The following is a 72,089-nucleotide window of genomic DNA, read 5'->3' as shown; positions in this document are numbered from 1 at the left end:
TCTCTTGAGATAGGAAATTAGAAAGAGAGCTTTAAACGAAAGGTAAACACCTACTATTTCCAACTAGTGGTAAAACCTTGCAAAAAAATAAAAAGAATAACTGTAAAAAACAGTTTAGAGAGTTAGGATGCAATTAATTAACATATGTATATCTTTATTTCCATGCATATGTACATTACACATCTACCAGAAGCCAAAAAGAGCAACATCAAGAAGCTTTTTTTCTTACTTCTGAACTTTGTTTTCAAAGATAATGGTCTCAGTGACCACTTCCACCTCCACCCCCTCTACCCCCACAGTCACCACACTGTTATCCATGTCCATGAGTTCTCTCTCTTTTGCTCAATCCCTCCAACCAACCCCTCCCCACCTGCCTCAACACCCTCCACACACTACCAGAGCTATCTGCCTGCTCTCTATCTATGAGTCTGTCTCTATTTTGCTTGGTACTTCAGTTCGTTCAAAAATTCCACATATGTGTGAAATCATATGGTATTTGTCTTTCTCTGAATGGCTTATTTCACTTAGCATAATGTTCTCCAGGTCCATCCATGCTGTCACAAAAGTAAAATTGTCTTCCTTTTTGTGGCTGTGTAGTGTTTCATTGTGTAAGTGTACCACAGCTTTTTTATCCACTTATATACTGATGAACACTTGGTATAGAGAGCCTAAATGGTGATGGGGGAAAGAAAAAAAAAAATGCACACACACACACACACACATATACACATATATATATATCTGTCATTCATATTTAGTAGATTATATGTGTTCAATAAATATCTATTAAAAAACTAAAATAATGAATGCATACTAGAAGTTATGTTTCATTTCCTAGGAACTAATTCTAAATTAAAACATGATTTTAATTTCTGGGAAGTTCTATACATTGTTTAATGTATTGTTTAAATTTACAGTATATGGAGAGATTATTATTCATAACCTTGTTGATAACTCTATCAGTATTGGCTTATGATATATGTAGTATATTATGCTGAAAAAAAGCGCTACATTTTTAGTATTTTTAAATTTTAAAGAAATCTTGTTTTTTTAAAAAAGAAAATGATCTCAGTGAAAATAAAAGAAATAAAGGAATTAAGCAAAGGTAGCAGAGCTCTAGAGCTAAAATTGGGATCAACGGAGAATATTTTATTTTAAATAGAAGGGCATGTTTTAATTTTGGGATGGTTCCATTAAAAATTGAGCAAGTGAAAAGGAGAGATAACCTCACACATGTCTATGGCATCCAATCACCATATTCATAGAAACAGGTATCTAAATGCATCTAAAAGTAGCAAAAGAAACCAGCATCAAAATAAAAAAGGAAACCACTGTATGAGAGAACATATTGCCAGTAATACATCTTATAAGGAGTTAATTTCCAAAATATATAAAGTACTTACACCACTCAACAAGAGGAAGACAAACAATCCAATTTAAAAATGGGCAGAAAACTTGAATAGACACTTCTCCAAAGAGGACATACAAATGGCCAAGAGACATGAAAAAATGCTCAACATCACTAATCATCAGGGAGAGGCAAATTAAAACAACCATGAGGTATCACCTCACACCTGCCAGAATGGCTGCCATCAACAAATCAACAAACAACAAGTGCTGGGAAGGATGTGCAGGAAAAGGAACCCTAGTGCATGCTGGTGGGAATGCAGACTGGTGCAGCCACTATGGAAAACAGTGTGGAGTGTCCTCAAAAAATTAGAAATTGTTTTGATTTGGCCCAGTGAACCCACTTCTAGGTATATATCTTAAGAAATCTGAAACACCAATCAGAAAGAATATATGCACCCCTATATGTTCATACCAGCATTATGTGCAATAGCTAAGATATGGAAACAGCCCAAGTGCCCAGCAGTAGATGAATGGATTAAAAATCTGTGGTGGGTGCCTGGCATGCATGACTCAGTGGATGATTGTCTACCCATGAACCAGGAGATCAAGATTCAATTCTCAGTCTGGGCACATGGCAGGTTGCAGGCTTGATCCTCAGGAGGGAGTGTACAGGAGGCAGAAGAGAGATGACTCTCTCATCATTGATGTTTTGATATTTCTATCTCTGTCTCCCTCTTTCTCCCTCTCTCTGAAATCAATAAAAACATTAAAAACAAAACAAACAAACAAAAAACCCATGGTGCATTTACACAATGGAATACTATGCAGGTATAAAAAAGAAGGATCCCTTACCCTTTGAGACAGCATGGAGGGACCTGGAGAGTATTATGCTGAGCAAAATAAGCCAGTCAGAGAAAGACAAGCAGCACATGATCTCACTCACATGTGGAATATAATGAACAAAATAAAGTGATGAACAAAAAAAATCCAGAGACATGGAAGCATGCAACAGACTGAGGAATCTCAGAGGTAAGCGGGGGGGGGGGCAGAAGAGATTAACTAATGAACTTATATGCATATAGGCATAGTCCATGGACTTTCAATAGTGCAGGGAAGGCCTGTGGAGGGAGTGGGAGCGGGGTGGACGGGGTCAATGGGGGAAAAATAGGACATCTGTAATAATTTCAACAATAAAGATAAATTTAAAAAAAAAACACACACCTATCAATAGGCAGTGATCCTTAGGATGATAGCACAAAAGTATGCTTTTATGTAATTATCAGTATGGATAATCTTTTTAAGATATCCTGCATAATAATCCAGTTTATTTTGTGTGTCTTAAATAGGTCATGAGATACAAATATGAATCTATTGTATTTATTTGAAAGAAAATGTAGCTTGTTTACTTACAATGAAAATCAGTATGAGAAAATAATTTTTCTGGATAGCAGTCTCCTAGCAAAAATGGATTTTAAATGTTTTCCGAGCTTTCATATATAAAACAGTTTTATTAGATTGTTTTCTTGAGTGCTTTAATTGGGATTGCTCTATAAAAAAACTGAATATTAGTAAAAATGGTTTCTTTATTATACTAGACATTTATATATGAATAAACAAACGGAAAATTTTTTACTTATGGATTAGCATGAAACAAATAAGATGTTAGTACAGTTCCATGGACTTTCTCATAATTAATTTTAGGTATAAATTTATGGAAGGCAGAGATAAACCTGAATTCAGAAATGTTTAATTACAAGCCATAATGTTTTATTCTTAAACACAATGTAATGTTCAGGCCCAAGGAAAACATATATTCAGCTTTGACAGAATTCAGATGTTAATTTCATAGCATGAAATAAATTTGTTTGTTGTTATTGAAACTCAGGGAGTAGAGCCTGTTTGTAATTCTTCACAAGACCTACGGTTGGGTTACTGAAATGATATCAGTTGAATGACGTCTGCATTCCTCACCATGGCTGAACACACACACACACACACACACACACACACACACACACACTCCTATGCTCAACAACAAAATGGATTTCAGCACTAATGTTAATGCTTGTATGTCTCATTGTTTCTGAATTTGAATTATTATTGTCTATTGCTAGGTGTCCCTGTGTATATTTAGACCACCAAAGTATACAAACTAGTTCTTGAATGACTTACATAGGTGGCCATTGAGCTCAAAGTTGTGTATTATAACCTCTTTTCTGAAAAAATTGACAATGTTGCAGTGAGATAAACATGATAAATATTGCTATTTCATGTCTCTAGAGTTATATTTTATAATAAAAAATAATAAAGTTATACTTTATTTGACTTTTCCATATGACTTTACGTAGTAAACACATTATCCAAAAGTTAATAAAAGTTGAGCTATACATGCAATTCAAACGACAACAAATATAGTCTAGCATCATTATTTATTTATTTTCTTAGAGAAAGGTTACCAACTGTACTTTAATAGTTATTTGTCCTTACAACTGTAAAAATTTTTGAGAAATATGAGTAACATATATGGCTTAAAATTTCTTTATGAAATGAGGAAAATGAATCAAATATTCTTAGTTTGATTCAACTTTTGGATTAAATGAAGCTGTCTATGCTAATTCACACCACTCAAATTGGCATAGTGCTTTTAAAAAGTGTGTGCTGTGAAGGAAGGGGATATAATTTAGAAAAGGTTTTCGAATTTCATGATAACTTTCTAAAATATAAATGATACAAAAGTATTGTCCACATAATGAAAACTACCAAAATTATAGCTCCACAAAAATCTTGCTAGCTAGTGGTAATAGGCAGAAGGTACAATAGAAAGCCATTCAAAGCACATTCTGCAATTGTCTGGGTCCATGAGTGATGCATATAACACAGACAATGGATTCAAATGGACCTGAATTAAAATTCCATCCATTCTACTGATCACTGGATGTCTGTGTCATGGGACAGTAACCTGGGTCACTTGATGTTACTTCTGCCTAAGTTTCTCTACCTAAAAATGAGACACATGACAATTCAGTGGGTAGTGGATGTAAATGACTTAGCATCATTACAACACATAAAGAATGTTCTATGAAAATTGGCTATTTTCTTTTTAAAGCACTTAGAAAAGTTGACATTAGATTCAGCTGATATCCTATATTTGTAACATGATATCCTTTCAGTTCAACATTTAGGTCAATATTATAGTTCTACAAAAGTTTTTGAACTTATTGTACATTTGAATGTTTACTAAAGGTGGTTTCAGCTTTCCAAAATTATTCTATTAAATTCCCATTTTATCTTTCTGTAGATTAGTTTTTACATGCCTCTTTAAATAAGATAATTTTTAAATTGTGAATATTTATATTTGCTGCATACCTTACCAAGCTGTGGTGATTTTTAGGCTGCCAACATAGGTAAGACTAACCCTTGATTAGATAGATGATGCATTTATAAACATGCCAGTCTTCATTTAGCACTCCGGTATATAGCTAGTATGTATCAAAATCACTTGTTAGTCTCCCTTAAAAATATAACTTTTGAATCATAAAGACAAAAAATTAAAAATTATGGATCATACATGTATACCTTCTCAAATTTTACAAAGAGCTATGAAAATCATTGAGTTTTATCTTTCAAAAATAATATATTTTAAGAATAATAGTATTTTGGTCTAATATAAGAAACATTTATTTTTAAGAAATCAGAAGTATTTTATTTTTTTCTGCAAAGTATATGGGCATACATTCTTAGAAATGATCAGAAGTAAATCACACATTTTCCTTCATATCTAAACAATACCTTCCTTATTTTAAAGAGGAATAAGCTATAATTTTGAGAAGTCACTTCTCCAAGGTCAAACAGAAAGTGACCTACTGGAATTCAAAAATAATTCCATCTAATTCCAAAGATTTCATTTCCCCTCACTTCACTATAGAGCTCCTGAAAGCCAATGGATAAATGTTTTATTATTACCGAAGGAAATATTGAGACTTTACTTATTCTATTCAGTAAAATCTCCATATAACAGACTAATTTGGATGAGGGTGTGTCCATTAAAGCCAAAAATCCATTATATAATAAAGTCGTTTTTCCTAATGCATATGTTATATGTTAAAAATTAGCAAATTAGTAATGCTTTCAATAATAAAGATAAATTTTTAAAAATTAATAAATTAATTTAACTGTTTTTACTTGTGTAGACACATTTGTGTAATTAAAATCAAGTATGTATGAAAAGTTTAATTTCACAGAAAAGTTTTCTGTATGTATTACTGTCATTTTAAATTTATACTGAAAGGTCTAGTAAATACTTGCATTCATCAGACATCAGGAGTAACAAATGCATATGGCTGGGGTGTGACTTAATGTATTTGGAAACATGGGCCAGCATGCCTTAAAACTGCTACAGAAAATTACACCACTTGACAAAAGAACCAGTTACCACTCAAGATGCAGTGTGATCACATGCTAATCATTCACCAAACATTGTTTATGAGTGGTGATTCTTGGATTTAAATATGTAGACTATAGTTGTAGATATGTAATACGTATTTATGTCGGCAAAATTACTACAGTGTTTTTTCCATATGTCCTATTAGCTGAAATTTGTTACAAATAATCTGTTAACTTAATTATAAGCAAATCTTGGTTTAAAATGTTTTAAAATTAACAGTTTGTTAATTTTCACATATGACATATGGACCAAAAATTTTGTTTGTTAATCTGAAGTTCATTAAATCAAGGTCCTCAAAATCGAGGGTTTACTGCATGTGATTTTCAGGGTTAACTTTATTCATCAATATAGTAGTCAAATAGTGTTATAAAATCTTTATACTTTCACTTGAAAATATAACCTAGGTATATTATAGGTAGAACTCACAAATTTAATTATTATTTGCAACTTTATATTTTCTAGGTAGCATTCCTTGCAAACCCTTCTAAAATAAAGTGACAATACTTTTTTCATTATAAATGTGAAGGAAATGTGACATCCAGAGGTTGAGTAATTTACTAAAGTCCAAATAGGAAGTTCACAGTAAGACTTAAAACCCTTGTTTTCGCTAGGCTGCATTCATGGAGCAAATTTAGACACATTGTGGAAGGGAGAGAAGATTGGAAAAGAAAGTAGGAGGAAGAGAGGGAGGAATTGAGAAAATTTAGAAGAAAACATTTTAAAATCAAGGTAGAGTAAATAAAGTTAATTGTCTTCAACATCACTAAAAAGTGAATGTGTTCTTAGTTTAATCTTTAAGGAAAAAGGAAGAAAAATATCACATTTCAAACACAAACAGAAAAGTAAATTACTGTTTTTAAAATTTATCTTTGTTGAAAGTATTACAACTGTCCCCTTTTTTCCCCCATTGATCTCCTGAACCCTGCACCCCTTACCCCAGGCCTTCACCACACCATTGTCTGTGTCCATGGGTTATGCATTTATGCATATAAATTCTTAGGTTAATCTCTCCCCACCCACCCTCCCCTGCCTTCCCTCTGAGATTCATTAATCTGTTCCAAGCTTCTCTGTCTGTTTATTTTGTTCATTAAATTCCACATATGAGTAAGATCCTGTGATACCTGCCCCTCTCAGACTGGCTCACTTCACTTAGCATAATACTCTCCAAGTCCTACCATGCTCTCTCATAGGGTAAGGGATCCTTTGTTTTTACAACTGCATATTATTCCATGGTTTAAATGTCCGAGAAGACGCTTGATATGATTTCAATCTTCTTGAACTTGTAGAGACTTGTTTTGTGCCCTAACATGCAGTCTATCTTTGAGAATGTCCCATATGCCCTTGAGGAGAATGCAAATTCTGCAGCTTTGGGTTGAAATGTTCTGTAATGTCAATTAAATCCATCTGATTTAGTGTCATTTAAAATCAGTTTCTTTGTTTATTTTTTTGTGTGGAAGATCTATCCAGTAAAGTCAGTGGGGTGTTAAAGTCCCCTACTGTGACTGTATTGCTGTCAATTTTTGTTGTTGTTGTTTTATTTTTTAGCCTATATGAGCCTTTTGTTCTGAGGTGGGTCTATTGTAGAAAGCATTTATCTGGGTCATGTTTTCTTATTCACTCAGCTACCCTATGTTTCTATTGGAGCATTTAATCCATTTATATTTAAGGTTATTATTAATAGGTGCTTATCTATTACCATTTTATTTCCATTGTATTTCTTTATGCCTATGCTTCTCAGTCTCCCTATTTCAACTTCTAATTACAGCAGCCCCTTTAACATTTCTTGCAATGCTGGTTTGGTGGTGATAAATTCCTTTAGCCTTTTTTTGTCTGGGGAGCAGGATAGCTTTACTATTTTCTGAAGTCTTATTTACTTGATAAAGTAAAACCATCTTCTATAGTTTGGAAACATGGATACAGTGCAGAGTTATTTAAATAATTGAAAACCTTTCCAACCAAACTTGCTATTCCTATTTTTCATTATGTTTGGGTTTTGATAACATCTCCCCCATTGGTTTAACAATTATTATTTGGGAGGTAAGTAGCCAACAAGTAGAATTAAGGAGAACATTAGCATTGCTTCTATTTATCACCAGACAAGTTTCTGGAAATATTAATTAATGACTTCCTACAAGGTATTTGTAATATAGTTGAGTGATGATATCAAAGGCAGAAATTAGCAATATGGATCAAAGCAATAGGGCACTGAGAGGGCAGGACCTAATGATCCTACTGAATTATCCCCTTCTGGATATTCTTCACTAGCCAGATCCTTAAAGGTAGAATGAACAGTTTAGAAATGTGAGGCTTAAAAGGCATCAAATGGGAGTTAACTAAAGTTTCAAACATCTGAATTCAAGAAAAAGGTTATAGAAAATATAACTATTTTATTTGAAAATTTGCAGAGGTGATGAAGTTTTCAATAAATTAAAGAAATTTACTTTGGACGTTGCCTCAGAAAATGCTCAAAAGTAAGGGCTAAAAGTTAAAAAAAAAAAAAAAAAAGAAAGAAAAGAAAAAAAAACACACAAAAAAAACGAAGAAGAAGAAAAAAGCAGAGAAAATGTTTTAAGCTAAAAATTTGGATTTTATTTTCCTACTTATTACTAATTGGATTTGTGGCCTTAGAAGAGAATTTTAGCCTCTTTGACCATTATTTTTTAATCCATTAGATAATTATACCTGTCTCATAATATTGTTACAGAAATTTATTAGATAATGTGAAAGTGCTGTATAAAATTTTATAATATTTAAAAATAAGCTGTAATAAACTCAGAATATTGTGGATACATTGTTCTAAAACTGGGCTTAAAATCAACTATTTAGAATATTTTTGATGACTGCTTTTCAGGCGATAAACATGAAGTTTTGAGAAGGTAGATTAGTTTCTAACCTTTAGTTTAAAATTTTTCTTTTTTTACTCTATGATAAGGTATAAGTATTTCAAAAAATTATTAATAATAGCTAGCCAAAAAAAATGGTAGTTTTTAGTTCTACAGAAGGTACTAAAAAACTTTTCCTAATAGTTAAAAAAAAAAAGTGAAATGTCTCTCTTAGTTAAATATTCAGTAATAAACTATATTTCTAGTCTTGGATTTACTTTTTAGATATGTTTTATATGTTTATCTAAGAGAAATTTTAAACATAAATATTGGTCTCTTGAGGTGAACTTAGATACTCAGGGAAGAAATGTCAAAATTGTGGCAAATGTGAAAGGTAATTGAAAGAGTTTGGAATTTCCTTTTTCCATTTGGTTGATATAGAATTAGCAATGTAATGTGTTTGCACCTGGAACTTTGCATTCATTGTAAAACTTTGGCAGTTGCTAAAGCAGCAGGCTGTTGGACGTGTGGCTTCAGTTCACAGAAATGTTCCGAACACACATAGACTGTGATAGTCCATGAACATGAATACTTTGTTTAGGGAGTGTGACTGAATTGTGCCTCTGCGTGGCTGGTGTGAACAGGAACAGAAAATAAGAGTCCTTGTCATGTAAATATATTTGAACTGAACTCTGCCCAAATATCAGGGCTCTTTCATTTCCCATGAATTTTATAGAGAAGCCCAAGAGTGAAACAGCTGTTGTTTTGCAGGAGTCAGAATGGAATGTTAAAAAAAATAATTAAACAAAACAAAACACAATCTATTTCAAAGAAAGTATCTTTTTCATTGATAGGCAAATTTATAATTCAAATGTTTGAGTTCATCAAATTAAAACACCTGAGTAGCAATTCCCTATAAAATGGACCAGAAAATTACACTGCAATATTTACCCTCTATGCCTTTATTTTAATGCCATTTGAATAGTTTTTAAAAACCTGACTATAAACCAAGGCTATAGTAAGTTGCAAAATCAAACCATAGCTACTAAATTGCTAAGGTATTGAACATCTCTTATATTCTTTGGTTTTCAAAGATACATATTTGAAGTCTGGAATTCAAAAATAAATATTTTTTCATCTATTTAAAATGAAAACAGTAGGAGTCTGGCTATAATTCAGCATTCTGACATGGATCTAAAGGATGACTCCATACACTTAAAAGAGTACAATGACTGTAATGATCTTGAGTATCATGCACAAGAGTGACATATTTGACTATATGGATTTACATATTTTATTTTAAGGGATGTGTGGTGAAGGCATAAATCCTGATTTGATAAGAGTGGTATTTTAATACCATGATGCCACAGCTATTTCTTCTTTATATCTTAAATCCCAATCATTTGTGAAAATAGTAATGTTTGATGTTTATAAACAAAAATCACTGAAAATTTTTCTGAAAATAAATTTTTTTCTCTAAAATCTTGTATAATAACTTTCCTTCTAAAAGTTTTTGCAAAATAGTACCATTTATCACAAAACTAAGGAATAATTCTCATAAAATCTTTCTTTCCTTTATTTCTAATGTATTTCTGAAGCAACTAGCTAAGCTTATCAAACTTCAAAATGCACTCGCTTTTTTAAAAATCTTGTTTTGAATCATAAGCTATTTTGTAAAGGTCAAAATAAATTAATTAAAATGTACTTAATAAATCTCACCAGAGCTTGGTTTTATCTGTTTTGCTTTTTAAAAAGCCCGTATGTTTATCAGGTAAGATAAAAAATGCTTTTCGTACTGAAAAATGACCTAAATGAGGACCCTGAGTTGCCTAGACAACAAGTGAACTGAAAGAGGGCCCCACTTCTCCCAGCAGCAGGGGTGGTGCCCAGGCTTAGTGCCCCAGAGTAGCCTCGGCTTCCTCGGTTCAGCAGGGTAATTGTAAACACATACAGGCTCCAAAGGTCTGAGTGCTCCGTGGTCTCCAGGTGCGGATGAGCTGGCTAGCCAGGCAATTACTAGAAGTGGCTGCCACCTAAATTGATAACTGCCTGATGTTAAGCTGCCAGTGTAGTGTCCAAATGGTAAAGTAGCATCCCCTCGATTATCATATTAAAAGGGAGCTCAGCCCTGGCCGGTGTGGCTAAGTGGTTGGAGCTTTGGCCCAAGCACGGAAGGGTCATGGGTTCTATCCCACTTCGGGTGGGGGTGCACCTGCGGGAGCAGCCAATCTATCTGTCTCTCTCACACCAGTGTTTCTCTGTCTTTCTCTTTATCTCTTTCCCTCTCCCCGCCTCCCACTCTCTCTAAAAATCAATGGCAAAATATTCTTGGGTGAGGGTTAACAGAACAAAAAAAAGGAACTCACAGTAGGAAAGAGTTTTCCTCAATAGAATGAGACACAGTTGGCCTGGCACCTGTCTTCATGAATTCATAGAAAGACAGGGAGATCTTCATGCTGCTAACCCAGTATTATGATTTTTTTCCCCTTTTTCGAAATAGAAGGCTTATTCCTTAAACCATGCCGAAAACCTGTGACAGATGGTAGCCCTAAAGGGACCCACCTACCCATAATAATATGTATTTATTTCTTAATTCTATAAACATTACCGTTTTTTGAGAAAGTTTCTATTTTCAAAGAAAATGTGATTTTTAAAATATGGAGAAGTTTAGTGAAATATAATTTAAATCCTTTATGATATTAAAACCACAAGAAGAAAAGACCTTCTCTGTCTTTGAATTTTACTTTACAAATGGATGTTTTCTATTAAATATTTCAAACATACAAATAAGAGGATAGAAGACATTTTTACTTTTGTGAAAAGTCTATGTTAAACATACCTTGGAAAGATCTTTTAAATTAAATAGATCTTGTAGCACAAAGAAGAGTCCATGCAAGTGATGCCAGTGTGAAAAACTGACCAACTGTGGCTGTGGACAGCACATGCTCTGCACAATGGAGTCAACAATGCTAAGTTCTATCTGACTTGTGTTTATTTGATTAATTTTTTAAAGAAAAATCTACATTATTTTACTTTAATCTTTCTGGGCCAATAAAGCAAACAACAACAACATCACATCTTTATATGTCATTTTAGGATGAATAAGGCATGTTGAAATATTTTGTGACTTCTTCAATATGCAAAAATTAGTGTATTGTGCCTTTATTCTGAATTGAAGATGTTTAATGCCTTTATGAAGTGATCAATAAAAGACATTACATTAACTCTTGGTCATTGAAAACCAATGTTTTAATAAGCAGCCTTTTGATATTGTTGAAATAAACAAAATGAAGACCAAAGTTGAGAATCCCCCAAGCAGACAAAATCATGTAAGCCTTGTAAGCAAAACTAAATCCAGCTTATTTCATGAATATAAGTAAAATTTAACTTAGATTATCTCTTTTAAATACCTCTAATAAAAAAAATCTTTAGGAAGTTTCCTAAAATAATGTAAGATAATCATTTTTAATCAATTCCCTGCCATCTGGAAACCCCCACTGTAAAAACCAATCATTCGTAAAGGTTAAACAACTTCATTTTCACTTCATGAGCCATCCTATAACAGTATGGCCTTGACCTCCTAATCAGTTTGGGTTTGAAAGTTCCCAGTTAATAAGCTATTCTTATGGGCAAAATAATTTTTTCTCTGCCTGGCTTATTTTGCTTAGCATAATACTCTCCAGGTCCATCCATGATGTTGCAAAAGGTAAGAGCTTCTTCTTTTTTATAGCTGCATAGTATTCCGTGGTGTAAATGTACCACAGATTGTTTATCCACTCACCTACTGATGGGCACTTGGGCTGTTTCCAGATCTCAGCTATTGTAAATAATGCTGCTATGAACATAGGGATGCATTTATTCTTTCTGATTGGTGTTTTGGGATTCATAGGATATATTTCCAAAAGTGGGGTCACTGGGTCAAAGGCAGTGCCATTTTTAATTTTCTGAGAAAACCCCATAGTTTTTCACAGTGGCTGCACCAATATACATTCCCACCAATAATGCACAAAGGGTCCCTTTCTCCACATCCTGGCCAGCATTTGTTGTGTGATGATTTATTGATAGTAGCCATTCTGGCTGGTGTGAGGTGTACCATAGTTTATAAATGCCAAGAGAGGGGGGCGACAGGAAGGGTGAAAGGTGGGAAAAGGGTTGGGGGGAGAGGGACACTTGCAATATCGTCAACATTAAGAAATTTTAATTAAAAAAGTAAGCTTTTACTAGATACTATTTTATTGATGTAGTATTTTAAATTTTGCTATTTCTGGATGCTCACTGACTTACATAAAGAGTGCTAAGGCAATATGTTCATTTATTACATTGGAAAATACAGAATCAAATTCCACAAATTTCACTTTCTACAATTTGAGTTATCTATGTTCATTCAATCTTGGCCCAAAAATATTAAATGGAAAATTCTAGAAATAAACAAATCATAAGTTTTAAATTGTGTGCCATCTTTCTGAGTAATATGACGAAATTTCTGGCCATCTCACTTCAACCCCCCTAGAAAGTGAATTATTCCTATGTCAGTGTGTCCACACTCCATATGCAACCCACCCTTTAGTCACTTATTAGCTTTCTCATTTATCAAATTGACTGTCATGATATCACAGTGTTTGTATTTAAGTGAACATTATGTTACTTAATGATAGCCCCAAAGCCACTTATGTAACTTTTTTTATAGTATATTTTTATAATTGTTCTATATGATTATTAGCTATTGTTTTTAATCTCTTATTGTACTTAATTTATAAATTAAACTTTAGCATAGGTAGGTATGTATAGAAAAAAAACATAGTATATATAATTTTGGAACTATCTGTGGTCTCAGGTGTGCACTGGGGCCTTGGAAGTATCCCACACAGATAAGGAGGGCTACCGTATGTACATTTTTATAGCACATTTGAAATAATAGGTTATTGATAAAAACATGTGATGTATTTTTTACATATTGAAGAATATGTTAAGCTTATCAATTCATTGCATGTGTTAAAAAGCAACAAGAATTTCAAAAGGCATATTTTGAAGTTATGCTTAAACAAGTGAAATGTTACTGGTTTCAAGCAATTCAGCTTTGACCCTTGAAGAAAAATTCCATTTCAAAATACAGACTTGGAGCTTTTTAAAACGCTTGGTAAATCTTTGGTTTCTAAGAACAAAAACTTAGTTGTATCTACAACCTTAAACTAAGGGTTTCGTGCAACTTAATAGAAAAGCAGAGCTGCTTGTATAGAAATAAAGGTAAAGCTTAACTTGACTTTGATTTGATGAGAGCAGTCAAGTTTTCAATTCCAGTTCAGTGTGTATTTGGATTTGGCTTTTCAGTTCACTAAGCCAGCTGGTGAATCAATACAAATTATCAGTAATTTGTCAGTATTTGATAAATGACTTACTGTCAGTGAGCTGCCACTGATCTTTATGTCATCTTCCTCTGATGGGTCAGCACATTTTCTTAATGCTCTAAGAAGCTTTAAAAAGACTGTACAATAAAAATCATGTACTTAAGGCCTTAACCCAAGATTGTCTAGTAAAATGAGGTTAAGTCCAAAATACTACATGTTACATAATATGTTTTGTTTTACAATATGATAATTTAGGGTTAACAATCATGTTGAACTATGAGGAAACATATAACCAGCAAGAAAAAAGCCTGGCTGGCATGACTCAGTGATTGAGCATGGACCTATGAACCAGGGGATGGCGGTTCGATTCCAGGTCAGAGAACATGCCTGGGTTTCAGGCTCGATCCCCAGCAGGGGTTGTGCAGGAGGCAGTTGATCAATGACTCTCTCTGATCATTGATGCTTCTATCTCTCTCTCTCTCTCCCTTCTTCTCTCTGAAAACAATAAAAATATACTTTAAAAAGAAAAAAGATGTAACTACAACTTTCATTATTCATGCACTTATTTCCATAATAATTGTTTACCAAACATTAGGGTTTTATTTTCCTTTATCTTATTTTTTAAATATGTTATCCATAACTGGCTGAATCATTTAGCTTAGTCATCTAATACAGATGATTAATGAGATAATGAACGAAAAGGTCACTGTTTTATCACGATATAGATTAACTGGCTTCTAAATCAGAAAACCTCCATTTTAACATAACAACCTCTACCCATTAACCCTGTTGTCAATATTTAAAGGAGAAGCTAGAGAAAAATATCATGAATGACTGCCTCATCCTGGATTCCCTAAAAAATCAGTGCCTGAAGCCAAGCTTACATGATAATGATTTGTTGAAGGTATGCAATCCCAGGGAAAATTGAATGAAAAATTGGAAAGAAAAGAAGGAGAGAGAAAATATAATGTGGTGTGTAACCAGCTAGCTGCAGTTTCCCAATAAATCCATCTTTTTTCAGTCAAGTGTCCTGGCTCCAGAGATGTATTACAGAACTATAGAGTTTCTAAATGGCCCTCAATACCCTTCTCGTTTGTTCAGAGTCACCCCAAGAGACATTACCTCCCTGGCACTTCTGCGGGCTGTTGCACAGCCCTCCCAGGCACCCACTGAAGAAGCCAGAGCTTCTGTGTGCAGCACGGTTGGAGGGAAAGCAGAGAACTCTCTTGTCAGCTGGCACGGAGTGTGCGGGCTTTGAGTTCCGCGGTGGCTGCAGCAACAAAGAAAGCAGCTATGGCTTTTTGACTACTACAATGGCATGAGCAAATAAGATTATTCTGGCTAAAGCCTCTCAGGTGACAAGTAAGCATATTTGGAATAAAGAATACACTGAGTCTGGCATAATGATAAATATCAGTGCATAACCAATTTAAGCAAACCCTTCAATGTATATCATTTTCAAAATTGAAAGGCATTCAGTATAACTAATTTTTAAAAGACAATGTGAAAAACAGTATAGAGTTTCCTCAAAAATTAAAACTGGAACTGCCTTTTGACCCAGTGATCCCACTTCTGGGAATATATCCTAAGAAACCCGAAACACCAATTAAAAAGAATGCATGTACCCCTGTGTTTATAGCAGCACAATTTAGAATATCTAAGATTTGGAAACAGCCCAAAGGCCCATCAGTAGATGTTGGATAAAAAAGTTGTAGTACATTTACACCGTGGAATACTATACAGCTGTAAAAAAGGACCTCTCATCCCTTGGAACAGCAGGGAGGGACCTGGAGAATATTAAGCTAAGTGAAATAAGCAAGTCAGAGAAAGAGAAGTATCACATGATCTTACTCGTATGTGGGCTCTAACGAACAAAATAGAAACAGAGGCATGGACACATGGATCAGACTGACAGCTGTCAGAGGGGAGGGGGTTGGGGGGTTGGATGAAAGAAGGTGAAAGGATTAGCTACAGAACATATGTGCATAACCCATGGACACAGACAGCAATGTGGTGATGGCCAGAGGGAAGGGGGTGGGGGCTGGGTGAGGGGAGAGTGGGGGACATCTGTAATAGTGCCAACAATAAAAAAATAAATAAAAGTATAGGAAGGGAGTTGATGAATATTTGGGAGAGAAGGAAAGATAAAATTAAAATGAACACCAGATATCTTCCATTTGTGCTAAGAGCAAAAATATGTTTCATTATATTTTGAATACTGAAATTTCTCTTCCCCTCTTTGCTAATGGGGGGGTGGGGGAGAAATATACCCACAGAAAAATAATCAAATAATCAACTAATGTCAGGTCCATGGGGGACTTTGGCTTATAATACTTCCCTATGTGTTATTTTATTTCTTGCTGATTCAAAAGATTAGCTACTTTTACTAGGGGTTCACTTCCTCCTCTTCTTGCCCTTATTTCTTTCTCACTACGCTATCTCAAAAAATAAACTGAAATAAAATTAAATAGGTACAACTTCATAGTTTGTTCTAGTCCTTAAATCTCCCAAATTAGCATACCTGTTTTAAATGTTTTATGCCTATTTGTTGGTATGTTGATTTACTTCACTTTTCATTGAATATAATACATATATGGAAAAATACACAAAACATAAATATACAGCTCACTGAATTATCATAAAGCTAACAAACCTAAAATGAGACATGAAATACCAGGGCCTGATATGGTCCCTCTCAACCATAAACCCTTATTCTAGCCTACAATTATAAGTAACCTAATATAATAAAGGCACTGTAATATAATAAAAATATATTTTATGTTTATATATTTGTATTTATGTTATATATATATATTCATTAATCATAATCTTAGCTTCTATCACTGGGAATTAGTTTTGCCAGGATTGTCTCTATTTTCCAAAGCGACTGTACCATTTTACACTTCTATAAACAATGCAAGAGAGTTGTGGTGGTTTTATCCTATTTTTTCAAAACCATCTGTTGAAAACTATTTTCTTTTTGAAAAGTCTTGGCAAAATTTTTTTTAAAATCAGTTGAACATATGCGTATGTGGATATATTTATGGACTCTAAACACTACTTTTCATTTTTCTATCTATCTACCTTTGTGCCAGAAGACACTGTCTTGATTGCTGTAGCTTTATAATAAGTCTTGAAATAAGATTGTAAAAGTCCTCCAACTTTGTTATTCTTTTTGTTGTTCTAGAACCTTTATATTTGCATATAAACTACAGAATCAGTTTGCTATTTCTTACCAAAAAAAAAAAACCCTGCTGAGATTTGATCAGAATTGCAATCAATTTGGGGAGAACAGACAAAACTTACAAATCTTCTAACCGATGTTCATCATCTACCACGCTTAGATTTTTCATTTCAGCAGTTTTGAGGAGGTTTCATAGTACAAGCTTTGCTTATCTTTTTCAGATTTATCCTATTTCATATTATAATGTGACTGTACACGTTTATTTTAATTTCCTCTTATATATTGTTATAATATAAAAATATAATTTATTTTTATGAAAACCTTATAACCTGCAACCTTGCAAAACTCACTTATTAGTTCTGTTAGCTTTGTAGAGTACTTAGATTGTGTATATAGATAATTATGCCTTCATTAATACATACAATTTTAGTTTAGTTTCTTTTGTTAGTATGCATTTTATTTATTTTTTTTAATGCCATAATAAATTTAACTACAATGCTGAAGAGAAATGGTGAGAACAAACTTCCTTTTCATATTCCTGATTTTAGACAGAGAGCATTCAGTCTAGGTTCTTTGGCTTTGTGTGGCTGTTGCCTCATCTTTACCAAAAATGTATCATCAAAATGATATAATGTTGAATGGAAGACTCTTCTTTAAGCAAACATTGTAATCTGGAAGAGCTGTAAATATTCTTTTCATCTTACCTTAACTGTTTATAGTGGATGGAAATCTTTAGAATTATCTAAATACTTTCAAGTTGGTTAATTCGAATCATTATAGGATTCCTGGCATCAAGGAATTTCAACTTCAATTAAAAATATGCTAATATTTTAAACAAAAATAAAAATTAAAAAATATATATGCTAGATGCAGTTATCCATACTCACAAATTTATTATCTAACAGTTCCTTATGGCTTATGAGAAAAGCTGATTGATCCTAGAGGTTGACTGTACACTACACAGGACTGAATAACACCGTGCTTCCAAGAGAGCTCATTGATGCAAAGTGTTTAACAAGCTGAAAGAGGTTTTATTCTGTGATTAAGGTAGCTAATTTTGAAAGCCTATTTCAAAAACAAAAAAAAGCAGATGCCATTTTGCATGCATGTGGGACAGATTCCAATACACACTTATTGTTCTTTCACAGGGATATTTGTTTATGTTACAATCCAGAGAAAATATAATTAGATTGCATTTATTATTAATTATATTGATAAAATAATGTTGTTATCTCAATCGGAAGATCAATCTAAGACCAAGTTACAAATGCTTGATGAAAACACTTGACAACCAGTTCGGTCTGATTAGCCTAACTAAAGTATGGGGCCCAGAACAAATAGTGAAATGCTTAGGAATAAATTAGGTGGGAGCAACAACAAAAATTGACTCTATTTTATAGTGTCTATCCCTGTGTTGAAATTCCCCATCTGTTTATGTATGGTGCCACCTTGTTCATTCGAGACTTTAACATATTAATCATAGTGTTAGGCTTGTCAGGGAGGAACACACCAGGCCAGGTGAGAAGGTAAAGGCAATTTTATTAAAGCATCTGAATACAGGTGGGCTGAGCTCCAAGTGGAGTCAGGCCCTAGTGGTTGGGAGGAAGTCTCTTTATAGGGTGTAGGGAGGGAATTTTTGGCCCACGTGCGGTTTTTCTGAGCAAGAGTAGAAAGCTATAAAGGAACAGGTTGTTGCTTGAGATTCTTTCTCATGCAGAGAGTGAAAGTTGTCAAGCATAACAACTTTCTAGTGAAACGAGTTTACCTAAAAGTTTACATTCTCATTTAGGGGGAGGGGCAAGCCCTTAGGAACATTAAGCATTTATCCAAACCTAATATTCCAGCCTTTTGTTTTAAGGAATGAGGGCGGAGGCTGTTTCTTGTGTAACTGCTTCGGGCTGGAAGGGGGCATCGGAATCAGAGGGAGATGGGTTTTGGTAGTAGTTGGCCGATGTGCAGTATGGACCCCTTAATGTCTGGGTAAGGGTCTGATATCGGGCAGAGGTTTGCAGTAATATCATTTCTCCGATAGGCTGGTTCATAAAAGCTTGTAGAAGATCCTGGAGAAATGAGGAGACTTGGCGCAGAAAACAGGGGCCAAACATTAAAGAAATTAATAGAATGATTATGGGAGTTGTGAGAGGGAGCAAGAGAGAAAGTAGCCAGGATTGGGCATTCTGGGACAGGTAAGTAGGGCCTTCAGGAGCTGTGAAAGGTTTGTAGACTATGTGTAGAGAATTTTGAATAGTTTTTAGGATTTGGAGGGCCTGATCCTTGAAGTTTTAGCCAAGGTTGTTCTTGGACAGCCCCCTGAACAAGGAGGGAGACCTGCTCCTGGGGACTGAATTGTGGAGTGAGGTGGGGGTGGCTAAGAGCTGATGCCTTGGGGGCTCCTTTTGTGCAGCTCTCCTAGCTTCGTGGTCTGCCCTGCTGTTGCCCAGAATTATGGCTGTTTCCAGTCTGATGCCCTTTACAGTGTATGACAGCCGCCAGTCTAGGGACTCTGCTGCTTGTAAGAGTTGGAGAATTAAGGAGGCATTAGTGACGGGAGGCCCTTGTGTAGTTAGGAATCCCCTTTCTTCCCAAATGGGGTCATGTGAGTGTAAGATATGGAATGAATATTTAGAATCAGTGTAGATATTAGCTGTTTGATTAGTAGCTAAGGTGAGAGCAATTAATTCTGTCTTTTGAGAAGTAGTCCCTATAGGGAGGGGCTCTGCCTCAATGACTTCTGCTACCTTTTCCCTTGGTGTGAGTAGGAGCTCTCGTCTATAAACTAAATGTGGTCGGCATCCGGTAGTGGTCTGTCTGTGACGAAAGCGGGGTCCTTTGTGGTCTAGAATTTCACTGCATGAATGAGATGTTTCCTTGTCGGGCAGGGATGAGAGTAGCTGGTTTGAGTGTTTGGCATTTTGCTAAGGTGACGTGTGGAGAGGTGATGAGTGCTATGTGGAAAGTTTGTAACCTGGACAGAGGTAAAGCTTGGGTAACTTTATGTGACAGAAGATCAGAGAAATTGTGTGAGGAGAAAACAGTGGTCTGCTGCCCAAAAGTAAATTTCTTGCTTTCCTGCCTTATAAGAGCAGCCACCGCCAGTGCCCTTAGACAGGCTGGCAAACCCTGCACTGTGGTGTCTAGCTGTTTGGAGAGATATGCTACTACTTGTAAGTCCAGACCCTGATCCTGTCCTAGAAGGCTGACGGCCATGCCCTCTCTTTCACCTGTGTATAGCTTGAAAGGTTTTAGAGAGATCTGGTAGGGAGAGAGCCAGGGACAATATAAGGGCCTGCTGGAATTTTCAAAAATGAGGCTTGATATTAATGGTTGGATCTAAAGGTTCTGTTAGGGGTCCCTGTGTGACCTGGTAGAGGGGTTTGGCCAGGATGTCGAAGTGACTAGGTGGTAGGAGCCATCTAGTTTTTTTAACTGGAAGGACGGGAGAGTTGAAGGGAATTAGTGGGGCATAAGAGTTTCTGGGAGAGGAGTCGATTGCTTATGGGTTGAAGTCCCTTTCTACTCTCTATAGAAAGGGGATATTGTTGTTGACATGGGTATGAGGAAGGGTCTCTCAGTTTTATCTGGACAGGTTGATGGTGTCAAGCTACAGATGGGGTAGTTGTGTCACAGACTTTGGTGTAACTGGTGTTGCAGGGAGTGGAGGAGTAGTCAATTCAGGACTAGTAAGAAATAGGATAAGGGAAGGGCCAGAGTTGGAGGTATGGGGGAAAAGCATAAGGGAGGCTTTAAATTTAGACATAGTGTCTCTTCTTAGGACTCAGGTGGGACAGCTAGTGGATAAAGGGGTTCCCGAGGAGGAGGCAATTGAGAGGAGGTGTTGCTAAGAGTTTGGAGACAAGGCCATCAACTCCCACAACAGAGATCTGAGAGGGACTAGAGGGGCCTGTAAATTCAGGTAAAGCCGAGTAAGTGGCCCCTCTGTTGATAAGAAAAGAGATCGGTTTACCTTCAACAGTTAGGTGCCCGGGGCTCTGATGGAGTGATTAGCATGGGGGCCGTGGGGCCTGGGCATCCTCAGTCTTCCATGGCCAGGCCTAGGAGGCTAGGCAGGGTGAGATCCAACTGCTCCCACTGTCAGAGAGAAGGGACAAGGCCCTCCCTTGAGGGGGCTGATCGCAGCCAACCTTCCAATAGCCCTTTTTGCCACAACAAGGACAGGGGCCTGGAGGAGGGCATGGGTTAGGACAGGCCTTTGTCCAATGGTCCTTGTTACTGAATTTAAAGCAGGAGCGGGGGGGGGGGGGGGCCCTGGCTCCCTTGCTGGTGGTTGCTGCTGTTTATTTCCTTTGAAGCCCTGGATGCTGCTACTAGTATTTGGTATTTTGCCTTCTCTCTCCTTTCCTTTTCTTCTCGGACCTCCTCATCTCTGTTGTTAAAGACCTTGAAGGCAATATTTAGGAGATCCTTTTGAGGGGTTTGAGGACCCTCCTCCAGTTTCTGTAATTTGCACCTGATGTCAGGTGCAGACTGGGATATAAAATATATACTCAGTAATAAAAGACCCTCCAGAGAGGTTGGATCAAGAGAGGTGAATGTTTGGAGACTCTCCCTTAGGCGGGAGAGGAACAAGGCCAGGTTTTCACCTGGGCCCTGGCTGATTTCCTTAAGTTTGTTATATTTGAAGGCTTTATAGACCGTCATTCAGAGCCCTGCCAGGAAGCACGTAACCATATGGGCCTGATTTGCACAGCCAGGGCCATTCTCCTGGGATTCGCCCAGGGAACAGCTGTCTGTCGTACAGGTTTGTTGTTGTCCTGGCGACATAATTCATCAGCATGGGCCCGGGCGACTACCCAGACTCTCATTCTCCTCGGGGCATAGGGTGGATGTTGGAATAATGTAAATGCCGTGCCAAGTGAAGTCACAGGACTGGGTGAGGTATTCAAACACCTTACTGTATCTTGTGGGGTCAGAAGAAAAGGACCCTAGGTGTTTCTCTGCCGGGGTCCAGCCCCAGTAGTCCAGGGGTCCCCAAAGGTGTGGACGACGTCAGTGAAGAAGGAAGGAAGGCCACAGAGACAGTGTTCAGAGCATCATGACAATCAGCTTCTTTTTATTGCCTTGTTACAACTGTATTTATACTATTTGATTTTGTTGCTGGTTAAACAGCGTGACATCATGCTATGTTCCAGTTCCTGTTTTGGCTTTTCACAGTTAATGAAAATACCTTCTTACCTGATCTTTTAAAGAATTTACATCTGTTTAGGTATGTTAACTTTTGTCTTACCTACTGTTTTATTTATATTTTGAAGTTACTATTTTATTGCTCTATCACATAGCTAAGAGGAGAATAACTCAGCCAGCTTTTCTTATGTAAAGGTTATGCGAGTCCTAAGTAAGGGCTCTGTAGCTTGCATGTTATGGTTTTTGCTATGGTGACTGACCGCCTGTCTGGCACCCAGCCTCAGTCTCTCCACTTGCATTCCCTGCAGCAGTCTCTCCTCACTGTAATATCCTGTGTATGATTATTCTGTGTATGATTATTCTGTGTATGATAAGGGCTCAGGTGTAGAGTGAAATAATCTCTTTCCTAGACTGCTCTTTCCTTGTGGGGATTCCCAGAGTTTTCCATTAGTATAAACATCTCCCAGTAATACATTCCTCACTGGGAACTCACTGGTGGGCTCCCTGTGGATGGCCCTGCACCAGCAAATCAGCAGGGGCCCAGACCCAAGTCTCCCCTCCCCCCCCGCCCGTGGGGACCTTCCTGTGGTAATGGGCCTAACAAGTCCTAAACTTTCTGCTGACAGCCTGAGTGCCTCATAAGCGGCACAAGATTTTCCCGTACTCCTTGGGGCTTTTACTGAATCATTGTCTTTTCCAGTCCCATCTGACTCCCCTTGCTAGGGAAGAGTTTCCAGCTAGGGCGATGCCCTTTTTTGGTGCAGTGACTCGGGTAAGGACACAGAGCTTCAGGAAGGGGAACAAGCATGAGAAGAGGGATATGCCAACACCAAGTCCCATGGAGCACTGGCTGTGCAGATGTCTCCTCCTTAAAGGACTGTGTCAAGCAGCAAGGATGGAACAGCTTCTGGCATTTCTCAGTCTAGGACAGGTGGGACATGGAGAAAGGAACGTGAACCCAAACTATGCCCTTGCCCCCTGCAACCGCTCGTAAAGGGAGGACCGGTGCCAGGCAGAAGTTAAATTTTTTGAAGGAGGGTTTTGGGAGGATCTAGAGTGGGTAATGGGAGGAGAGAAGGCGGATTTGGGATTTGAGTCCTCAGGATTAGAGGGAGGGAGGGCTGCTTGGTTCTGAGCCAGGGGATCAACGGCTCGGGCAGCCAGGGAAGGAATATAAGGTGGAGGTCTGTGGTCGGTCCGGTCAAAAGATGTCAGTACTCTCTAGGTGGGTTTGGGGAGGCTGTCTAGAGTGGAGGAAAATTTGATAGGTGGAACAGGACTGGCAGAGGGAAAGTCAAGAGCAGAGAGTAAAGAAGGCCCAGACATAGCGGTTTTCTGACCACTTTCCATTATGGTGACAGTGTTAAAATCAAAAGTGCCATTTCCTGGACATTGGGACCAATTATCTAATTTGTATTGGGGCCAAGCAGTGTTGCAATAGAATATAAGGTGCTTGGGCCTAATATCCCCTGCAAGGCCAAGCCGCTCCAGGTTTTTAAGGAGGCAGCCAAGAGGGGTGGTCTTTGGGGGGGGGGGCAGAAAAGTATTGCCCATGGTGAGAATAATGAGTGTGGTGAGGGGGAATTGAGAGGGTGCATGACTAATCCCCCACAAGGGGTAACCCTTTAGGGCAAGTGTCCCTGCCAGTAAACGAATCACCCAAAGAGAAGATAGGGTTCCTCTAGAACGGGCATGCCCAACCCTTGAGCACCCTGGCCCAGAGGCTGAGGAGACTTCTGGCCTAGCGATAGGTCTTTTGAGAGTTAGGAGGAGAGAGAATCAGAAGACCTGAGAGATGGAGAAGGGTGGCTCACCCAAGAATGATCTGCCCATGTGGAGCGTGGAAGTCAGTAATGGAAAGAGAAAGCCCCGATCCAGTGTCCTCTGCTGCTCAGTAGGGCTGGCAAAAGGGGTTTGCAATACCCAGGCTGGGGTCCCAAACAGGATTCAGAGGTAAGCCCAGGATGAGCTTCCGCTGCCTACCACTTTCCCAGCTGCAAGTTTGGGATGGTCCATGCCCTGGACTACAGCTACTCATCCTCACCAATCCCAGGTTTTGGCACAAAATGTTAGGCTTGCCGAGGAGGAACACACGAGGCCAGATGAGAAGGTAAAGACAATTTTATTAGGGCATCTGAATACAGATGGGCTGAGCTCCAAGTGGAGTCAACCTCTAGTGACTGGGGGGAAGTCTTTTTATACGGTGCAAGGAGAGAACTTTTGGCCGCACACTCGGTTTTTCTGAGCGGGAGTAGAAAGTTATTGAATGCAAGGAACAGGTTGTTGCTTGAGATACTTTCTCATGCAGGGGGTGAAACCTGTCAAGCATAACAAACAGTATGTGGCTAGTGAAATAAGTTTACCTAAAAGTTTACATTCTCATTTGGGGGGAGGGATGAGCACTTAGGAACATTAAGCTTTTGTTCAAACCTAACACATAGTTATTTTAAATTCTCTGAGAGCAAAAACATCTGGGGCCACTCTGAGTCTGGCTCTGTTATTGTTGACAGCATGCGTTTGTATGTGTGTGTGATAACTTTTATTATTGCATGCAGACGTCAGTTTTAGAATGGAAAGATTGAGATAAATAGTATATTTTTGCAGGAAAGGGTCACATCTTTATTTATACTAGGTGGTTAGTGGGGTTAGAGTTACTAATCTAGTCATGGGTTCGGGCAGGTTTGGGTTTCATTTCATGGTTGATTTAGCGCATGAATGGCTTTACATTTCTCTTGCAGCTGGGGTGATGGAGGGCTTTTCTCAGTGTTTTGGCTCTGTCCTCAGCTTTCAGCCTGTCCTGTGCACCTGGGCTTCAGAGGCGGTCTCTCTCTTTTCTTTCCCTTTCTCCAACAGTCATCTGCTATTTCTTGTTCCTGGCGTTTGCTGGCTTAGTCATGGTGGGCAGGATGTGTTCTCTGTTTTCTCTCTGTTTTCAGGAAGTGTTAGGCAGTCCCTGTGTTCCTAGGTCTGGAAGGCACAGTTTTCTCAGTGAACATGCCTTTTCTCCCCATGGTAGCCAAAGTCTGTTTGTATTGTTTATGGTTTATGTAAAGATTTTCCTGCGAGTCCCTCAAAAGTCAGAGACTTATAATAGTATTTCTGCAGGATTCTGGGTACATTCTACTCACAGGATGGTGGATTTTTTTCCCTTTTACTCTCTCCCATCTTCAAAGAGCCATCATTATCGCAAACTGGGAGTGTGGATTTCACTAACTTTCCTCCAGGGGCTTAAGGCTTATTTTCTGTACAGGGAAGTATCTAAGGTAAACGTTGTGCCTTTCCTGCACTAATAACTGCTACACTCCTCCAGGCCTGCACCCCCTCAGAGGCTTTCTTCCACCCCTCACCTTGCTTCCAAGTGAGCACCTGACGAAGATCTGTAGAGCAGTCCTGGGAGTAGGTAGAAATTGCCCTGGCAGTGTTTCCCAGTCTCTGTCCTCTCACGTTGGTTCGCACTCAACTTCAAAATATGCCATTTCTCTGTAAGTTTATATATAAATTTAATGTCAATTGTTTTTCGTAGTTAGATATGTCAATTTTAATTTTTATATGAACAAATAAGTGAGTAGGAAAGATACAAGAACATTAAAAATAGAAGTAAGGGAGGAGGAGGTAACTCTAACATGTATTAAAATATATGATAAAGTTTTCTTTTATCATAAAATATATGATAAAATCTTATTACCAGTAGAACTGAATAGAAAGTAGAGCGATACACCAAAGTACAGATGTAATTTTATATATGACAAATGTGGCCTCTCAAATCACTGGTGGAAAGATGAAAGTCTTAAAAGAATTGCAACAACCAAGAAGATACTATTATATTTATATATTACATAATGTACTGTGAAGATATCCATATAGGTCAGATATATAAATGAAAAAATATGTAAGCAGATCTGTGTCAATGAAAAATTGTTTTCTTCAATAGACACCTCCAACAATTCTAAAAGACAAAGGATAGACATAGATAGCAATAAAAGAATTAGTTTCTGGTCTGCATGAAGAATTTCTACCAATTAAGGAAACAAAATGGGAAAAAAGAAACCATATAAGTACTAGAGAAAAATGCAGGCCTAATTTTCATTGTAATGCTAAAACTATGGTGACAAACTGATAGCGGAGAAATAAATTCAATTTGGTGTGCACAGGAGTTTGTTTTTTGGGGGGAGGGTGTAGGGTGGTATTATTGTTTTTGTTATGTTTTTTTGTTTTTGCCTGTAGAATATAAACTCTCCTTTGGATACATCCCTATCCCTCCCTATTGCCTTTAGTTAACCTGCTTCATCTACTTTCCTGCTGGGTCCCTGAAGCTAGTTTAGCTACCTGATTCCCAAATAGGACAGGGAGATCTAAAATTACCTCTGGTCAGAAAGAACCTAGAGTTAGAAGTTGTAGCATTGATTCAACCATTATTTTTCACTTACTGTGAAAAATGCAGCCCTAATTTTAATATAATTCAGGAAAGACGAGATAAATGCTCATTTATCAGTTTACTCATCCTGAAGAAATAGTATCAATAATATTAGTAGTTAAACTAAAGCTTCTTTTAGGAAAAAAGATTTTATAAAATAAGTTATTACTTAATAAGAAAGGGTCCACTTAATTTTAGATATTTGTTGGAAGAACAGACATATGCTGGAATAAAGAACCTGACCATACCCAGGCCCAGCACCCCACTGCATATACACCTTCCCCTTCCTGCTTGTACACACCTCTCATGTCAGGAGAGCCAGTAGAAACTGGAGAAAAGGCAAAGAAAGTGGCATCAACTTCTGTCAGGGGATGTGGAACTTGCCAAGCACAAGAAGGAAATAAGGGAGCAGGAGTTAAGTCCTAGTCCTGGAAGAAGTGCAATTTCATAGAATTTAATTCAGAGTAAGATAAAAAACTAATCACCTCCACCACCTTTCATTACCCCTCTCTTTTTAGTCCCCTGACATATGGGACAGAGTAGAGTTAGAGAGACAGCAGGTGTTTAAACTATATGCAAAATCGTCATTTGAACTTAGATTTGTCTTTGGTTTTTAAAAGCTAGCAAAGCAGAAAGCATCTGAAAAGCAATGAGGTAGGTCTGACTTATCAGTGGGGAGATTGAAAGAAAAATTCCTTGGATGTGATTAAAGACAATGGAGGCAAGGCCATATATTTGCGGAAGCAAACATGGCCTTGTCACCAGGGCAAGTCTGAAAGGAAAATAATATGATTCATTGAAGTTTAGAATTTTCACAACAAGAATATTATGTAATGGGGCCATTTGTCATTATTCTATTTAGAATTTTTAAATTAAATTGTTGTCTTAGTTATAATGTCCCAATGTAGTCATTGTGTTTAAGAAACTCAAATTTAAGAGTAATTATTTAATTATTTAAAGCAGATTATTTTTGTAGGCATTAAAATAGTAAATTACATTAAAAGATTTTTGTTTTCTTAATCACTTTGGCAAATGACAGGAAGGAGTTTCATAACATGATGATGATTTTTCCCAAAGAACTTGATATTACTATGTTTTAAAATTTAGCAATAGAGACATTTCTTGAGTGATTTTGTCTTTCTTATTAGAAAAGTGGCTGTTCTTTAGTGATAAAGCCCAATGGCTATCAATACATCACATAGATTCAGGAAGGCAACAGGCTAAATTAATTAGATGATTAGAGCAGTGTTGTTGCAGTGCTATCACTCGCTAGGAAAATGCTTAGTCTCCACTGAATACTTACACCTCCATTTCACTCTGACCTTAGCAACACTGATATTTTAACTAAATTCTGGGAAAACCAGAGAAATTAGATGCTTATCAAATACTTATAAGAAGCAAACTACTGACTTAAATGAAGAAATGCATTAATGTGGCTATAACAAAGAAAAATATATAAATAATTCTGAATAAATTGGCAACAACGTACTTGATTATTTTTTCTCCTAAGCTAACGAATTTAATAATATTTCATTACACACTTTTCAAAGAGTTGTACTAAGAAATATTTATTAAGAGTAATTGTTAGGAACAATATTTAAATTCTTAACTTACAGAATGTTTAGAAATAGTAAAGAAAAGGTTCTATTCTATGTATTAGCTACAGTTAGATGGGGAAAATGAATAGTTTGGAAACTTTATTTTGGGAAGTATTTAAGTAAGCTATGGAGAAAAGTGTAATTTATGAGCTATGGCACACATTGATATACATTATAATCTGTATGGTTAGAATGGATCTGAATATATTATCCAAAGACTCTCAACTTGAGGTTAAAGAATGTATTTAAAAATCACTAAAGTTTTTCCTTCTCTCCTGCCACATTGAAGATCAGAAAGGGCAGGGATTTATTACGTTGTCTAATTCTGACTTGGGCCAATCTACTGAGTGAAATACTAAAATCTTTAGAAAAGATTAGAATAATTTAAGATCAGGCAAGTGCACAGAGAGCACAGCATCCTGGGAAACTTTAGTAGAGTCCTGTTCATAGTTTAAAATTCAAACTTTCTTACATGATTGCCACATGGCTTTCATATCTGTTAGGAGACTGATATTCTAGGCCATTAAGTTTACTGGAAATTTCAGAGTACACTCTTCACTGGGTTTTGACCAGGCTATTGTTTCAATAGAACATTAGTATTATTTTCTCTTACCATTTCTTCTTAAAACCTTCATATCTATTCAATTTGTATATCTTGTTAATTTTTCATTTAATGGGATCTGCTTTTATCTAGAATCTAATTGTCTGATGTTTTGCTATAGTCCGATTTGTAGAGTTAATGGTCTCTCTTTCTAGTCTCCTTTCTGCCACCGCACAATGCCAGACTCACTTGTCTAACAGGTAATAGTATTTAGAGCTAATATTTACTGAGCACTTGTAAAGCACTAGTAATTGCTTTTACATACTGTGTCTCATCTCATTTTCCTAACAAACCTACAGTATTTTTTTAGGTCCTTTTATGCTTAGGTTGGCAGAGACAGTGTTTGTCACTTTCAACCAAAGAGTCCTAAGTGACACAATATTTCTAAGTAATCTTTAAGATCTGGTCCTCTGCTCACATTAGTTTTGCACAAAAAATAAAATTACAATAAATGTATTTATTTAGAGCTTTCAAACAAACACATGAATTTGGGTCACACTTGCCAGAAATACATTGTTTCCACATGGCTCTAATTTTGGATGTTTTTGCTATCTGGAATGTCAGCAGAGCTTAGCAGTTTGAAATGCCCACTGGCAGTACACACTTCTCTTTCAATTCTACATCATCATAATGCTTAATTTAATAACAGTGTCCAATTTGTTCTCTGAGTATGAACATTTTAATTCGGTAAAATATAAATAGAGAAGGCTTGGTAACAAAAATTCTTTCTCTCTGAAAAGTAGGACAAACATAAAGATCAAATTTTCCCTCTCATTTCATCCACTGTGTTATTGATTCTTAGGAAATAACTAAAACAAATCTGTTTACCTAAAATAACAAATCACCCAAATCAAATCAAATCTAGTGATTTCATAACCTTAGTGTTTAAATATATATCTAAATATATTATATTATTGTAACTCTTAAAAATCAAAAGAAAAACACAAGGTAACAAGACAAAACATTGTATGGAGAGATATGCATGAAGTTATAAGCATGAAAGTTACTATCTGTTCAGTTTATATATATATATATATTTATTTATTTATATATTTATATATATATTTATTTATTTATATTTATATATATTTAGATTTAGTCTTACCCTATAATACTTTATAGTAATTCTCCTTTTAATAAAATAATATGAATTAAAACCTCCATCAAAGTTTGCCATTAACTCTAGGATTTTATTATAGACAAATGTATACATAGCAAAGAAAAAACAAATGAGAAAGATCATAAATCATAAATAAAGACTGAGATAAATTTATCAAAATTATTATAGACATATTATCTTCATTTGTATTGTATTAAGTCATTATATATGTTCTATTTCACTACAGAATTGTGTTCCCATGAGATAAGAGGCAGTATATTTACTCATTTTTATAGTCTATGCAAAATCTAGAAAGCACTTTGCATATTTTAGGTGAATTATATTATGTCAGAAGTGTCCTGATCCAGAAGTTGTACCAGTAGAGTTAAAAAAAAAAAAAAGACTGGTTTAATTCAAAGGATTTTCATTAAACTCTAATACAAATAATTGAAAAATTAAAGCATTCTTTATTCTTTCTGGTCACAAAAGTGAAGATTTTCATGATATAGGAAATAATCTCTAAAAACCAAATTATAAATCATTAATCATGTTCCTAGACAATGCAAATCAGTGCATTGCATTTGGTGCCTATCGCCAAGCCTTCTAGTATGCCTTTCATCTGTGTCATATAGTTTGTATTCCCTAATATTTCACTGGATAAATTCTCCTTGTTCACATCTAAAGGACAACTCTCCTGTATTGCAATGGATACAATTTACTGTCCACTATGTAAGTCCTATTCTTTTGAAGTACACTCTCTTTCTTCTCTATAATAGTTCACTTCCACAGATTAAAAATACTGTAATAATCACCTATAAAAGCAATAATTAAAAATACCTCATTGGATCCCATCCTCTCCTTTACAATAAAGATTAAGAGAGAAATTTTCTACACTAGATCTATAACTACATTATCTTCCATTCCCTGTTGCAGCCAATCCAACCACACTTACATCCTACAAATTCCAATAACCAATCACCCATGAGCTTGCCAAATCCAAGGCCAATATTAAACCCCTTTGTTTTTGATCACTTAACAACAGTTGAAGCAATAATCACTCATTCTACTCTGAAAAACTTGTTTGGTTTCAAATACAATTATGATTGCCTTCCTCAGAGCACAATGGATGCCCAAGCCCATTTTCCTGAACCAACTCACTCTCCTCCTCTTTCATGGCTCTACAGGTGGGAGTGTTTCAGTGCCCAGCTTTCAATCCTTTTCTATGTAGTTGGCATCCTCCTTAAGGCAGCTCATCCAGGTACTTGGCTGTAACTATTATCTACACTGTAATACCCCAAATTCATAACCCTTCTTTTGAACTCCTCTGAGCTCCAAGCTTGCATAGTGAATGATCTGATCAGTATCTCAAATTAATGTCTAATTGATATTTTAAACTTAACATGTCCAAAACAAATCACTTAATTTCTCCTGTCTTCTAGATATGTTTATATCTTCTTTCCTTAATCACCTCATCTCAGTAAATGGCATCACTCACTGTCTTTCCTTTTGTTCAGGCAAAAAGTTAAGAGTTGTCTGTTACCCTCTATTTTACTTTCAACTATTTATCTAAGCTATTGGGAATTTCTGTTGGCTCTGCCTCTGGGACAGGTAGGCATTAATATAAGATGACCCTCAAGATCGCCGTCTCTTGGTGCTTATGCTCTTTTGCCATTTAATTGAATGGGGGTGAGACCTGTGATTTGCTTCTAGCCAGTGAAATATGGCAAAGGTGAGGAATTTTGCCAACACAAAAGTCTTGAATCAATCGGTTGTAAGTCAATAAGAAAAAATTATTTTAATGCCCTGACTTAATCAGGCCAGAGTCCTTAGAAGAGATGTTGAGTTCTCTCTGAGGTCAGAGAGATTCTGAGGGATCATGGGATCCAATATGGCAATTATTAGGCTATATTTCTAAAAATGTGTAATAATTTAAGAGTAACTTACTACCATCCCATATATACGGCCCCTGAAGACAAATTCTACTATTCATGTTTATTTTGTTAGTAAGGCTTTTCTTGTATGAGATAAAATAACTTTGTGAAAGAAAGCACATAAAACTGTTCATTAACTTTCAAACTACTAAATTAAATATATACAGTACTTAAATGAGATTAGGAAATCAGAGAGAGAGTGCTTAGTGTCATTGTATACTTATTGCAAGAAGAGATGCAGAGTCAAAATGCCATACTATGGAGGAAGGAGAACTAAATAAAAAGATGACCAAGTTCACATTTCTAACTAAGGGTGGATTCAGTTTCCATACTTGAAAATATGCCACTATGTACAACTGTCAGAGACAAAATAGCAGAATTTAGAGCTGAGTATATCATAGGACTATCTCCATGTAGTGTTCCTAAGTCCAGGTCAGTAGGCATCAAGTTAAATATCTTATGAGGATAATGAGAGCAGGCTGCTTCCAGAAAAGCTCAGAGAATTAGAGTTCACAGCATGCATCGTATTAAGGATGATGATATTTGCTATTCACTTTAAAGCACATTATTGCTTTTATTATGCAGCTATTTTTGACTCCTAAATGAATGAAACCATATCATAAATATGTATGTTTGTTTATTCTCAAGGAGAGCCCAGAAGAAGTAGAGAAAATGATTCAAGGGCACAGCCCTCTCAGTGGCACTTCAGATGGAAACACACATGCACTGTTATAAGGAGGTCAGGCTCTCTGAGATTTAATGTACAAATCAATATTCTTCCGTGGAATATAGGTACAACATGAAAAAGACATGAGTTCTTTACCTAGCTTCATGGGAAGGACTGCTCCTTAGGGAAATTTAGCTAACATCTGGGTCATTCCTTAGTTATAGAATTTTTGTCCTGCAAAGTTGTTTGTGCTCTGATCAGCAGAAACTTTTATTTATAATTGAAATGTTTCCAGTACAGGTACCACAGGAATTAAATGATAATGAAAGGGCGGCTGCTGTTTATGAGGTAATAACTATATCAAGTCTAGAATTAACTTGGATATTAAAGACCTCTGAGTTACTACTGAGTTACTAGGTAAGCCACATATAATTGTGATTACTAAATGCAAAAGAAATCTAAACAAATTCTTTAAAACCATACATTCAAAATAATAATATTAAAACAATTTATTAGGAAATTTAGAGGTCGCATTACTTTATTTGCCTTGGATTGTGTTTTTGTTAGTATACTAGGAGTCATTAATAGTCTGGCAAAACTGTTAATATGTATTTTTAATATTTTATCTATTCAATAAATAACATTGGCACCAGACACTATGCTTTTTTCAAAGGATGCCAAGATAAATTTGTAAAATAATACTACCTAGTAATGAGCACAATAGTAGGGAAATTTTGAACTGTATGAGTACAAAAGAATGGATGTATGTTGGATAGTGTTCACAACATATATTCCACTTGTACTGAGATATAAAAGCTTAGAAGATGTTTGCTTGGAAGAGTTCTTGTTTCCTCTGTTAACTCAAAATTTCAAAATTTTTGATTTTGAAAGAGTATATACAATTACATCAAAATACTGAAAAAAATTTATATATATAATAAATCAAAATAATTGTGATTAGTTTTCCCAAGAAATTCTAATAAATATAAGCAAATAAATGTTACTATTTTATATATATTTAAGACTGGTAATAATTTGCTTTTTTATATTTAGCTATTTCACCCATTCACTTGATAGGTATGTATTTTTTTCCTTCTTTCCTTTTTTTTTTAAACTTTATTTTTATTGTTGACACTATTACAAATGTCCCCTCCCCTCCCCCCTTTGCCCTCCTCCACCGAGCCCCAGATCCCCCTTCCCTCTGGCCATCACCACACTGTTGTCTGTGTCTATGGGTTATGCATATATGTTCTTTGGCTAAACCCTTAACTTTTTTTCATCCAGTCCCCTCTCCCTTTTCTCCTCTAACAGCTGTCACTCTGTTCCATGTAGCCATGCCTCTGTTTCTATATTGTTTGTCAGTTTATTTTGTTCATTAGATTCCACATATAAGTGAAATCATAGATTTTCTTTCTCTGACTGGCTTATTTCACTTAGAATGATAATGTTCAGGTCTATCCATGCTGTCGCAAAAGTCAAGAGTTACTTCTTTTTTACGGCTGCATAGTATTCCATTGTGTAAATGTACCTCAACTTTTTATCCACTCATTTACTGATGGGCACTTGGGCTGTCTCCAAATCTTGGCTGTTGTAAATAACACTGCTATGAACATAGGGGCTCATATATTCTTTCTGATTGGTGTTTCAGGATTCTTAGGATATATTCCCAGAAGTGGGATAGCTGGGTCAAAAGACAGTTCCATTTTTAAATTTTTGAGGAAACTCCATACTGTTTTCCACAGTGGCTGAACCAGTTTGGATTCCCACTGGGAGTGTACTAGGGTGCCCTTTTCTCCACATCCTCACTAGCACTTGTTTGTTGATTTACTGAGTAGCCATTCTGGCAGCAAAATAAACCATCAACAAAATGAAAAGGGAACCCACTGTATGGGGGAACATATTTGCCAATGACACTGATAGGTTAATTTCCAAAATATACAAAGAATTTATACATCTCAACACCAGGAAATCAAGCAATCAATTAAAAATGTGCAAAGGACCTGAAGAGACACTTCTCTAAAGAGGACACACAGCTGTCCAACAGACATGAAAAAATCCTCAGTGTCACTAATCATGAGAGAGATGCAAAATAAAACCACAATGATAGGCATACTTGAATCAAGAGAAAGGAATTGAACAATAATTATTGAACAATATGCTTTTCATTATGCCTACCTTTTGAAGAAAAGGTTCCAGGACAAAGGCTCTAATTTCCCTATGGTTCTCTTCTCTTACTATTTATTGACAGTTTATTTCATTAGTAATTTCACCTTTGCTACCTTATCATAATTTTCTGATTCCCAAAATTTTGAAATTGCTGTGCTTTTCTTCTTGCTTATATACACTTTCCCTAGAAGATTTTCCATAACCAACATGTTACAATTTTTATTATGTCTCAGAATTATTCTAAAAATCTGTACTCTTTGCTTTATACCTATTGCTATTGCTTTATTTCAAGCTTGGGCTATTTCAACCATCTTCTAATTGGTTTCTCTGTCACTCTTTTCTGTCCATTTTAGTTCATTCTCCTTGCTGCCCTTGTGACCCTCTCAAAACTCTGAATATGTGTCTTACCCACATAAAGAACTTTGGAGGGAACCTACGGGACAGACCAGGAAGTCCACACAGTTTAATCAGAAGCCTCAACTTCTCTCTATGATCAGCTGTTGACATTCCAGCTTTTTATTCTGTCTGCCCCTGTGCTACAAGCACCACTATGTTCTGTTTATAATGATTGTGTTACTGGTGCTTGATGATATCATGATATCCATCATCTGAAATTTGTTAATTTTCCTCTTTCTGAGTAATCCCAAGAAGCTCTTGCTTCTAATATTTTAGATTCTTCAGACAATTGTTACTAACTTGCACTCTTCCACCAGGTATGCTTACCTCCAAACATGAAACGACACATATGTTAGTACCCTAACTTTCTTGAAGGAGTTAGTGCAAGAAAATGTGTGTGGCCCGGCCGGCTTGGCTTAGTGGCTGAGCATCGACCTATGATCCAGGAGATCATGGTTTGATTCCCAGTCAGGGCACATGCCTGAGTTTCAGGCTCGATCCCCAGTCGGGGGCGTGCAATCAATTACTCTTTCATCATTGATGTTTCAACTCTCTCTCCCTCCCTCTCTCTGAAATCAATAAGGATATATCTAAAAAACAAAACAAAAAGGAAATGTGTATGTTTGTATATATGTGTTAGAAATAAAAGAAATAGGAAAGAAAAAGATAATTTAAGTACTTCAAAACAAAGTTTGAAAACCCTTCATTTTCCATTTAATTCAGAGTACTCCAGTATTTGAGTGCTGAGAATAGCAAGTTCCATCTCTTTCCCTATAAATAATAACACCACAAAATTCAGAAATTGCATTTCTATTGCCAAATCCACTTAGAGATGGAACAAACTGCTTAGAAAATTTAGGCAAACTTCCCAGCAACTTGATTTTTGATTATTTAGGCAATTGAAGCAAAAACAGTTTTAATGCTTGAATTCAACAACTCATTGTCTAAACCAGTGATTTTCAACCTTTTTCATCTCCTGGCACACATAAATTAATTACTAAAATTCTGCCACACACCAAAAATACAATTTTTGTGACTCTGACAAAAAAATAGGTATAATTTTGATTCATTCACACTGCACAGTTATTGTTGCGTTGGCTGTTGTCATTTTTATTGTTTGACCATCTAAAGGAAAATAAGCCAGTGCCCCTGACTAAATAGTCAGATATTGCATGTTTTAAAAATCCTTGTGGCACACCGGTGTGCTTGCCCAGCACACTGGTTGAAAATCGCTGGTCTAAACTCTTCACTTCACTTCAGCTACGGAGACAAACGCCTCATTGGCTTCCTCCTTAATTGCACTTTTTTGTCACAAGGCACTAAGCAGTTTCATGTATGCATACTATTTAGAAACACTAAATTACTTAATTTGTAAGTTTAATAACGTATAAGTAATAACGAAGGAAGCAAATTGTTTACATAGCCACATTATTCAGAGGAATTATTTTGGTAGATTGCCTCATACAATAGAAAATAAATCTGAACACTAAAAAATTTAGAAATTTGTTTTTCTCATAATAAAGAACAAAACAACATCCTAGTAAAATATCAATATGCCACATTTTTTGCTCTCTGTTCAGATAGTAAGAAGTATCAACCATGTGACAGCGGTGATATTAACAATCTATATTTGCAAAAACATGTATGGTGGTATTTGAAGATAATTGGATTCTTAGAAATTGCTCATAAATATTTAAACATTTTAAATTAAGACCATTATAATTACTTTTTTAATTTTAAAGGTAAGTTACATGAATTAGTTTTGACTTAACTTTGTTAACTTTTTTTAAAATAACCATTTTTCTTCTGATTAATTTCCTTTATTTTTCTCATTGTAGTCCTTTATTTTCTTCTCAATAATTTTATACAAGTAACTACTTTTTATTTTTTTTTTTTACATTTATCAACTATGTGTCTTACAAGGACTCTTCATTTAGCATCCCAGTAGTTGTAGCATGCATTATATTCTACCTAGCTGGCTTATGTGCAAAGTAATAGACTGAGCACAGCCTGGCAAGATAAAACTGCCCACTGACAGACAGCACACCCATATCATTTTCAGTTCTACTTTATCATATTTGAGTCTAATCCTTGTACGTACTCCTCCTACCCTTAAATATTACCTTTAAAATTATCCATTTTCTTGTTTCCTTTTGGGTCTTCCTTTTTGTTTTCAACCAGATTTATTGTGAATTACAACACACATGATGAAGAGTACATAAAACCATAAATATATTGCCTAACAAATTATTGTAAAATGTTCAGCTATATACCTACCACACAGGTGAAGGAATAGAATGTTGCCAATACCCTAAAACCCCTCCCCCAATGTGTCTCTTTCTAATAGCTAGCCCCTCCTCTAAAATTACTCCCTAACTGACTTTGTTTACAATCCCTCTTACTTTACATTTTAGGGGACTGTGTTAGTCTGCTCAGTCTGCTATAACAAATTACTATCAACTGGGCAACTTCAATGACAAGCATTTATTTCTCACAGTTCTGGAGGCTGGTAAGTCCAAGATCAAGGTGCTGGCAGATTCAGATCTTGGTGAGGGTCCATTTCCTTATTTGCAGACACCTGTCTTCTCATTCTCCTCACATGGCAGAGAGCAAAGAGAACAAGCAAGTTCTTTCTCCTATCTCTTCTTATAAGAGCACTAATCCCACCATGAGGGCTTCCCTCCCATGACTTAATTACCTTACCAAGGCCCATCTTCAAATATCATCACATTGTGCATTAGGGTTTCTGCATATGAATTTTGGGAAGACACAAACACAGTCCATAGCAGTTACTATCCAATTATTTGTTTCTAAATTATCCTAAATTTTCTCAGGTTTTACATTTTATGTACATGGAATCACACAGTAAATGTTATTTTGTATAGTTTTTATACTTTATACCATATGCCTCAGCAATATCATTGTATGTAACTGTTTCATTAACTCATGTTTATTGCTGCATAGTATTCCATTGTTGATTGAAGCATACATTATTCAACCTATATACTTTCAGTGAACAGGTTTTCCTACAATCTTTCTTGTATATATTTCCTGGTACAGATAGCACTCATTTCTCTAAAGTATATCCAGGAGTGGAAGGGTTCATCATAAGGTATGTTCACTCATTCTGTTTATAAAAAAATAAATGTATTCATCAGTCAGTCTCTCCTTGTAGCTGATATTGGTATAATTTAAATCAGCAGTAGCTCCTTTCATATCTTCTTCCAAAAAGATGTATGGGTTGACATCTACTCTTTCTACCTGCACAAATTGCCCAAGCTATTCCCCATCCTGCTGAAGAACAACAAAGCTCAAGAAGAGAATAGATTGGGTACTTTAATTCATTGAAATTTGTTGGTAAAACACATGATTAAATTATGCTATAATGTGATGCTTTTTCATTTGTTGGTATGCTTGTATTTTTATTTTAAAACATGTTCTGTAACAGTACTCTTGCATTATATCTGCATAGCATATAAAGCAAATTTGAAGATTGGCAAGTATAAAGTAAAATAAGACATCTGTGTTTTGGCCTTTTCCTCAATTCAATAAAATGGTTAGTGGGTTACTGCTATTAAATTAATAATAATTGAATAAATAAGTCACGAGTTTCCAGCAACTGTTTATTTTATAGACTGGGATGAGGACTTATATTTTGGTTGGGCAAGAAAGTCTGGAGTTTTTATTCTTACCCAAAATGCTCTTTGTCAACAGTTTTTTTGATTTTGTGTGACAAAAGAAAAACACACCTAAGGTCATCAATTGAATTTTACCCTGTAGCTTTCTGTTTGCAACATTCTTTTTTGACTGAAAGTTACAAAGCTTTTATTTTTCTCATTGACATTTCTTCAGAAGACTTGCATAAATAAAATTGCCTTTTAGTACTAGATTTGTAGATATGGGGCACAGAAGTAAACCAAATGTTTCTTAGGAAAATATTTCATTTTTCACAACATTGAGTTTACATAGTAGAGGTAGCATATTTGCATTATTTCCATATATTTTTATTTTGTGTGTTCTTTCAAGGACCTCTGCAATAATTCATTCTGCTCATGTTTTGAGCCTGTTGAAAATGTCTGGGTGAAAAAAAAAAAAACATAACTCTAATAAAAAGATATCCTCATCATTTGAGCAATAGGCCCCTTCTAAAATATAGGTAAAAAGTTGTAAAAGTAACTTCCATCTGTTCTGATTACACACTGATGTGTCTTTTCCATGTTATTAGAATGTAACTTCATCCATATCAAATCCAGAAATATCCAGTAAAGTGACATTTAATTGTATTCTTAAGTTTCTGTGTAAAATTGATTGATAAATTATACATTTTATGATGGCATTTGACTAAATTCACTAATATCATTACATTTTATAATTTAATTTAGCCAGAAAATATTTTAAATATGTTTTAATGGGAAAGTACATTTCATACACTAACTTAACAAAATTATTCTTTAATTTATTTTTGCCAAATATTAGATCACCACTTGTAAGAGACAATGGTGAACTTAATATAGATGCAGACATTTTCAAGGTGTACCTGGTACTACCTTTTTCACTCTAGATGATTGATCTGCTGAGGTGATCTTATATCCCCCTGCAAAATCTCCTATTAATTAACTGTACCCAACAAGTACTTGTTGAACCCATATTATATCTCAATAGCACAATGCTGGGTTGTGGTCAAAGACACTGTTCCTCTCATTACCTTTTTTCCTCTAAATATTTTTCTTTCATTGCTAACTTATATACCCAGGATCTTAAACCAAATTTATGGGCTTCATCTTTGATTCTTTTTTTCCTGTGTTATTTCACAGTAGGTTCTCTATGTTCTATTAATGCTATGCCGGAGCCCGCCGGCAGAGTCGAACGGTCCTGAGGAAGGGGTGAGGATGGAGAAAAGGTAGACACAAAAATGATGGGATCGGGAGGGCTGCAGCTCATTCCTGTTGTCAGCTGCCAGCCCCGAGTTTATTTTTCCAGCTCAATATATACAGGCACTGTTGATTTTGCTGAATAGCACCCCTCCCCACATTTCTACAAGGCCGTTTGAATGCTCTTTCAGAGTAAACACTCTGCCACCTGCATGAGCTCAGGCCTTGGTAACTATCTTTATCTCGGCTTCTAATAGGAACTTTTGGGGAAGATTGAGTCCTTGGCTTGGTATGTAGCTTAACTATCCTTTAACCCTTCAGGCCGGGGCCAGCTTCCTAATTAGCCTTTCTAGAATTTAGTATTGCTTTGGTGCCTCAAGGACTGAGTCAGGGAGCAGGAGAGCACCTCTGCAGCTCACCCAGGCAGCTCCTCTGTGCCTGGGGCCACAGCAGCTCACCCACATCTCCCAGGGAGCAGGGGAGCACTTCTGCAGCTCACCCAGGCAGCTCCTCCGTGCCTAGGGCCACAACGGCTCCCCACAATGCTACCTCAGGAATATGTCTCAAATCCAAGTCTTCCTCAATGACAATGCCTCAGTTCAGACCTTCACCATCTGTTCCTTTGACTTTTATAGTAGACTTCTAATTGTCTTCCCTTGCTCTAGTCTCATTCTCCTCAACACTGCCAGTAAAATGATCTTTCCAGCTTATTCCTGAGGAAGAAAAGAATTAAAGAAACACACAAATAACAACTCCTGATCACTCTCCTGTTCTTTACTTATTTATAAATCTTTGTTATCTAACAGGCAACATCCAATTTTACTTTCATTATGTAATAAAACATCTACATTCAATGTTCCCTAACTAATTCTCTAACACAATAGTCCATTATCCAGCACAGTTTTATGCTGAAATCAGACTATATGTCCCAGCTGTATTAACTTAACATACAGCTTTAAGTTATATAAATCATTCAGGTTCTATAATTCTAAATATGTTATTTCACCTTCCTGGCATGTCTATTTACCTTTTATCATTCTGACTCATCTTTTATGTATACTCTAGAAATAGAGTTCAATAATTTGTTATTTATTGAGCATCTATCATTTAAAAGTACTATAATTGGTAATGGGGATACATAGCATTGTTTTTAAATGTTACATATTTATCTATTTAACAAATATATATTGATTACCTACTCTGAGACAAGCACTGTTCTAGACACTAGTGATACAGTTGTGGACATTCTAGATAGGGTGTTGATCCCATTAAGTTTACATTTCAGTGGTGAGACAGATAATATTTGATAGTTTGGTAGAAATAAATGATAGGTAGATGATAGATGTTAGATAGATGATAGATGACAGATAGATGATAGATGAAAGATAGATGATAGGTAGATGATAGATGATATAGATAGATAGATAGATGATGATAGATAGATGATAGATGATGATAGATAGATAGATATAGATAGATAGATGATAGATGATAGATAGATGATAGATAGATAGATAGATGATAGATAGATAGATAGATGATAGATAGATAGATAATAGATAGATAGATAGATGATAGATAGATAGATAGATAGATAGATATAGATAGATAGATAGATAGATAGATAGATAGATAGATAGATAGATAGATAGATGATAGATAGATATAGATAGATGATAGATGATAGATAGATGATGATAGATAGATAGATGATAGATAGATGATAGATAGATGATAGATGATAGATAGATAGATGATAGATGATAGATGATAGATAGATAGATAGATAGATGATAGATGATAGATAGATAGATGATAGATAGATAGATAGATAGATAGATAGATAGATAGATAGATAGATAGATGATAGATAGATATAGATAGATGATAGATGATAGATAGATGATGATAGATAGATAGATAGATAGATATAGATAGATAGATAGATAGATAGATAGATAGATAGATAGATAGATAGATGATAGATAGATATAGATAGATGATAGATGATAGATAGATGATGATAGATAGATAGATGATAGATAGATGATAGATAGATGATAGATGATAGATAGATATAGATAGATGATAGATGATAGATAGATGATGATAGATAGATAGATGATAGATAGATGATAGATAGATGATAGATGATAGATAGATAGATGATAGATGATAGATGATAGATAGATAGATAGATAGATGATAGATGATAGATAGATAGATGATAGATAGATAGATAGATAGATAGATAGATAGATAGATAGATAGATAGATAGATGATAGATAGATGATAGATAGATAGATAGATAGATGATAGATAGATAGATAATAGATAGATAGATAGATGATAGATAGATGATATAGATAGATAGATGATAGATTAGATAGATAGATAGATAGATAGATGATAGATTAGATAGATGATAGATAGATAGATAGATAGATAGATAGATAGATAGATAGATAGATAGATGATAGATAGATAGATAGATAGATATAGATAGATAGATGATAGATAGATAGATATAGATAGATGATAGGTAGATAGATATAGATAGATGATATAGATAGATAGATAGATGATAGATAGATAGATAGATAGATAGATAGATAGATAGATAATAGATAGATAGATAGATAGATAGATAGATGATAGATAGATAGATAGATAGATAGATAGATAGATGATAGATAGATAGATAGATAGATAGATGATAGATAGATATAGATAGATGATAGATGATAGATAGATGATGATAGATAGATAGATGATAGATAGATGATAGATAGATGATAGATGATAGATAGATAGATGATAGATGATAGATGATAGATAGATAGATAGATAGATGATAGATGATAGATAGATAGATGATAGATAGATAGATAGATAGATAGATAGATAGATAGATAGATAGATAGATAGATAGATAGATGATAGATAGATGATAGATAGATAGATAGATAGATGATAGATAGATAGATAATAGATAGATAGATAGATGATAGATAGATGATATAGATAGATAGATGATAGATTAGATAGATAGATAGATAGATGATAGATTAGATAGATGATAGATAGATAGATAGATAGATAGATAGATAGATAGATAGATAGATAGATGATAGATAGATAGATAGATAGATATAGATAGATAGATGATAGATAGATAGATATAGATAGATGATAGGTAGATAGATATAGATAGATGATATAGATAGATAGATAGATGATAGATAGATAGATAGATAGATAGATAGATAGATAGATAATAGATAGATAGATAGATAGATAGATAGATGATAGATAGATAGATAGATAGATAGATAGATGATAGATAGATAGATAGATAGATAGATGATAGATAGATAGATAGATAGATAGATAGATAGATAGATAGATATAGATAGATAGATAGATGATAGATAGATGATAGATAGGTGATAGATAGGTGATAGACAGATGATGATAGATGATAGATAGGTGATAGATAGGTGATAGATAGATGATGATAGATGATAGATAGATGATAGATAGATGATAGATAGATAGATAGATAGATAGATAGATAGATAGATAGATAGATGATAGATAGATAGATAGATAGATAATAGATGATAGATAGATAGATAGATAGATGATAGATAGATAGATAGATAGATAGATAGATAGATAGATAGATAGATAGATAGATATAGATAGACATAGATAGATGATAGATAGATGATAGATAGATAGATAGATAGATAGATAGATAGATAGATAGATAGATAGATGATAGATGGATGATAGAATCTTCTCATAGTATTTTAACTGTGATAGAAGAAATTAAAAGAGGTAATGTGACAATGAATGGAGAGCAGAAGGCTATACATAAGAGAGTCTCTTTGGGAGGTGATATTTGACTTGATCACTAACCATAAGAATATTCAGAAACAGTCATCCATCCAGGTAAAGATGCATGTGACACACATCACTGAGAAAAGGAAGAGTTACATTTAATCAAAGCAGAAAGGGAAGAAAGAGAAAAAGGAGAAGAGGAGAAGGAGGAGGCAGAGGAAGAAGAGGGAGAGGCCCAGGGTGCAACAAGGAGGATTACAGTGAAAGCAGCAGTAACAAGCCAGGCAAAAAAGGCCCAGATCACAGAGAACCATGTGTAATCTAATATGGGAAATGGACATTCAGCAGCCCCAGAACACCACTAGGTGCTAAACAGAGAAGGGACAAGATCTGTCATCATCATGACATATCTCTATTTTGCAGTTTGTGTTGATATTGCACTAACTTCTCTACATGTCTATGTTTCCTCCCACACAGGGCCCTCCTTGGGTACACAGAGGTTCTTATGCACCCAATATGTACATTTTGAACTTGGGAATTAATGAATAAGTGAATGTAAATAACTTCAAGGGCCTTAAAATAGAACTTGAGTGATGTTATACTGTTACTTATGGTCTGAACAAAGACTAATATTATTAATAAAAACTATTTCTTCTCAAATATAGATATATTAAATTCAAAAATACAATCTGCTAAATAATTTCCAGTCAGAAGGAAATCAGATAATTTTATTTACTATAATTCTGAACAGAAGTACCAGTAATACAACAGAAAACAAGACAAAATAGACATTCAGAAACAACAAATAAAAAACTTTTTCCTTGCCAGGCCGGGCACGGCTCAGCGGTTGAGTGTCGACCTAGAATCCAGGCTATTGGGGTTCGATTCCGGGTCAGGGCACATGCCAGGGTTGCGGGCTTGATCAATGACTCTCTCATCATTGATGTTTCTATCTCTCTCTCTCCCTCTCCTTTCCTCTCTCTGAAATCAATAAAGATATATATTTAAAAAACAAAACAAAAAAACTTCTTCCTTGACCACACTTAAAAAAAGACTTTCTTAGAATATTAAAACAATTCTGTCTTTCTAAAAAGTTATATTTTGTGAATGCTTTAAAAACATTTTGTTATTTTAAGAGAACTAAAATACATAATTTCTTTATCTTCCCTAATTATTTCTTTATTGTCTCTATTTCCCTAGTATTCAGAGTAGCAAATATATTGCTTATATATTGATTTATAAAACAAGTTGCACCTTAACATTTTGTGTTGACACGTATAAAAATAGCCAGGGAGAAAATAGCCCAGAATAACCAGTGAGTGGAAAGCTTGAAAAGCTGCAGATATTATCCAATGCATCCCACTTAAGAGGGCAATACTGTCTGAAATGACCTTGCAGCGGATGATTTGGAGGCACTTGAAATCTTGCTTCAACAGCAGATCTGATAGTTGTGGTTTTATTTATTTTTTGCCAAAGCATAGCACTTGGACACAAGAGTATTTACTGCAGTAGTGAAAAATCAATATGATTACCTCTTTGCCACAGGCCTACATCTAACTATAATAGCCTGGACAGCACGATTCAGCATCACTCACAGACAATGCTGCCTTTCGGGGGGAGCCGAATGAGGAAAATAACAATGACATCTCTACGTTTGAAAAGTTATAGATGGCGTTACGATTTAACACAGAGTGCATGAAAATGAAAGATTATGGTTATCCTTTTGGTATTAAATTAGAAATTGGCTTGTTTACCCTGCTTTTAAGAGCAGATTGGGATATTTGACCAAAAGAGGTAGGTTCAGCTTACATAAGAATTAGGAATCATATATTTTTATTATTTTTCTGTCACATTATTAAATGAAATCATCACCTCACTTCACTTTCCCTATATGTTCAGTTTAAAATATCTTACCATTAAAATATCATTCAAGATAAAATTGAAATATTAGCAAAAACCTTTATGTGGCTGAAACTGGTGACGTGTTCTTGACAAACTTTCAGCTCGAATGGTTTGGGTAAAATGCTGAAAAGAAAGGGAATTTAAAGCAATTTGAGGGTTCATTCACCTTTACAGGAAAGTAATATTTATATTTCCGTGTAAAACCAGAGAATTGTAAAACGAGAAGTGTACGCATGTATAATATCCACATTCTGCACTCATATTTTCTACATACATTGTGTTTCAAATTATATTTCCTAGTTAATAATTTACTTTGAAAATAAATTTTGGGATTTATTAGTAGCTTGACACAGAAAAGTAAAATGTAATTTATTTCTCTATTCACATTTGTCTCAAGCTTCACTTCTACATTTTGCCAGGGAAATAAAATAACTATAGCTTAGTAAAGTATTTAAAATAAAATTATCTATATGAAGGCCATTAACTAACAAATAGAATGTGTTTATCCACTTCACTCTTCATGCACTCTTTTTTTAAAAATATATATATATATCTTTATTGATTTCAGAGAGAGGAAGGGAGAGGGAGAGAGAGAGAAACATCAATGATGAGTCATTGATCGGCTGCCTCCTGCATGGCCCCTACTGGGGATCAAGCTTGTACCCCGGGCATGTGCCCTGACTGGGAATCTCCTGGATCTTAGGTCGATGCTCAACGGCAGGGCTCTTCATGCACTCTTACAGTGACTCAGCCGCTGGCCATGCTGTGATAGAAATAGCAGATAGCAGCTCTCTGACTCAGAGACTGTGGGCTCCATCATGACTGGTGACTTGCTTTCAGTGATGTGGACTGTGTTTCAGGCTGTTCTATGTATAAAACTACTTACAAATAATGTGACAGATTCAGGCCAAAATTCGAGAGTCCAAATGGAAAAACCATAAACCTGTAGGCTTATTATTCTAAACTGTCTATATGACTCAGAGCAGGTGGCTATGCATATTTACAGAATCCTATCTTAAGCTTTTAAAAATATTTCCATCTAAGATATTAAACTGTTTTAAAATAATAAAAGCCTTCGGTGGAGAAAAATGTGAAGGTCTTCTGCCATGAAATATGTGCTTGTGGTTTTATATTTATTCAGTTAATATTAGTAAGTCACTACAAATAGGTAAAAATTATATTCCCTCTTATAAATGAAGTTTGTGCACTGATGGATTCAACTATTTTAGAAAGGCCAGGAAAATGGTTCAGGCTGGTATTGAATGAAATTCACCTTCAAGCTGAAGAAACAGCAGGAGCCATCTAGCTGGTATAAGAGCTCCTAAGCATGACTGCTGCTTCAGTTGCAGGAATGAGTTCAGACTCAGAGGAAGGGGTTGGGGGGAGCAAAGGATGGATTTTATGTTTCAATGTATTGCACCCTGCATTTCATGTTGAATGGTAACTGAGAATGATGAGCTGCACCAAGTCCAGATGAGGTGGTTTCACGGTGGTATACCTTCAAAAATATATTTTTCACTGAATTGGGTATTATTTTCCAGTTTTGTGGTTACTAATGCTTTCATCATAAAAATAAACAGCCAACACAAAACAAGTGGGTACATGTTTTAATCTCTGTGTTCAATTCTTTCCAGGCTGTAATATTTTAGGGGGGAGGGAGAAATTTTATTAATTACTTCTCTCTATATGTATTATTTTATTTATTTTTCCTGCATATAATATAGTAGCATTAACTATAGTTATCATGTTGTACATTAGATCTCTAGACTTATTCATCCTACATTACTGCCACTTTATACCCTTTGATCAATATAGAATACTTGATTTGTATACTACTATTAGCCACATTAAGCTACATATATATCATTTAACATAATATTATATCTAAAAGGGAAATCACATTATTTTCTGATAATATCTTAATATTTTTAAACAATAAGTAAAGAAGAAAATAATACATAGCAGAAAGAGCCTGGGTTTTCTTTCAAGTAAACTTGGGCCTAAATCATAGCACTACTATGATATTTGGGTTCTTTTGAGAAGGGACCCATCCACTCTTAAGTTTATTAATATTTATAAAATAAGAAGTGTTAGTCACACCTCCTTGAGATCAAATAGGAGAAATGTAAACTTATTTAATGTAGTTAATACAAACTGAATTATTGTAAAGGAAGAAAATCTGTTCATAATTTCTCTTTTTCCCCCCCACCAACTGATTTGTGGATTGATCACTTGTGCTGTCAAGAGCCCAGAGTTCTATGGAGGGAAGAGTCCTCACTTCTCTCTTGGATTCAATCTTACAAGTGTGCTTTGATGATTTTTAGAGTTTGTAGAACAAAGATTTTAAGATTTACTTAACCTTTTTCCCTCAAGATTTCAGAAATTCATGTAGGAATTTGGACCAGATATGTATTTGATTAACAGTCCTGATGCTATGCTCCAAAGCACCTCTCCCTTAATCTTTTCTTGTTAGTAACTCCCGCAAGCTTGGTCCTTCCGCAGGACTTCCCCATGTTAAAAGACATCTTTTTGCTATTTTTTAATAGCAAAACCCAGGCAGCCCCCAGACACACCAGCATCTTAACAGAATCTCCAATATTCTACACCCAAACCCTAAGCTCTAGTGGAGATTCTTAAAAGAGGTTAAGAACATAAGCAGTATGACTGTGACCAGTTTGTAAAATTACATTCTGATTAACAGTAAGGATTTTAATTTTGGAAACTTAGTTGTTTCCAAAGGATGCATAACATCCTTTCCTCATCCTTCAGATTTATGGACGTTATAGGTGCAACAATAAAACAACCTACTGAAGCTATGTATGCTTCATTTAGACTGAATTATTGCTTTTGTGGATTTGAATATGCTTATTACCATCTGAAAACACATGCTTGTGATTTTTTTTTCTTATTTAATCACAAATTGAGTCAGAGTATAGGTACAATTTAGCAGATGCTCTTTTAAATATGGTTAACATTTAGAAACTTTAACTTCATATACCCTTTTTTCCCCTCAGCTTTGCCCAATATACTTTTTTAATGATTAAGTCATTCAGTTGAACATCTATTATTGAGTAACTACTGTGTTTCCAGAGACAAGCAAGCATAAAATCATAATCAGTGAGAAGCTGCCAAGAACCATAAAGTGCTTAATGTCTTGTGTGTCTGGGGGATGGGGGTGGGAGGAGGTGGTGTTAGATATGTAAATAAATCAGCATAAGAAAAAAAGTTGAAATAAATATCAGTTGAAAAATAGGCACTATACTATAGGGGAAAAAAGAAGACCAACTATTTGGGACTAAGTAATTTAGGACACCTTTTATCCAAGCTGGACCTAGAAGGAAGAAGCTGGTATAGGGGGCCTGAGAATAAATTGAGAATGAGAAATATTTCATTATAGCTAGGTTACATAGGGACCAGATTAGAAAAAACTTCAATTTGTGTGAAGGAATTTGGCTTTGAGAAAGAAAATAATACATTTTTTTTTCCTGTGTTTTAGAAAAGTAAACATTACAGAGAAGATAAGAGGGAAAAGAGAAGCTATTTAATGAAATTAATCAGGTTTTAAATTCAGAGATGACAAGAATATTGTCTTTCTCAGTTCTTTTTTTCCTTTTAATTTTATATTTCCCCTATGCCCAAATAATGGTGTGGGTTGCAACCAACAGGTACTAAATAAATGTAAAATGTATCATTTAAACCCAGCTGTCTGAGCACAATATCCTTTTCTACATCTGACAACAAAGAGTCACAGGAACATATATTCTATATATTCCCTTGGTGATTCACTAATAAGAAAAATGTGGTTTAGCTACAACCATAACCACATAATTTTTACAGTCAGTAGGGAACTATATTTCTACTTCTGGCAAGATTCTTTTTCTTACACTGAAAGTTGCAATGATAATGAAAGCATCCATCTGGTTTAAATAGAGACATTCTTTGTGTATGACAAAATTAAGGCACTCCTTCCACCTCTCCTTCCCACATTGAAACATGTATCATAATTATTAGGCAGAAGGGTCCTTAGAAAAGATCTAGTCCAATCTGAACCTTTTGATGAGCAAGCTGAGACCTAGTGTAGAAAAGTTTTCATTCTACTCATTAATTTCTACTTTCTATTTTGTTTTTATTCTCTCACGATACACTTTGAATTCTGGTATATATACCCAAGACTTAGTCAGCAAGAAAAGACACTGCATTTTGAATAACATTTATTGCCAGCCTTCCTCACAATAATAATGCTATGCTCAGCATGTAAGTTTGTATAACTGAGCAGATTTATTACTTCTAACAATAATAAACTGCAAGTTTATGCTCTTTATTTGAATAATTTATGTAATACTCCTATTGCTGAAATCAAGATTTATGTTAAGATCTATGAAGTAGTTTATTTGCTGTTTCTCAAAAGAGAAAGTGAAGAGGAACAGAGCATCTGACAGAGTTATAAACTCTCGTGTGGAAATTGGTATGGAAGCAAATGTAAGCTTTACTTTTTATATACAATATTTAGGAACCCTTAAAGAGTGAATGGTCTCAGCCTAACACCTTTCAATTTCTGGGACTTGTGTTAGCATGTAATTTTCTGAATAAAACACTTTTTCTTACAAACTTTATGACTAGGGACAGATGTTATGTACTCTTAACCTTCCTTAAGTGCTACATTTGATGAGAAGTACTAATCCAGTTCTAGAAAACAGTAAAAGCAAGGAGTTTAAATAGGAATACCTCACATTCTCTAGACTGTAACATTTTGTAAAGTTTGTATTTCTTTATTGATGAACATATTTTTCTTTTTCTTTAGAATACATCTCAAGTTTTCATTTCTAGGCACGTGACTTCATTTATTAAATTAAACTCTGTCATTTCTCATGTTTTTGCCATCTTGTCATCTACAAGATGCAATTCAAATAATTTTTAGTGATATGTGTAGCAAAATCCCTTTATTCTGATTTACAGAAGCAGATTGCAGGGGCTTATTATGATACAGTTCAGGTCTGAGGGAGAACCTCCAACTCTGAAGGAGCATCCACAAATTTTCTTAGCTACTAGATATCCTGTGATCCTATAAGACATGGGTAGTTCTTATCAGCTTAAGAGAGTACAGATGATATATTCAAATTAGTGAAAAGTTGATCTCTGTAATCAATGCGATGTATTTCAACTTTTGGACAACTGACCTGTAAAGTTCATAGAGTAGTCAATGTATGTAAGTAGGTAGTCATGTATGAACCCCACAATTAGGCATGATTTTTAAATTATTATAACTCCAAGACTTATCTTCCTTGAGAAAATTAATAAAAGTTATGGAAGCATTCTCATAGAAAATTGATATTATAAAATATTTTAACTTAGGATAGCCTCAAATGCCTAAATTATCTTGTTCTTATTTATAAATAAAAGAAGTTATTGTTTGATGCAATAACAATATTAAATAATGAAATAATATTTTTCTGAGCACACAGAAAAACTAAACCTCACACAATTATCAGGTAGATTATATAAAATATTCATGTATGAAATTCTTGAAGAATAAAAAATGAAAGTCATGAAATGAACATATCACAAGAAATTATAGATGTGACTAATTCTTTTGAAAAAACCCCAACAATTTTGAAATAAGAAATTTGTTTGTTAAAACTTAAAAGGACTCAGTGGATAAGTTGAACAATAAATTAGAGTTGAACAGAGAATTAGTAACTTGAGAACTGGGTCATAAGTAACTACCAAAATTGCAGCAAAAATAGGAGGAGCTGGAATTTATTAGAGTGAAGTCAAAATATATGAAGATACAGTGAGAAATTAGGATATATATTTAGTCAGAATTTCTAAAGAATAAAATACAGAAGTAAATGAGAGGCAATATATGGAGAAGTAATAACTGTAAATGTTTGAGAACTAAAGAAAGTCATAAATTTATTCCTACAGGAAGTATATTATATGTTAAGTAGGATTAATCAACTGCTAGACATATTTACCTAAATGGCAGAATAAAAATGAAAATGGAAGATATTAAAATTATTTCATATTCAAAAGAAAACAAAAATTAGACTGATTGCTGATGTCTAAACAAAAGCAATAGAAAGATAACCAGATCTTAATAAAGCTGACTCTAGGTAGGTGTGCCAATATTAAATTCCATGTCTGTTATTTAATAACTGTATGACTATGGACAAGTTAAATAAATGTTATGTAGATCCATTAATTATTACATTAAACTAAGAAATTCTTGTACAAGAAAGGAAATCATCAACAAAATAAAAAGACAACCTACTGAATGGGAGAACATATTTATCAATGATACATCTAATAAAGGATTAATATCCAAAATTTATAAATAATTCATAAAAATCAACACACAACAAAAAAACAACAGGTAAATAATCCAATTAAAAAATAGGCAAGGACCCAAATAGACACTACTCCAAAGAGGACACACAAATGACCAATAGTTATATGAAAAGATGCTCAATGTCACTAATCATCAGAAAAATGTATATAAAAAAACCACAGTAAGATATCACCTCACGCCTATCAGAATGGCTATCATCAATAAATCCATAAACAAGAAGTATTGGTGAGAAGGGGAGGGGGAAGGAACCCTCGTGCACTGTTGGTGTGTATGCAGATTGGTGCAGCCACTCTAGAAAACAGTGTAGAGGGTTCTAAAAAAATTAAAAATGGAACTGCCTTATGACCCAGTGATTCCATTTCTGGGTATATATCAGAAGACAGCCAAAACACTACTTCAAAAGAATATATGCACCCCTTTGCTTGCTCATGCAGCATTATTTACAATAGTCAACATGTGGAAGCAACTCGTGTGCCTATCAAGAGAAAAGTGGTTTAAAAAGTGGTGGTACAGCTCTGGTTGATGTGGCTCAGTTCGAGCGCCATCCTGGCTATGAAAAGTTTGCCAGTTTGAATCCTGGTCAGGGCACATCCCTAAAGTGCAGTTTGATCCCCAGTGGGGGCGCAGACAGGAGACATTTGACCTGATGTTTCTCCCTCTTTCTCTCTCTTTCTCTCTTTGTCTCTAAAAATCAGTAAAACATATTCTCGGGTGAGGGTTAAAAAAAAAGCAGTGGTACATACATATAATGGAATATTACTTGGCCATGATAAAGAAAGAAATCTTACCATTTGCAACAACATAGATGTACCTGGTGACTATTATGCTCAGTGAAATAAGACAGTCAGAGGAAGAAAAATGCCATATGATTTCACTAATATTTGGATTCTAAAGAACAAAATAAATGAGCAAACAAAATTGAAAAAGGCTTATACACAGAGAACAGACTGATGGTTGCCAGAGGGGAGGGGGCTTGAGAGACTCGTTAAAAAAGGTGAAGGGATTAAGAGTACAAATTGGTATTTACAAAATAGTCATGGGATATAAAGCACAGCATAGGGAATATAATCAATAGTGTTGTAATAACTATGTATGGTGCCAGGTGGCTACTAGAAATATGAGGAGATCTTTGTAAAGTATATGATTATCTAACCACTATGCTGTACACCTAAACTAATATAAAATAATATTAAATGTAAATTATAATTGAAAAATAAAATTTAAAAATATATAGTCATCAATTTAATTAGTCAAAGAAAAATTTCAAGGATAATTTTTAAAAGATAAGAAATATAATGTAAGAATTCCACCCATAAATAAAATAATCTAGTATAAATAGTATAAAACTCAAAAGTTTTTAAAAAAAGAATTTTAATTTAAAAAAGATAAAATCTTAAAAATAAAGTACAAAAGGATGAATAAGTATAAAACAACATAATGTATAAAAGCAGAAATGTAGTATAAGTAAATCATGATAAAGATAAAATTGTTAAATCTATTTTTAAAAAACAGAGGTTATATTATTGTATTAAAAATGGAGTTCAGAATTAGTTTCTTCTATGAAAGATATCTAAAAAAGGTTGCAAGAAAATGGATAGTGAAGCATATTCTGAAAAAATACTAACAGGTAGAATGGTAGAATAGATGGACTGATATTAGTGAAAATAGTCTTTAAGGCATAAAATATTAGGGAAACAATAAGTTACTACATACTTAAACAGATGTTTTAATAGTTTAGAAGATTTTATGCACGTATGTATTTCAAACAAAAAATTGAAAGCTTTATGAGAAATACTGGAAAATTCACTACTTAATGAGAGATATTGACAAATTTCTCTCCTTTAAAAATAGCTCAATTAAAGAAGAAGTAACATATAGTAGACTTAAATATAATTAAGGAGATTGAATTATTGGAAACAAATAAGATTATGGTCCATGAACAGGAAGAAAAATAGCAGTCAACATAATTTTTTCTGGAAACCCCAGTACTAGACTTATTGAAAAGCTCTTTAAAACAGATGTTTTCAATATATTCAAAAATTAAAGGAGACCATACCTAAAGAAAGTATGAGTGGGGTATCAGCAAATATAGAATGTTGATAATAATTTACAAGTTATAAAAAAAATAGACATCCCAGAGTTGAAAAATATAATAACTAAAGTGAAAACTTGACTAGAGGGGCCCCAAACCATATTTTCAATGGCAGTGGAAAGAATCAGTAAAGTTAATGATACATCAATTAAGATTATCCAGGGTGAAGAACAGGAAGAAAAAGGAATGGATGGCCAGAAGGAGGGAGGGGCAGGAGTTGGGTGGAGGTGGGTAAAGGAGGGGAGGGGGGAGATGGGAGACATCCATAATAGTGTCAATAATAAATTTTTAAAAAGAAAGAAAAAAGAATTAAAAAATGAACAAAGCCTTGCCTATCCTATATCATCAGGATTTGTAACCTTGCAAAAACATTTTTTAAATCTTTAGGCCTTAGATTTCTCATTTGAATAGGATATCAATTCTTCTTCATATGATTAATTATAAAAATTAAATAATTTAAAGCATGTAGTCTATTTGAAAATAAATAATTTTGGAAAAGTAAAGCTGTTTATTTTACTTAAATATGTTTGTATTTATTTAAGTGAGAGAATAATTCTCCATTAAAAATTATCAGATCACCCTTTGTGGTAACATAATGTAATTGAATTTGATTCTGAAGTAAAATTAGCCAAATTTCCAATGACACATATTTGCATATCACCTGTGTTTGTTATGTGATCACTGTGTGATCATTAATAACTCTTATAATGGTGTTCATGATGTTTCTAGTCATGCAGAACTGTAGTGAGTCACAAGGCTCCTAGGCAGGCCTTTTGCCTGGAACTGACCTAAAACTAAAAATATCAACTGATTTTATTATTTTCTTTTTAATCCTCACCTGAGGATATGTTAATTAAAGAGAGAAAAGGAGAGGGAGGGAGGGAAAGAAAGAAGAGGGAGAGAGAGAAACGTCGATGTGAGAGGGAAACATCCATCAGTTGCCTCCTGTGCACACCCTGACCAGTAATCGAACCAGCAACCTCGGTATGTGCCCTGACCTGGAATTGAACCACAAGCATTTCATGTATGGGACAATGCTCCACCGACATAGCCTCCAGGCCAGGGCAGCTGTAATTATTATTTTTAAGCTATTCAGAAATCAAGTTAGGCCAGCTGGGCGTGGATCAGTGGTTGAGTGTCAGCCTAGGATCCAGGAGATCAGGGTTCGATTCCCGGTCAGGTCACATGCCCAGGTTGCAGGCTCGATCCCCAGTCAGGGGCATGCAGGAGGCAGCGGTCAATGACGACTCTCTCATCATTGATGTTTCTATCTATCTCTCTCCCTCTCTTTTCCTCTCTCTGAAATCAATAAAGATGTATTTTTTAAAAAAACAAAAATCAAGTTAAATCCAACAATCATCAAATAAGAAACATTTCCTTGTGACTCTAAATATTGTTTATATATCTTATATTTAACATCTCTCTCATTTGTTTGGTTCAAATTGAAGAGACTAGTTTTTCAAATTATCTATAATTGATCTTTGTATTGACACAAAAGAAATTTTACCCATTTTAAATCATCCCTGTATCACATTCTGAGTAGTTTCTGCATGGATAGAATGTAGAAATGCTAAACTTTCTAAACCATATGTATCTTTTCCAAACTGCTTTTGTCTGTACATTAGCTTCATCTTCCACTAATTTCACACATCTCTATTCTCTTTTTTTTATTAAACTTATTTGGGTGACAATGGTGAATGGTATCATATAGGTTTCAATTATTATTATTTTTAATTAAATTGATAATGCAGTCCCCCACTACTACAAATTATGCAGTCGAGTTTCCCACATTTGGGGAAATTGCAGGGGTCAGCACATCCAGATAAGCCTTGCCCTGGGAAAACCACCTTTGTGATCATGGTACCTCCCCTGCCAGGTAAGTGTGGTTTCAGTTATTTTTAAAGAAGTCTTTTAAAGTTAGCAATTACCTACCTAGAGTTGCCACATATTTTATTCAGTTCATATACACTATAATTTGTATCACAAAGCAAAAGATTTTCATTTCTTTACCAATGTGTCTGAAATACTATATAGACAGGCAAGCAATGCAGCCCTCTAATCACAGCTGTGGACAATTATAGTTCCAGAACTGGAAGGTTAGTTTGCTGTCTTGATTCAATAGCTATTTCTGAAGAGAGAAAATAAATGACTTGGTATAAATAAACTTGGAACCATTGTCACTTGAAGTTGGCTCTTTAGAAGTATAAAAAGAGCTAGAAACCTCTTTCTGTTTGCTTTTCACCATTCCATTAACTTAGGGATTTCTATACTTCATATCCTAATAATTTGACACTAGGTACCTATACATTTCTGGTATAACTATGGAGGATCCACAGGAGTAATAAATAATATAAATGGCACAGCTATTCGGAAACTTAGAAAAGTATCTAGCAAATACTAGGCTCAATCTCCCTTTAAAAGCTTCAAACTGCATATTGAAACATTAAGAATAGTTTAAGAGCTTCAGTTTAAGAGAATTCCATAGGAATATAACATGCAGAGATTTTAAGTTTCTTGCAAAGTGATTTGAAATAAATTATATTCCAGAAAGAAAATAGATTCTTTTATTCTGGGGGGCAATTTTATTCACATCTGGGGATTTCAATTCTGAACATGATTAAATAGGAGGGAAAACTTGGGCATGATTATCACTGTGAGCAAATTCGAAGCTTGCCAGCCTATGATATTCCTTTTATAGGTGTCCCAATGGGCCTCCATCCCATCATTGTTCATGGGCATGTTTGGTAAATAGACAAGTTTGTTCACAAGCAAAATCCCATTGCAAAAGTTTATACTAGTTATGTGTCATGAAATACTTTCACAGTTAATACAATAATAATTAAGTTCAACAGAAGCTTCAATTTTTAAAATGTATGATGAAAATAATTAAGAATACAATTCTGTTATGTGCTTCGGGGAGGGCATTAGTTTTTCCTGTTTACTTGAAGATTTTCTGCAGATTTCATTAGAAACTGGCCTATTTTGCAGATGCTGTATTGATTCTAATAAAAATAATCATTGCCTGGCCAGTATGGCTCAGCAGTTGAGTATCGACCTAGGATCCAGGAGGTTGTGGTTCGATTCCCAGACAGGGCACATGCCGGAGTTGTGGGCTCGATCCCCAGTTGGGGGCGTGCAGGAGGCAGCCGATCAATGACTCTCAGTCATTGATGTTTCTCTCTCCCTCTCCCTCTCCCTTCCTCTCTCTGAAATCAATAAAGATATAAATAAATAAAATAATAATAATAATTTCCAATTTTAAAAAAACCTGTCTACAAGTAACAGAAAGGCCAAAAATAATAGTAATTTACTCAAAGTAAAAGTTCATTACTCACATGAAAGAAGCTGGGTATAAGCAGCCATGATGTGACTTTACTTCTCGGGTAGCTTTACTCAAGGCTCCTTGAGGGGGTCCTGACAACTTGGAGCCATTATCCCACAGGTGCCTAGGCTTCATGACTTAAGATATATTAGTGTTGGGGCAACCAAACCAATGGAAAGATAACAAAGAGTTAAAGTGTGTGTGGTGTGTGTGTGTGTGTGTGTGTGTGTGTGTGTGTGTGTGTGTGTGTGTGCAGATAGCAGCTGCAGAACGTTGGCCTGGAAACGCTACATTGTATCAGTAACAGAAAGGGGAGCAAATTTTGTTTTCTGACAGTGCAGCTTCTCTTGCTGTGCAGGCCTTTTTGCAAATGTGTAATCTGCCTATCAAAGTAGTTTGTAAGGCAAATGCAGAATATATGTCTCCATCTGGTAAAGTACCTCTTATTCATGTAGGAAATCAAGTAGTATCAGAACTTCGTCCAGTTCGTTAAAGCCAAGGGCCATTCTCTTAGTGATGGGTTGGATGAAGTCCAGAAAGCAGAAATGAAAGCCTACGTGGCATTAGTCAACAATGTGCTGTTGACTGCAGAGTTGTATCTTCAGTGGTGTGATGAAGCTACGGTAGGGAGATCACACTTGCTGGGTGTGGGTCTCCTTAGCTTGGCCCCTGAACCATATTTTGGCCTGTCAGAAACAGTGGGCAGTCAAACGTAAGATGAAAGCTATTGGATGGGGTAACAAGGCTCTGGACCAGGTCTTAGAAGATGTTGACCAGTGCGGTCGAGCTCTTTCTCAAAGGCTGGGAACACAACCATATTTCTTCAGTAAGCTGCCCACTGAACTGGATGCACTGGTATTTGGCCATCTGTACGCCATTCTCACCACACAGATGACCAATAATGAACTTCCTGAGGTGAAAAATATAAATTAAAAATTAAAAAAAGAAAAATAAGTAAGGACTTCTTAATCATACCACCTGATGGGATTACTAAGAGTGCAAGTTATTTTTTAAGTACAGTACTTCCTTCTCTTGTGCATATGTGTGTTTTGAAATGCTTTTTTACAAATTGCACCTCTTCTCCTTGTAGAGGGAATATAATTAGACTTTTTATGGTAATAGTTTCACATCTAACTGAAGTTGGCTCTATTTCAATTCTTTCCCTTTTGATCCATCTTTTACCTTCTCTGGGGAACCTATGAAGAGGACTTCATTATAAGCAAGAGTTTTATCTCCTCTGTTTTTGCATCATGTGTACACTCTAGGAATATTTAGTCAAGTTAAATGAACAATAACATATTAAAAATTAAACTTAAACTTATTGTGCTTCCTTTGGTAAAAATGGAACTTAGGAAAGAAAATCACTTGTGACTCTGGAAAATACTTTCCTATATAAGAAAAACTATACACTTAAAGCTTTTAGTATGAATTTAAGAGTTAGAATCTTTTGATATATAGAGATTTTTACATATTAAAAATAATTCATATAGTATTCCTGATAATAAGTTGATGCTGGAAAATTAGAATAGTTATATTTTAACTTACAAAAGATTCTTTGCTCTCTTCTTAATGTCTTCACTATATAAAAATAATTTTCTCATGATATTTGAGTTAAGACAAAATTTTGGTTTTATTATTTATGATTTAAACTTCATATTATACCTACATTAATTCTATGGGCCCACTAAGTATTCACTGTTTCTACAAATTATTTAAGATTACAAAAAATAAATATGTTTAAATAAGATTGTGTTGAGATCTTTTGAAAAGATTTCACTATTGTAAATTATTTTAATAATACAATCATAAAAAATGATTTGTTGCATTAAATTATAACTTCTAGATATTTAGACATTGTTTTAATATTAAACTGAGTTAATACATAGTATTTGGCTATCTAGACAATTTCCAGACAAAATAAAGATAAGATATCGGTTATTAAACAGAGTTGTACATTAGTAGTGTTCCTAATTTTTACATAGGCTAGAGAATAAAAGCATGTGCAATGTAAGTAATGCTTTACATGTCTTTCTCTGAAATTTTTAAGTGATACATAAACTGATATAAATTTGAGCTTCTGCCCAGAAAAACAAAACAAAAATTGATTACTTTGGTTAAAGTTTGTGATTAATATAAATGGCTCATATACCAGTCAGTACAGTGCATAAATTTAAAAATGAACCCAGATAATAAGTATATTTGTCTTTTGGCTTTTCAAGAAAATGGTTATAATCTTTTAAGATGGTAAATTAAGTTATAAATATGCATGTTTTCATTTAATTTATTACGTTTAAAAGCTTATTTTATTTTTAAGCAGGATTTAAGTGATGTTATTATTTACATGTTTATATATTGTGTATGTCTAAACATATACATGTAATGTATAATAAGATACATTTGGAGGTTTAAAAAATAGAAACTTAAAAACAAAAATTTGAGGACATACTGTAAATATGAATTTTCTGAGGAATGTGGAATCTGTGTTTGTGATATTGGCTTAATGTTAATGCATATATTAATAAAGAAAAGGACTCATAGATCCTAAACTGTAATTTTTTATATCATAGATATATTAAAAAGTACAAATAGAATTTTAGTTTTTGTTGTTTTTTTTTAATCCTCACCCGAGGATATTTTTTCCATTGATTTTCAGAAAGAGTGGAAGGGAGAGGGAGGGAGAAGAGAGAAAGAGAGACATCCACGTGAGAGAGACACACTTATTGGTTGCCTCCCACACTTGCCCTGACCAGGGCAGGAATCAAACCTGCAACCCAGCTATGTGCCCTTGACAGAGAATCAAACCCTTGACCCTTCAGTGCAAGAGCCAATGCTCTAAACACTGAGAAACTTTGGCTAGGGCAGAAATTTTGTTTTCTTTTTATAAAAGTATAGTTTCCCTATAGCCAAAGTATAGAGATTACTTTTTATCTCCAAGATTTTCTGTTAAGTCTGAACTAAATTCTAAATTTTCATTGTTAGAAGCCTTGTTAATTTTGAAAATAACATTTTCTAATACAGGTTTTTAGTTATTGTTGTACATTATAAAAATATTAACTATATCACTTTGCTTTTGAAAAATATGATTTTTTTGTATTTGTCTCCTTTGACAATCCTACTTTATTGTGTTTTGTCCCAAATTCAGGTCACTCATTCAGAATAAAACAAACAAACGAAAACCTGGTAAATTATATTTTAAAACTGAACTTAATCCAGACTTCCTGAAATGGCTAACCATAAAAAATACTTGTTCCTTCAGCCTATAAGATTAACCATAGTAGAAATAACTAGTTCTATTTAATGTTATCAACATTTTATTGTAAGTAATCTTGCATTTATAGAGCTTATAATAAAAAATCTTAAAAACCCTGATGAATCAAAACAAATAATTTTAGTCATTCCATGTATAAATTTAAAAAATCAATATGATTCAGTATTTATATTTATTAGGAACATATCATATGTTATATATTTATCAGGAGCATATTTAGTTGCTTATAAAAAGATTGACACCCAAATGCCTACAATGAGACTGTTTTTCTAGTTTACTAGATTCCAATGCATTTATTTATCAAAGGTATCACAGTGCATATTATGGTATAAATTGAAAATCTAAACATTTTCCTCTTTATTCTTACCCTTTATAATGCTCTTACTCTCATGATGATCATTGACTACATCTTTATAAAGCAATAGTTGTACATGTATAATAACATCCCTTAAGATTTTATCTCCCAGAAGAAATATCAGGGGAAAATAAAGCTGGAAAGGGGACTGCTGAAAGGGTGAATTTCTCTAATCAAAGAGTGATTTTAAAATAAAATCTGGAGTACATGAGAAGTGAACCATTCAATAACTAGAGGAAGAGTGTTCTAGGCAAGTGAAATGACTACTGAAAAAGTTCTGTAGTGGGAGAGAGCCTGAGGTGTTTGAGAAATAGTAGGAGTCCAGAAAGCTAAAGGGAGCAGAATTGTAGGAGATAGCATCAGAAACAACAGAGCAGCAAATGCTATAGGACATTTTTGGCCACTATGAAGAGCATCTTTTGTATTCTAAGTACTGTAGGAAGCAAAGTAGGGCCATGCCGTGACTTACATTTTAATAGAATCACTCTGCCGGCTGTTTTAAACAGAGATTCATGTGGGAATAAGGTAGCAGTAGAGAAATGAGTTAGATCAGATGATGGTGGCTTGGTCCAGGGTGAGAGCAGGAGAAGTGGTGAAAAAGTGTTGAGCAGTAGATGTATATTTCATGTAGGCCTGAAAGGATTTAGTGAGACAGAAAGGTATTGAGATTTGGGGCCTGAGCTATAGTAAAGATGGGGAAATGTGCAGGAGGCGCAGGCTTAAGCCACAAGATCAAGAGTTCTGATTTGAACAAGAATGAAGGGAATTTCTTATAGGATGCTAGGGGTGGGGGTGGGGCATATACTTACATAGCAACTAAAATCAGACAAGCCTCCAATTTTAAGATAGACAATAGCTGATATTTATCAAGTTTATAGCAACATAGAATCAAAATTATTCAAAACAAATTTAATGTATGAAATAAGAATGTAAAAATTTTAAATATTTTGGAATTCAGTAATAATTTGAAGATGTGCTCCAATAAGAAACAAAATTCAATTCAAAAAATAGGAAATATAGAATATAAAAACAGAAAGTTAACATTGAAACCAATTCAAAATAAAGAAAAGTTTATCTGTGCACATTAATTATACTAGTGAATGCAAATATTATAATATTCCTTCTTGGAAGAGAAAAAATGGAAGGTATAAAATAATAATGTAAATATACATATATAAACAGCATTAAAATATATAGAAGTCAGTTCAGGGAGATTAAAAAATCAAATAAAAGGTTTGTTAATTACAGTGTTGTATATAGGAAAATTCTAGAGATACAGCTACACTCTTAATTCCAAAGTTAAGGAAAATTTTAAAAATATTTAACACTAATAGAAGAAAGTCAAAATCCATAAGTTTTAAAATACCAGAAATAATTATAGCACAGAAAATGTCATATATATATATATATATATATATAAATGTCATTTATATATATATATATATATAAATGAACGTACAAGACAGGACAAAAATTAAAATATCCTACTTTGTTGAATGTAACAAAAAAGATTAAAATAGAATTAATAGTATATACACTTTATAAAACAAATAAAATGAACACCAAAATTGAAAATAAGATAATATTATAGTAAGAAAATGCAAGCTAAATATAAATAATAATAGTTAAAAGCGAGTATTAAATGAGACACATCATATGAAGAATAAAATCAGGGAAAATTATATAATATTACTACAAAATGTTTGTTTTTTTAAATATATTTTTATTGATCTTTTAGAAAAAGAAGAAGGGAGAGAGCTAGAGAGGTAAAAATATCTATGGGTGAGAAACATCATCAGTCGGCTGCTTCCTGCATGCCCCCCACTGGGGATCAAGCCCACAACCCAGGCATGTGCCCTGACAGGAAATCAAATCAGAACCTCTTGGTTCACGTGTGGACGCTCAACCGCTGAGCCACACTGGCCAGGCAAGATGGTTTTACCTTTATAAAGTTAGAGGAAGAAAAAGATTGAGATAAAAGGACATTGAGGAACCATACCTGAAAATTATACAAAATAGAATAAAAATTAAGAAGAAAATTAAGAAATATAAAAAAATGATAAATTTGTAGAATAAAATCAAGGTTGATGGACTTACTGTGCTGATTTCAAACATTGACTACTCAATTTATTAAAATTGAATAAAAACATAGAAGCTTATATAATACAATTAACAAATTTAATCTAATTTCTAACCTTATAAATCTGGATACCACATAAATTTATTTTCCTTCATAACAGCAAATGGCTATAAAATTGTTGATAGTATAAAGGATTCGAAGAAAAATTTATTTCAACATCAGAGTTTATACAGATTATAATATAATCAAAAGTAACTAAGAATATTAATAACTCTCCATAACTCATGATTATTTTTAATGGACTTCTCTTGTCACTTTTGATTTGAATTGAAGAATAAAACTTTATAGGAATTCTATTTTAAAATTAGTAATGTTGGAACCTAGAAATGAAGAAATTGTGAGAGTGTCTCATAGGCTAAAAGAAACCTTGAATCTGAGGGGGATAACTTCTAAAAGAGCAGTAACCCCTGTTGTTAATTGTATCTTGACAGTTGATGTAGAAAATACATACAAATTCAAAGATGGCAGATAGATTCATAGTTTCATCTAGTGTTTCATTTATAATTTTCTTCACAGGCATTGTTTTTGCAGAAATGAAGGACAATAACAGAATTGTTCAGGGACTCTAACCATGGACTGGTAGTAACTTGGCAGGGTGTACTTAATATAAAAAATGATAAAGGAGCACTTGGAGTCTGCAGTTGATAAGATAAATATTTTGGCAGAGAGACTGGCAAATCAGTTTGCAGTTTATCAATGTTTTTCTTCACTTTGTACAATCCACAACCTATAAGACATCTGAGCCCTCCTACAGACTTAGCATGCGATAGCTGAATATACCCAATTCCACCAATGTTGTGCATTAGAAACTTTTAGAGATCCAGAAAGGCACCAACTAAGAAATTTTAATGCAATGGAAATCTGAATTAAAGGAAGACAAAAAAGCATAACATTCCATATGAAAAGCTATGCCTTAGACAATGATGTTACTTCTGCTAAAGCACTATTTGAGCATGTAACAGCAAAGAATACAAAAGTAAAATACATGTTTCCAAATAATTATTTATAGCTTTATTGAAGAAAGCTGGAAAACCTTTCCTTTTCACGGAATCCCCTGAAAACTCTGGATTTTATGTAAAGTAACTAAAGAAATAAAAGAAATAGACTTTGCAAAATGATCCAGCACTAACTTGTGTTTAGTAACTAATTATGTCTAAAATGTTGTTTCAAAAATGTACTTGGAAGGGAAAAAAGTTAAGAAAACATTACAATTGAAGAAGTAGAAAATCTTAATATTTCAAATAACCAAGGAATATATTAGAAGAATTGTCAACAAAGTTCTATTTTTCCTTTGTTATTATTAATCTTACTCTATTATTGAAAGAAGCCTGTTATCTTTTTATACTGCAAATTGCTTTTAGCATTTCTTTTCATCTTTAGTATTCTGAAATGTAAACCTTAAACATGTTTTATTTTCATTTTTTTATTATAACATCTAGTAAATCCAAAATTTATTTCTTGATAGAAAATTAGCATCCAGGCCTTTAGTCTCATTGTCTAATTCACATTTTCAGTTCTGAAACTCTTAGGAAGATTTAATTTTTTTTTTTTTAATTTATATTGCTATATCAGGAAAGACTCTCCAAAGATGTTGGGCAATTCCTACTGATAGATCAAAGGAATATGCTTGGGAGAGCTTTGTTTTGAAAACCTTTAAAGAGTCCTACTTCATGAGAGAAACAAGGATATGACTCAGATTACAGCCATTTGCTTCCTAATATATTTTTTGGTTTTTGAGATTTATTTCAATATATATCTTAGTGGGCATTTTACTGTTGTTAATTGTGTGCATCTATAAGCTCTCTGGGGAAAAAATATACAATTTGAAAATGCTTTCCAAATCTATGCTTCATTGCTGCAGGATGATTAACTACTTCTATTCCTTAAAAAGTAAGATCAGCCCTGGCCGGTGTGACTCAGTGGTTAGAGAATCGGCCTGTGCACCAAAGGGTTTTGGGTTCAATTCCCATCCCTGGATTGTGGGTTCGCCTCCCACCCCACTGGTCCAGTCAATGTGCCTCTCTCACATCAGTGTTTCTCTCTATATATATACCCCCTCCCTTCCTTTTGCTCTCTCTGAAAAACAATGGAAAAAATGTCCTCAGGTGAGGATTAACGAAAAGAAAAACAAACAAAAAAGAAGTAAGGTCAGTCTTGCTTTTGAATAATCAGTAGATTAGATTAGTATCAACTGAAACTCAGCAATGGCTGGAAACATGCTATTAAAAGAGCACTTTAAAAATCATTGTTAAATAAATGAATACAGTATAGTTATTCGGTTTGTAAAGCTATCATCTTTGATTCGGAACCTTGTCTCTTGCATTTTACATTCAATTAATGTCATGAAAATTTAGGCTTTTATAGCATGCGCCTGTTAGGTATAAAGTGAAAGCATGTTTTAAAGCCCAATGTTTTTTACATTAGCCAGAAATTTTAAAATAGACTGCTATAATTTTTCTTTATCAAACCCTAATTCAGAAGCTATTCTCTAAACACATGACATATAAAACATAGACAGTTCTGCCTTCATAGCTGGGATCCACAAGCAACAAAGTTTTCAAAGAGTACATGTAAATATTTTGTAAGGCAACATATTTCTGTGAAAATATAATTGGAATACAATAGAGAAACTGAGAATTTTTACTGACTAATGTACCAGAAAGTACTGAAAAGATAAGCTGATTGTGTTCAGAACAGAATAACTGACCTCCTTAGTAAACAACAGAACTAAGAACTAAGCTACTCATGCACTTGGTGAGAATGCATGAAGCTAAGTAAAGAACAACTAGTGGAGAAAGAGCAATAACTGCAAATCTGTTAAGTACAATTCCCAGAGTCATTCAAGGCAAGGAGATTTTCTAGTCCTTACCAATCAGAGTAAAGACTTTAAAAACTAGGAAATTAGTGAAGAGCATGAATAAATGAATAAATTCCTAGAAACATACATCCTACTCAGAATTACTTATGAAGAAACAGAAAATCCGAACAGTCAATGAAGAAGGTGATTAAATCAGTTGAAGAGTTGGAGTGAACCAGCTCAAGAACAAAATCTAGTCGTGCCACAAACTAAAGCTTAAAAATGAGGCTTGAATATATCAAGCTGATTTACAAGTGATTAACCTTCCTGTTAATACAAAAATCAAAACCCTTTGAGTGAACAGAACAAAATCCAGGCACTCAACATATTAATATTCCAAATATAAACCATAAGCAGGAGAAAAATCAGTCAATATAACATGCAACAACTAACATAAGTAAATAAATGAAATGAAACAAACAATAGCAGAGTTGTATATAGTACCACATTGGAAGAATTAAATGAAATTAAAATATGGAGTTTATTTTAAAATGGAGAAAATAATAATGGAAAATTGAAAACAAATAGCAAGATTATTTACTAATATAACAACTATCTAAATACTTATATTAAATATAGGCCCAGTCAAAGATAGGGATTTTAACAATGTTTTGAAAAAGCAGAACCTAACTCTATCTTGTGATAGGCAGAATCATGGCCCCACAAAGATGTGTACATCTAATTGCTGGAACATGGGATTATGTTATATTAAGTAGCAAAGGAAAATTACAATTTCATATGGAATTAAAGTTGCTAGTCAGAAGGTAGAAATATTACTCTGGATTACCCAGGGGGCACGATGTAATCCCAAGAATCCTTAAATGTGGGAGAGAGGCAAAGGAAAAGTCAGAGTAAGAGAAGTTGATGAGAAGATGAGTAAGACAGAGTGATGCTACATGAGAAGGACTTGGCCCTCAGTGGCTGTCTGAGTATGAAGGCTGGAGGTGATGAACCCCAGCATGTTGAAGGTCTCGGAATCTGGGTAAAGCAGGGAAATGGATTCTCTCCTAAACCCTCCAGAAACGAATGTAGCCTTGCCTATACTTGAATTCAGAAACCTGTGTTGTACTTTTACCCAACAGAAATGTAAGGTAATAAATTTTTATTGTTCAAGACCCTGAGTTTGTATTAATTTATTGCAACAACAGCAATACAATAATTATGTTTTTAAAAACCTTTAAAATATAGAAAAAGAGAAATTCATTTTCAATCACTATGAAGCAACATTTTCCAAATTTGATAAAAACCATATATCTGAAACCATATATCTTCATTCTCTCACTTAATACAAATGAAAAACAACAAACAAAAAGCCTAACATATGGGATAAAAGTTGCAATGTGGGAAACAAGTGGAGTGAGCCCAAAACTGCACCTGTTTAGCATCTTGAAGAGTTTTCACATAATTTAACTGAATCCCAAATATATATCCAAAAGAATCAGAATCTTGAAAAGACATCTGTGCTTCTATGCTCAGTGCAGCATTATTCGCAATAATAATGATCAAGAATTTTGTAGTAATATAAAACGTTCCAGCACTCAATGTGGCAAATACACAATGTCTGGCAACCAACAAAAAATTGCCAGGCATACAAAAAAGAGAAAAAAGAAAAAAGTAGCTCAGTTAGAATATAGTCCAGATGCGGGTTTGATCCCCGGTCAAGACACATAGAAAAATCAACCAATGAATGCATAAATAAGTGGGAAAACAAATCTCTCTCTCTGTCTCTCTTTCATGTATATATATATAATGTGTGTAAAATAAATAAATAAGACAAAAATCAAAACATATCAAGATAAAAAATATACAGGTTAAGTTTAACAGTACATTAGGTATGATAGAAGAAAAGATTAGTAACTCTGAAGGTATCACAGAGGATGTATAGAGGATATATAAAAGAAACAAAGCAAAAATAAAAAAAATAAAAAGAGCCTCAGTAAGCACAAGGAAAACTTCAAATGGCTTAATCAATGTAAAATAGCAGTATGAGAACATGGTGGGGGGAGGGGCAGACAAAATATGCATAAGGAAAATTTTCCAAATTTGATAACAACCATATATCTGCAAATACAAGAAGCTCAAACAACCTCAAACTTGAGAACATAAAACAAATACACAGAACCATATTATAATCGAGCTGTTCAAAACTTACCAAAGCTGCCATAGGAAATAAACATGCTAACTACAGAAGAACCAAGATAAGGTGACAGCAGATAGCCTCTAAGAAAAAATGCAAGCTAAAAACAATAAAAAATATCTTTAATGTTCTGAAAAATGATAATTGTATCTAAACTTTATAAAATATTGGCACACAATAATCTACTATGTTGCTATAAAATTTAATAAAATGATAATTTACAATGACATAAAAATGTAAAATACACAGGAATTAATCTGACAAAAGATGTGTAAGAGCAATACAATATAAACTATAAAATATTGATGAGACATGTTAAAGTTGACCTAAATAATGGAAAGATATATCTTTATTATGGGTTGAAAGATTCAATATTCTTAAGAGGACAGTTATCTCCAAATTGATTTATAGTTTCAATGTAATGTCAAGGAAAATGTCTGCACACACACAAAAAAAAAAACAACTGTGAAGAAAAACACTGTTGGAGGACTAATACTATTTGATTTCAAGTATATAAAGCTGCACTAATAAGATAGTAGGGTATTGGCCTGAAGGTAGACAAATTGATCGATGATTCAGTACAGAGTGTCCAAATATAGTCCTATATATATAGGGGCTCTATGTTTTGTCAGCAGCTTCTAAGTTTATGTGCAGTATATGTTAAGGTCAATCACTGTTCTGTGTCCTGTTTGCTATTTTCTCTTTTGGGGGCTCCTACTGATATGGCTAAGTGTTTTTTGTTTTTATTTTGTACAGTACTCCAATTTTTTCTATGTTTTTAGATTTTTCATAGAATATCACCCTACAACTATTCTCATTCCCAAGGTCACAGTCTCACAATGGCTACTAGTGTCACAGGGTCACAATATATTTTATTGGTACCACAATGTGCTATAATCCAGTCTCTATTTCCCTCAGTAAGGACAGGAAACAGATTTCCCTTCATTTTTATTTCATCATGATGTTCTGTGTCACACATCATCCATTAACTATTCATTATCATTTATTTTAGAAGGAAAACTGTTAGATTCTTAAACAAATAGCTGTAGAGCATGGTATGGTGCAATTCCCAATATAGAAATGCTCACTACCCTTCAGTGTCCTTGTTTTGGTTATAGCACACAGTTCTCACACTTTCCCACAAAACAATGGCCATGAGAAAAAGTTAAAACCCTAAAGGGAATAACCAAAAACACAAATGAAACATGATGTACATTAAGTTTAGTTCCTTGCCTTTTGCTATAATAAATTTTATCATAATTTAATGACATACAAAAAAGTTTGTCATTAAACAAAAAAGTTTCACCTTAAAATACTATTTCATAAATTGTTAATTTATACAGCAATGACAACTGAACAGAAGTAACCATCTCTTGATTTAATTTCTTACATATTAATTAACATCAAATGTACTTCTGTTTATATATCTGGCTGCTAATAATCTTACGGAGTGCAAGAAAAAATTATTTCATTATTTCAATTAACTGAGTTTTTAAAATGATTTAGAGAAAGACATACTTTAAAAGTATGATATGTGCTCTTTTGGATATTTTGTTGCCAGAAATTTGCCAATATCATATAAACAAATCATTAAATAAAATATATAAATGATGATATTTCAAAAAAATTAGCTAAATAGCAGTTCAAGAATTGGACATGATGATCTCTTGCATGATGGCAGTTAGTGTATTCATTTAACAGCTACAAGTTAAGCATCTAAGGGTGTAAGATACCTGGTAGGTTTGTGCTAATGTGTGGTTAAGACTCTTAACAACAGTGACACATTAAAGGAAGATTCAAGCCTTCTGGTTTCTCTTGCTATATTCCTTCTTTCCAGTGTAATCAAGTCAAGAAGTATTTCATGCATACATCTTTTCAGGGACAAAAATCTATAATGTTTAAACACTGAGCATTTTAAGTCGAGATTTGTATCTTTTTATTGGAATAGTTTGCAAAATTCAGGTGCCCTCCCAGAAGGGAAAACAATAATTTTTCGACTATGGTTCAGAAATTGCTTTCAACCCCAAAATGAAAGCATTAAAACCCCAATAATTTAAAGTTATAACCCCTTAATATCTGTTTATTATCTATCTAATTGTTGGCATTAATATATGCTTCTTAGCTATATCTCTGTATCTACACCTAAATCTGTATCTATAAGAATCTATATATCTCTTGATATAGGGAGACAGAGAGCCATAAATGATTCAGATTTTATATGTAGTTTAACTGTAAAATATATTGCAAGGCAAGGGAAGTACTATTTTTTCCTGTCTACTATTACTTGCAAGCTATATTGAATCAGAGTCTCTTCATTTTTTCAACAAATATGTATTCTATCTCTAAATATAAATCAATATTATCAGCTTCCTGAATAACATTTAATGAAATGGGTTGTGAGAGTGAGTGACTTAGAGTCAGTCTCCTGTTTGGCATGATTCAGAATGTAGGAGCATGTTTGGATTGAAGCAAGACACACAGTTTCTTATTAAACTATTAAATATACATGTACATAATGTGAACACACAGCACATTATTCCTGAAGAGACAGCTAGCCTGGCAGTTTGTTTACTGTGAGACGTGGGACTCCATAGATCTAGTGTATCTAAGTGGTAGGATTGGCTTTACAATGATTGGAATATTTATCTACCCAATATTCCCTTACCCAGGTCAAGATAAATGCTGCTATCAAAGGGGCTGTATTACATGAACACTCCATGTAAACTTACAAAATTAAATATAATGGTCTGAGAAGCCATATCAGATTTGTTTCAGCTTCCACTTATGAATCTTACCTATGATACAAAAATTAGAGTGACCTACAAGAGAATATGAACAAACAAAAGTATATTCAGGGAGCTCTCAATAGAAGATGGAAGTCTTGAAGGACTATGATGAATATAGCAGGCACTGATTGGTTGAAACAAGGGGATTAATTCAGTACTATTGATAGAGTCACTTATAATGTCCAAAAATTGAGCACCTGAATTAATCTGAAATATAATTATATTACTTATAAAATTGTGGAACACATATACTTATGTGAGGTGGGATTTAAGTTTCTTTTTCCAAGGCCTTTACGCCTGTATACTCCCCTTGACTCTGGACAAAGCAGTTAAGCAGGTGACGCAGCTGTGGACAATGTATCCTTGAACAGACATGGTCAGGTCGGCCCAACCAGGAGTCAAGATATCATCTTATCGAGACATTGCCACATGACCAAGAACAATAGCTGACATCTGTGGACCTCCAGAGCTGCACAATAACTGCATCCCACTCCCAGCCTCAGTTTATCCCTTTTCCCTATATAACCCTATCCCTCAGGCCACTCCTTAAGACAGGTTTTGAATGCTCGTATGCTCCCTGTCTTCTTGGTTGGCCGGCCTTCTCAATAAATGCCTTATATAACTCAACCCTGCCTCTGTTGAATTGGATACAAAGACAGGCAGCCCGAACCCCACCGGGGTTTCCCAGGAACACTGTCAGTTACTGGGTGGACTGATGGCAGGCTCTGCTGACCCCCCAATATTGAAGGGTCCTACACAAATCTAGTCTATTTACTCTAGTTTGGAGGAACTTTATGATGCCAGAAAACAAAGAGGATAATGGGAAACTTGACCTTAAAATGTCAGGCTGATATTTTTGAAGATCAGTCATAATGAGGATTGATGAAAGGGCTATGGTCTCCAGGCCTGACCTTTGACTGGAGGCTCAAGGTCATGTGCACTTGTGAATAAAATGACCAGGCATTGGGAAAGCAACTTTTCTGAAGTTTTTTGCCATGAGATCC

The 72,089-nt window shown here is 34.5% G+C and overlaps 2 pseudogenes; one reads left to right on the top strand and one right to left on the bottom strand.

Moving 5' to 3' along the window:
- The first annotated feature begins 23,032 nt into the window (after window positions 1-23,032).
- Window positions 23,033-58,475, top strand: LOC107529925 (metaxin-2 pseudogene; annotated as a pseudogene).
- LOC148094298 (U1 spliceosomal RNA) lies at window positions 55,959-56,104 on the bottom strand (annotated as a pseudogene).
- Window positions 58,476-72,089: the final 13,614 nt, after the last annotated feature.

The sequence above is a fragment of the Miniopterus natalensis genome, chromosome 1, assembly GCF_054644295.1.
Source record: "Miniopterus natalensis isolate mMinNat1 chromosome 1, mMinNat1.hap1, whole genome shotgun sequence".
NCBI lineage: Eukaryota > Metazoa > Chordata > Mammalia > Chiroptera > Miniopteridae > Miniopterus > Miniopterus natalensis.
Note: the sequence above shows the minus strand (reverse complement) of the source record. Positions and strands in the feature narration are given on the sequence as shown.